The sequence below is a fragment of the Triticum urartu genome, chromosome 5A, assembly GCF_056163025.1.
Source record: "Triticum urartu cultivar PI428250 chromosome 5A, HENAU_Tu73, whole genome shotgun sequence".
NCBI lineage: Eukaryota > Viridiplantae > Streptophyta > Magnoliopsida > Poales > Poaceae > Triticum > Triticum urartu.
In genome coordinates this window covers 529,406,156-529,476,535 of record NC_141877.1, presented here as the reverse complement: position 1 = coordinate 529,476,535, position 70,380 = coordinate 529,406,156, and the positions used below count along the sequence as shown (strand labels likewise).

At 44.6% G+C, this 70,380-nt stretch overlaps 4 protein-coding genes, 2 long non-coding RNA genes and 1 pseudogene across 13 annotated transcripts; 4 read left to right on the top strand and 3 right to left on the bottom strand.

Moving 5' to 3' along the window:
- Nucleotides 1–12,164: 12,164 nt before the first annotated feature.
- Nucleotides 12,165–16,114, bottom strand: LOC125528144 (uncharacterized). Its single transcript, XM_048692651.2, has 3 exons — nt 14,636–16,114; nt 12,571–12,719; nt 12,165–12,472 (listed from the first exon to the last, which is right to left on the bottom strand). The coding sequence occupies exons 1-2, from the start codon at nt 16,033–16,035 to the stop codon at nt 12,575–12,577; spliced, it is 1,545 nt and encodes a 514-aa protein (XP_048548608.1). The 5' UTR covers nt 16,036–16,114; the 3' UTR covers nt 12,165–12,472; nt 12,571–12,574.
- A 9,088-nt stretch (nt 16,115–25,202) lies between these two features.
- On the top strand, nt 25,203–33,713 carry LOC125528141 (ATP/DNA binding protein). Its single transcript, XM_048692650.2, has 5 exons — nt 25,203–25,531; nt 27,269–27,479; nt 28,428–33,164; nt 33,279–33,336; nt 33,436–33,713. The coding sequence occupies exons 1-4, from the start codon at nt 25,367–25,369 to the stop codon at nt 33,296–33,298; spliced, it is 5,133 nt and encodes a 1,710-aa protein (XP_048548607.1). The 5' UTR covers nt 25,203–25,366; the 3' UTR covers nt 33,299–33,336; nt 33,436–33,713.
- On the bottom strand, nt 33,689–39,310 carry LOC125528143 (uncharacterized). Of its 8 annotated transcripts, none has more exons than XR_015602576.1 (7): nt 38,818–39,309; nt 37,954–38,108; nt 37,226–37,322; nt 35,577–37,088; nt 34,106–34,451; nt 33,937–34,028; nt 33,689–33,824 (listed from the first exon to the last, which is right to left on the bottom strand). It is a non-coding gene; the product is annotated as an uncharacterized LOC125528143 (long non-coding RNA). The 8 variants fall into 8 exon arrangements; XR_015602574.1 differs by having other exon boundaries at nt 33,692–33,829; XR_015602579.1 differs by lacking the exon at nt 33,689–33,824 and having other exon boundaries at nt 33,855–34,028; nt 35,577–35,681; nt 35,785–37,088; nt 38,818–39,308.
- Nucleotides 35,711–37,278, top strand: LOC147972512 (putative NAC domain-containing protein 94). The gene is made up of 3 exons (XM_087521499.1): nt 35,711–35,897; nt 36,229–36,530; nt 36,622–37,278. Exons 1-3 carry the CDS (start codon nt 35,711–35,713, stop codon nt 37,276–37,278), a joined length of 1,146 nt encoding a protein of 381 aa, XP_087377625.1.
- A 2,792-nt stretch (nt 39,311–42,102) lies between the features above and the next one.
- Nucleotides 42,103–44,166, bottom strand: LOC125556524 (E3 ubiquitin-protein ligase WAV3-like). The gene has a single exon (XM_048719241.2). The coding sequence runs from the start codon at nt 44,070–44,072 to the stop codon at nt 42,276–42,278; it is 1,797 nt and encodes a 598-aa protein (XP_048575198.1). The 5' UTR covers nt 44,073–44,166; the 3' UTR covers nt 42,103–42,275.
- A 7,114-nt stretch (nt 44,167–51,280) lies between these two features.
- LOC125507270 (uncharacterized) lies at nt 51,281–54,843 on the top strand (annotated as a pseudogene).
- An 816-nt stretch (nt 54,844–55,659) lies between these two features.
- On the top strand, nt 55,660–58,997 carry LOC147972511 (uncharacterized). Its single transcript, XR_015602573.1, has 2 exons — nt 55,660–56,571; nt 57,385–58,997. It is a non-coding gene; the product is annotated as an uncharacterized LOC147972511 (long non-coding RNA).
- Nucleotides 58,998–70,380: the final 11,383 nt, after the last annotated feature.

The following is a 70,380-nucleotide window of genomic DNA, read 5'->3' as shown; positions in this document are numbered from 1 at the left end:
ACTATTAGACTGCTACACACAAGTTCTCACATACCTTGCTTACGAATTGAAGCATGTCGTCCCAGGACCGTATTTTCCAACTTAAATTTGGTGTGTTTTGAGGCAAACTCATAGGTTTATATCATTTGGATTTAATGTTGGGGAACGTAGCAGAATTTTAAAATTTTCTACGCATCACCAAGATCAATCTATGGAGTCATCTAGCAACGAGGGAGAGATGAGTGCATCTACATACCCTTGTAGATCGCGCGCGGCAGCGTTCAAGAGAACGGGGTTGATGAAGTCGTACTCGTCGTGATCCAAATCACCGATGACCTAGCGCCGAACGGACGGCACCTCCGTGTTCAACACACGTACGGTTGGGAAGACGTCTCCTCCAACTTGATCCAACAAGGGGGAAGGAGAGGTTGATGAAGATCCAGCAGCACGACGGCATGGTGGTGGAAGCAACGGTGATCTCGGCAGGGCTTCGCCAAGCTCAGGGAGAGGGAGGAGTGTCACGGGAGGGATAGGGAGGCGCCAGGGGCTAGGGTGCGGCTGTCCTTCCTCCCCCCCACTATATATAGGACCCCTAGGGGGGCGCCGGCCCTAGGAGATTGAATCTCCAAGGGGGGCGGCGGCCAAGGGGGGTGGAGTGCCCCCCAAGCCAAGTGGGGCGCCCCCACCTCTAGGGTTTCCAACCCTAGGCGCAAGGGAGGCCCATGGAGGGGGGGCGCACCAGCCCACTAGGGGCTGGTTCCCCTCCCACTTCAACCCATGGGGCCCTCCGGGATAGGTGGCCCCACCCGGTGGACCCCCGGGACCCTTCCGGTGGTCCCGGTACAATACCGATTACCCCTGAAACCTTCCCGATGGCCGAAACTTGACTTCCTATATATAAATCTTCACCTCCGGACCATTCCGAAACTCCTCGTGACGTCCGGGATCTCATTCGGGACTCCGAACAACTTTCGGGTTACTGTATGCTAATATCTCAACAACCCTAGCGTCACCAAACCTTAAGTGTGTAGACCCTATGGGTTTGGGAGACACGCAGACATGACCGAGACGACTCTCCGGTCAATAACCAACAGCTGGATCTGGATACCCATGTTGGCTCCCACATGCTCCTCGATGATCTCATCGGATGAACCACGATGTCGAGGATTCAATCAATCCCGTATACAATCACTACAAGAGATCGGACCTACTGTGACAAGCTCAAAAATGTCACGTAATAGCTAAAAACGTCACAAAATACTCACGTGTGACATTTTTCAGGCGTCACGAGCATCGTCACGAAATCCCTGTCACAGATTACTCCTAGTGACGTGGCGCGCAAAAAACGACACCGGATATGGGACCTTCGATGACGAAAGTGTCATCACTAGATTTTTGGTAGGCCAATGCGCACTGGATTTCCAAATGGGCCAAGCCCAATAATTCAGTTGATTTTTTCTATTTCTAGTTTTTTGGTGGATCATAGCCTATTTATAACTCAATTATGGTTGATCCAGCCCGCCCTTTTTTATGGAGTAGTTGCCATTTTCCGCTAGCCTTTTCGAGGATTATTTTCTTTATAGTTTTTGCCTGTAATAATACCTCAACATTGTGTGATTCAAAACATATTGTGGGCTTGTGGTCTTTTTAAGCCCATCTTTCCATTGACCAATTTCACATCACATTACAAGCTAACTAGTCTCTAAACAATGTGCATATCACGCATCACAGTTACATGCCCCATGCAAAGTAACCCAAGCTACATAACCATCGGATACGTCTTTTTGAACTTGGTGTGACTCGTAGCTCCCGCCTTCATCAAAACTTGGAATTTAGTTGGATGCCTCTTCTCGTGACTTCTTGAAGACAACTAGAGTTGTTCTGATCCTCCATTGTCCATATCAACTTCTTGAAAGATGACTTACGAATCAGCCTATTAGAAACAAAGACATAAATATAACATTATGAATGAGTTACAGAAACAATCTACAATTGCGACAAAGAACAACATCCAAGTAACTCGGAGCTCTAGGTTGGAACCTTAACAAAAAAATACATGTTAGTAATTGTCTAATAATTGATATGATCAAAACTAAACATGTCGTATTCGTGAGCAACAAAGGTCATCTGAAATATTAGATTGGAATAAACACATATCAATACATTAGAAAAGAGAACTATTGGTAAGCGGACATGCTTAAATAATAGCTCAACACAAAGTTTGAAATCCTGAGAGGAACAAATTAGCATTTGTAGTAGGTACTCTTTCACAAATTAAAATGGTGCAAAAACAGAATATTCGACAAAGCCTCAAAGGAAGAAACCTCGAAGCAGCCTGAACGGTGCAGGAAGCATGAAAAACTTTTGCATAGCTTAGTTGTTGTCCTGCACAAATAGTGTGATCAATAAGAAATTTCCATCTGAAAATAAATTACATACAATTATGCTATGGTCACAGGCCTAAAAAGCTCGTTTAGGCTTTGATCTTTAGTTGTAAAATTGTCATATATCTGCTTACTTGGACAGTAATCTGCATTAACATATGGTCACTATCACTTCAGATTGCCTAAACCAGTTCAATGAATTAGTTCTCCATTAGTAATTTGCCAAAATCATGTTGAATCGCTCATAAAACTACCATTGTAGTTCTACAACAGCAATTCACTTGCAAATCTCTTCACATTCCCTGAAACAGAATTGCCACGAGATCAGAACTACAAAATAATACTATAACAATACTGGGGGAGCATCAGCATAATGAAAATATTTTACTGCAGCTAATTATTTAATTACTAACCCATTTCACATGTACTATCTAGGTTCTCATAATAATTTCTCTAAAAGATAAATCAGAACATGGAAAATTCAGTTTACAATTTTCAACTTAGTGACGATATAAACTAGCTTCCATATTCTAGCTCAACACTACTGACAGTGTGGCACAAAAGATGACTATCAAACCTAGCAAATATTACTATAGAAGCATCTCATGATTGACCAATAAGAACTCACAAACAGGGAGGAACAAAACAAAACTGATATCTCAACCAATCCCCGCATGTAAGCGGTTCATCTAAATTGAAAGCGGATAGCTGAGCGCCGTACACATGTTAACCCAGCCACCCAGGTTGTTGGTCGAGCTTGACGGACCTCCCGCAGAACTCCGGCTTGCCCCTGTGGTCTGTGCTCAATGTAAATCTGTCGGACAAAACCAAAGAAGAAGAAAAACAGAGGGTCAACGAGATGTATCTGATAAGTGTGGAAGGTGGGACAACTATGTGATGACTCATTAGTTAATCATACCCCAGTGGCGGTAGTCCCTACGAAGGTGATGTGTAGGCGAACCCGGTGGTCCACTCAAGGAAGCCATAGCCAGTAGCCCAGTACCCACATCACCATGACTCATCTGTCCTCTACCTCATTTGCTCCGATGGAACTGAGAAGTGTACGGAGTGGCACCATAGAGCGAGAGTTCAGTCCCAGCAATCACATGAGAGGGATCGGAGGATGCACGCACGCAGGCACTCACACTAATAACGCACGTCACACACGCAGGCTGGGCCGCGGCCGTGCGACCAGGCTGGTCCGGCCGCAGCGCACACTGGGTCCGCCGCTGCGCGCCATGGAGGGACCTGATGCAAGTAGCAGCTTCTGCAGCGGTGCGCCCTCGAGGAACCCGACGGGAGAGGGAAGAGAGAGAGCAGCTACTCCTGCCGCCGTCGTCGTGTTTGGTTGCCTCCGATCTACCACCGCCGCCACACAAGCGAAAGAAAAGGAGATCGAACAGATAGGGTTTCGCTCGGGGAGGGGAGAAGGTGGACGAGGGGAACAAAATTCGCTGTTATGTGCGGTTGAGCTGGCTTCGGCCCACGTATATAGAAAAATCTAAAGATAGGGCGTTTTGCTGGGCTTGCCAGGCTATGGGCTATGCTACGCCCGTCACACACGAACTTATGAATGGCCGCCAGCCGGAACCATGCTGCCTTGCCGCAACGTGACGCCTGCTAGAACCCGGAATAGATGAACAGATGGATCATACACCCCCAGGGAAGAAATAACTAACCAGCTTGCCCTAAAAAAATTTAACCAGCTAAGTGCTGTAGGCGTATATATACAGTCCAGAGCCATATTAAATATTTTTAGTACAATATTATTTTACCCGGGTTCAAACTCCCTATAGCAACTTTTCCCCATTAACTTGTATATCTATTTTTCAAATAGCATCAGCTCACGAACGCATGGATTCATGTTTTTTTTTGCCCGGCCAGTGTCTATTTATATTCGATGGAACAAAATAAGCTTTTCCCCGGCCATTACCTATCTAATATTAGATGGAATAAAATAATACGGTGCTCAGTAGATTGTGAAAAACTAGGGTGGGTCCTACTGCCAATACTAGTATGCAGATCCTACCGCTCAATAACCCGTGAACCAGTTATGGCGGGTCCCACCGATAGACATTACAAGACAAACAAATTATTATTTCATATTCATAATATTAATTCGATGACTAGTCGGTTCATCATGGAAATTACCTAGTTCAATCTCGTTACCGGCAAGTCTCTTTACTCGTTCTGTAATACATCATCCCGCAACTAACTCATTTAGTTGCAATGCTTGCAAGGCTTAAGTGATGTGCATTACCGAGAGGGCCCAGAGATACCTCTCCGACAATCGGAGTAACAAAACCTAATCTCGAAATACGCCAACCCAACGTGTACCTTTGGAGACACCTGTAGTACTCCTTTATAATCACCCAGTTACGTTGTGACGTTTGGTAGTACCCAAAGTGTTCCTCCGGTAAACGGGAGTTGCATAATCTCATAGTTATAGGAACATGTATAAGTCATGAAGAAAGCAATAGCAACATACTAAACGATCGGGTGCTAAGCTAATGGAATGGGTCATGTCAATCAGATCATTCTCTTAATGATGTGATCCCGTTAATCAAATAACAACTCATTGTTCATGGTTAGGAAACATAACCATCTTTGATTAACGAGCTAGTCAAGTAGAGGCATACTAGTGACACTTTGTTTGTCTATGTATTCACACATGTATTATGTTTCCGGTTAATACAATTCTAGCATGAATAATAAACATTTATCATGATTATAAGGAAATAAATAATAACTTTATTATTGCCTCTAGGGCATATTTCCTTCAGGGTTTTGCGGCACTAGTCACGGTTGTAGTGGCGGTAGTACCGTTCCAGGAGCGGTAGTACCGCCCTACCACCGCGGTAGTACCGCATTTGGGTCCGTTCCCTACTAAGTCTCCTCAGCGCGGCAGTACCGCTGGTTGGCGCGGCAGTACCGTCGCCTGGCGGTAGTACCGTCCCCTCTCAGCAGTAGTACCGCCCTGTGCGGGGCTGGTTGGTGGGGGGCAACGGGATTGTTGCCCCCACTATAAAAGGGAATCCCCTTCCTCCTTCTCACCTACCTCTTCCTCCCCCAAAGCTCCATTTATTGCTCAAGCTCCATTAAATACTCCAAGCTTCATTTCCGCCCGATCTATCTCTCTAGCCAATCAAATTTGTTGATTTGCTCGGGAGTGGTTGAGAAGGCCCCGATCTACACTTCCACCAAGGGATTTTCAGTTCCCCCACTCATCCCTAGCGGATCTTGTTACTCTTGGGTGTTTGAGCACCCTAGACGGTTGAGGTCACCTCGGAGCCATATTCCATTGTGGTGAAGCTTCGTGGTCTTGTTGGGAGCCTCCGATTAAGTTGTGGAGATTGCCCCAACCTTGTTTGTAAAGGTTCGGTCGCCGCCTTCAAGGGCACCAATAGTGGAATCACTGCATCTCGCATTGTGTGAGGGCGTGAGGAGAATACGGTGGCCCTAGTGGCTTCTTGGGGAGCATTGTGCCTCCACACCGCTCCAACGGAGACGTACTTCCCCTCAAAGGAAGGAACTTCGGTAACACATCCTCGTCTCCACCGGATCCACTCTTGGTTATCTCTTACCTTTACTTGTGCAAGCTCTTTATTGTTTCTACCCTTGCTTGCTTGTATGCTTGTTGTTATTGCATCATATAGGTTGCTCACCTAGTTGCACATCTAGACAACCTACTTTGATGCAAAGTTTAATTCGGTAAAGAAAAGCTAAAAATTGGTAGTTGCCTATTCACCCCCCCTAGTCAACCATATCGATCCTTTCAAAAGTGGGCAAAGGAATATCATTAGGATCGAAAGAAACACTTTTATTAGCAAATAATTTCATAAGTTCATCCATCTTTCCACTCAAAACATTAATCTCTTCAATCGCATGAACCTTTTTACTAGTGGATCTTTCGGTGTGCCATTGAGAATAATTAACCATAATATTATCTAGGAGTTTAGTAACTTCTCCTAAAGTGATTTCCGTAAAAGTGCCTCCCGCAGCCGAATATAAAAGATTTCTAGAAGCAAAATTCAATCCGGCATAAAAAATTTGTATAATCATCCACAAATTCAAACTATGTGTAGGAAAATTACGTATCATTAATTTCATCCTCTCCCAAGCTTGTGCAACATGCTCATGATCAAGTTGCTTAAAATTCATAATATCGTTCCTAAGGGAGATGATCTTAGCGGGAGGAAAATACTTAGAGATAAAAGCATCTTTACACTTATTCCATAAATCAATAATATTTTTAGGTAAATATGAGAACCAAGTTTTAGCACGATCTCTAGCGTAAATGGAAATAGCTTCTGTTTAACAATATCATTATCCACATTTTTCTTCTTTTGCATATCGCACAAATCAATGAAATTGTTTAGATGGGATGCGGCATCTTCACTAGGAGGGCCAGAAAATTGATCTTTCATAACAAGATTCAGCAAAGCGGCATTAGTTTCACAAGATTCATAATTAGTAGTAGGAGCAATCGAAGTGCTAATAAAATCATGGTTGTTGGTGTTGGAAAAGTCACACAATTTAGTATTATCATGAGCCATCGTGACAAGCAATCAATCCAACACACAAGCACACAAGAAGAAAGCGAGAAGAGACGAACGGAAGAGGGGCGAAGAAAAGGCAAAGGTTTTTAAAAATCATTTTAGAAGTGGGGGGAGAGGAAAACGAGAGGTGAATGGCGAATAATGTAATGCAAGGGAGAAGAGTTTAATATGTGTACATGGTATGGCTTGACTTGACGTAGATCTCCCCGGCAACTGCGCCAGAAATCCTTCTTGCTACCTCTTGAGCTTGTGTTGGTTTTCCCTTGAAGAGGAAAGGGTGATGCAGCAAAGTAGCGTAAGTATTTTCCTCGGTTTTGAGAACCAAGGTATCAATCCAGTAGGAGACGACGCACAAGTCACCGAATACCTGCACAAACAATCAAGAACTTGCAACCAACGCGATAAATGGGTTGTCAATCACTTCACGGTCACTCGCAAAAGTGAGATCTGGTAGAGATAGATAAATGGTAAAGTAAATATTTTTGGTATTTTTTGGTGTATAGATTGGAAAGTAAAGATTGCAAAATAGTAGATCGGAAACTAGCAAGATGTAAACGAGACTCAATAATATGGAAAAGAAACCCAGGGGCCATAGGTTCCACTAGTGGCTTCTCTCGAGATAGCATATATTACGGTGGGTAAAAAAATTACTGCCGAGCAATTGATAGAAAAGCGCACGATTATGATGACACTAAGGCAATGATCATGAACATAGGCATCATGTCCACGTCAAGTAGACCGACTCCTGTCTGCATCTACTACTATTACTCCACACATAGACCACTATCCAGCATGCATATAGAGTATTAAGTTCATAAAGAACGGAGTAACGCATTAAGCAAGATGACATGATGTAGAGGAATTAACTCAAGCAATATGATGAAAACCCCATCTTGTTATCCTCGATGGCAACAATACAATACGTGCCTTGCTGCCCCTAGGAAAGGACACTGCAAGATTGAACCCAAAGCTAAGCACTTCTCCCATTGCAAGAAAGATCAATCTAGTAGGCCAAACTAAACCGATAATTCGAAGAGACTTGCAAAGATATCAAATCATGCATATAGGAATTCAGAGAAGAACCAAATAATATTCATAGATAATCTGATCATAAATCCACAATTCATCGGATCTCGGCAAACACACCGCAAAAGAATATTACATCGAATAGATCTCCAAGAACATCGAGGAGAACATGGTATTGAGAATCAAAGAGAGAGAAGAAGCCAACTAGATAATAACTATGGACCCGAAGGTCTATGGTAAAATACTCACGCTTCATCGAAGAGGTAATGGTGTTGATGGAGAAGCCCTCCGTGATCGAATCCCCCTCTGGCAGATCGTCGGAAAAGGCTCCAAGATGGTATCTCATGGGTACAGAAGGTTGCGGTGGTGGAAAAGTGGTTTCGTGGCTCCCCCCGATGTTTTTAGGGTATAAGAGTATATATAGGCGAAGGAACTAGGTCAGGGGAGCCACGAGGGTGGGGGCGCGCCTACCCCCCACCCGCTGGGCGCGCCCTCCTGCCTCATGGCTTCCTCGTTGCGTCTCCGACTTCATATCCAAGTCTTCTGGTTTGCTTTCTGTCCAAGAAAGATCATCGTGAAGGTTTCATTCTGTTTGGACTCCCTTTGGTATTCCTTTCCTGCAAAACTCTAAAATAGGCACAAAAAAAGAAACTGGCACTAGGCCCATGGTTAATAGGTTAGTCCCAAAACTAATATAAAATAGCATATTAAAGCCCATTAAACAACCAAAACAGATAATATAATAGCATGGAACAATCAAAAATTATAGATACGTTGGAGACGTATTAGTGATTCCTCGGATTCCCCCTTGGTGTTTTGGACAAACGGTTACTTTAACTTTACCCCCAAAGCCATGTTAAAGACGGGTCAGCCCCGCGGGGTACCCGTGAGAGTCACTGTTATTTCAAGACTGGAAGAACAGGCGGTACCACCCTAGTAGAGGTGGACCTGAGTTCTCGACAGTCTCTTGTGAGTCGAGTTCACCATGAGGGTACCCGCGAGTTGATGTGTAGTCGGGTTGATCTGGAGGGTACCCGCGAGATTTCTACGTGGCACGGCTAGGCATTCCGGGCCTTGCCATAAGTCCATGAGACCGGGCGACAGGGTCACATGGTCGTGAGTCTCTGGTCATTACCGCGCGCTCCCAATACACTAACGGTTCGGATATGTGATCCGAGTAGGACTCTGGCCTTTTCACATTGACCACCACGCGAGAATAAGTATGGGCACTCTACATCGTATGTATCAGCCGAAAGCTCTTCGGATGTCAGTGATTGAGCGGCACACACGTGGGTGGTCAGCGTAAGCACCTGCTTTGTTATAGAGGTAGCCAGGACTGATCCCTGTCATCCATGCAACGTGCAGGAGTGCAATGGGCGATGGGCCCAAGACCCCTGCGCACTTAGGGTGTAGACGGGCGTGATGGCCTCTCTGTTGAGCCTAGGTAGGACTGCGGTGTGTTGATCGGCCGAGGCCGGTCATGACCTGATGGTGTGTCTAGACGGAGTAGATCAAGCATGTTGGGTAAGTTGGCGCACCCCTGCAGGGAAGTATATCTATTCCAATAGCCGTGTCCACAGTAACGAACACTCGGAGTTATATCCCGATCGATACAACTAGAACTAGATGCTGAGACATGAAATGGATATGATGACTCCGGGATTGCTTTCTCATAGGGAGTCGAGGAAGAATCTCTGGGCGCTGATGCTACAACATACTTACTTTATAATATGCTATTTTGTACTCTTCTAGATACTGCAAGATGCTCATCTTCGATAGGCCAGGCCTTCCCTCTATTCCGGCATTTCTGTAGTTCAGTCCAAAGATATAGCCCCATTCCTTTGATCCCGAAGCATACTTAGCATAGTTCTGATGTAAGTCTTGCGAGTACTTTGGATGAGTACTCACGGTTGCTTTGCTACCTCTTTTTCCCCCATACCCAATTGTCGCGATCAGATGACGGATTCCAGGAGCCATATGCCGCTACCGATGACTACTACTACCCCGAGGGTGCCTACTACTACGTGGAGGCCGACGACGCCCAGGAGTAGTTAGGAGGCTCCTAGACAGGAGGCCTTGCCTTTTCGATCACTGGTGATGTTAGTGCTAGCCTTCGTAAGGCAGACTTGTTTACTTATGTTGTACTCAGATATTGTTGCCTCCACTGACTTGTTTGTATTCGAGCCCTCGAGGCCCCTGGCTTGTAATATGAAGCCTGTATGACTTTAATTGTCTAAAGTTGTGTTGTAATATCTTCCCGTGAGTCTCTGATCTTCATTGTACACGTTTGCGTGTATGATTAGTGTACGATTAAGTTGGGGGCATCACATACTGCCAACGTTGTTAACTTCGTGACTACTGCTAGTTCGATAAACCTTGGTTCTTAATTGATAGAATACTTTCTGATGTTATGCTACATCATCCTTCCTCTTCAAGGAAATCCAACAACTCCATCGTGAGTAGAAGTGGTATACAAAAATTCTTCAGCTTTATGTCACTCGAAAACAGTTCATTAATAAGACTTTATCAACCTTATTAATGGATTGTTTTTGAAAGGTATAGGGTTGATGAATTCCGTGAGCACAATTTTCTGTAACTTTATTTTATTCTATGTTTGCATTTGCTTGAATAAACTTTTAATGCCCTAGAATATCCTATTTACCCAGTTTACTGAACTTTTTATGCAATAAAAAGTGCAAAAATAAAAGTTTTCACACCTAAAATTTTAATATGATTGTTTTTCTAAATATTTTAGAATTGTTGTCACTGAGATCATCTAAGGGATCCACCCTGGACCCACAAGCCCGGGGGTGTGGCCACCCCCTAGGTCGCGTCATGGTGGCTTGTGCAGCCCAGAGACATCCATTCACTTGGGGGTGTTTGGTTGAGATCACGGAGTAGAATGTAATAAACAGCATATTCGTGCTTTATGCCGAACCGAGCGATCCCTTCAAATCAAGCGGACCACGCAGAACAGCTTGCTCGCGTATCTCGCTCGACGCCCCGCTTATCTCCCTGTCTCTTCTCTCCCTCACATTCGGCTGGCATCAGGAGGCGGCGTCGGAAGGAGGCAAGCGGCAGCGGATCGATTCGAGCTGGCAGGCAGCAGCGAGGACCCGATTGCTCGTGCGCCGACGGACCCTGCGTCATGGCGCAGCTGCTTTCTATTGCCAGCGGCGGCCCTTGCGTGCGTCGTGCTCGTGGCCGGCCCATGCTGCTCGTGGGCAGCACTTGCTGCTACTGTTGTTGTGTGCCGCGCTGCTACCGCTATTACTTGTCGTGCTCCCGCTGAATTTGAAATTTGATGTTTTGTCTGCAGATGAGAAATGTGATGAAGTTTTGAGGCAAAGTGTTGGCGATGGATGGCTGATTAGTACTACAAGATCGTCTTTTTTTTGTTTTTGTTTTGAGAAGATTGCAATCATTCACCACATTGTGCGATTTATGTTTTATGTTCGTGTGCAGATTGTGCTTGAGTTTCATGTTAAGTTGCAAAGGTTAGATGCCTTTGATACACTGGTACTAGCTGCTTGGATCTGGACACTTTTTTTATGCACACATACCATCATTAAAATTGAAAGAATTGCTCTGTTGATGATTTTTTTTTTACCTCTATATATGCCAAAGTTCACTATATTATAGTGAATCACGAGAAAACAAGTGAAGAGAACAAATCCATTCCACCCCATCTCTAAAACCAAACACCAAAATGTAACCATTTCATTCCTTTGAATTGTCCCTGAACGGAACCGACCCATTCGAACCACGACACCGTTCCGCTTCGTTGCCAAACCAAACACACCCTCAGTACCTGTAAGTTGTGCCTGTTATTATGGTGTGTGTGTGTGTGTGCACGAGTAACCTCACCACTCCAAGAGAAGGTTAGCAAACCACATGTAACCAAAACAGCAACGCTTTTCAGCTTCCAAACACCTCATAAGTGGACTTGTGATGGTGAGCAACAAAGGTTGCATCTATATTCAAGATTGAAAATTACTTCAAGAACTACGGTCTCTCAATTGTTCATATAGACGCGCTCTTCAAGAATATTTGCCTTCTGTTCATGCTTGCATAGAGCAAGCTACTTACGGCATTTTATAGAAGATAAGTTCAATATGAATAGGCTAGACATAAAGTTGACCATCCGGCCTATGCACTAAAGACGGACTAAACAAAAACATGAACAGGCAGTTCATACATCCATTTCAGCGACGAGTAATTTGGAACGGAGTACCTTGGTTACAAGAGGCATAAGACATCTCGACAACTAGTAGCCCGGAGATCAAACAACATCAAGTAGGCAAGATAACATGCACATCACCCACTTTACATCGTCACAGGTAGATAACACGATTACATTAAAACACAAAACAACATTCAACTGGTGAAGGAAAAGACAACACCAGAATACTGATTATTCATGCAGATTAATAGTCACCCACTTAAACCTTAAATGTCTCTTTTTCCTCAACCTTGGAACCATGCAGCAAATGTTCCTTCAACGCCACATCAGTTGCCATAAGCCTGTGATATTTACGAAGGCAGAGGCAGCATCACCAAGATAGAACAAACAGAATCAGAACATTACACGAACATTGTATCCATTTATAGCCATCATTTACCTTACTAAAACACCTCGAGTATCCTCAGCTCCTGTTCTTCTTGTTCCGCAAGTTGCACCAACTGCTGCGATTCCCTCCGAGTCGCATCAACATCCACACCATTGCTGTTAGCAAGAGCCTTCACAGCTTCTTTCTTACCACGTTTCTTTCTGTGAAAGATCAAAAAGGTGCAATATTTTAGCACAAGGACAACCTCAGGTGAAAACCTGCTTACACAAGATGATATGATGTCAGATGTATACTGGCAACGAAATAGCGAAGGCATCACTCTAATAAACCCCTTATTCCTAATTGCCAGATACGGATACACCTGCACCTGACCTAGCTAAGTAACCAACAGAGGAAGACCAAGTTATCTTTGCTCTCTAACAAAAGCAGAATCCAAACCAGTTACCATTTGTGTTCCCACCTTCACGCCTTCTTTGGATTGGAGGATTTTTACAGGATTTTCATAGGATTTTAATCTTGGGATTGTTTTCTATGGAATGCATTTGGATCAAAGGATTGCGTCGCTAAAATTCCTGAGGATTAGGTTCCCACTTCCCAAGGTGCCATTCCAGAGGAATTTACGCCTGAGGTCCGACCTATTGGAAAAACTCCTGGCACGAAAAGAGAACGCTCGCTTGCGTGGCGTGCTCGCTCCAAAACAGCCGTGCTGCTTCGTGTCAAAACACCACGCATTGCGAAAAAAGAAACACCACGCATCGCTCAGGTCTGGAAGGAAATAAAAAAAAGGTTCACACCGAAAGCGGCAACGAGGTCAGATCTTTTCCGGTGGAGGCGGCGGCGACCCGGCGTTCGTCGAATACCTCCCTCTCAGGCCCTTCCACGTCGAAATCGACGGGATCAACGTCGGCCCTATCCAGGTTAGCCCACATCACATAGTCCCTCCATTTCCTTCCCTTGCAGTTTTTCTAGATCGAGGGAGGGGGTGCTCGATATGGTGCGGGGGCGGCAGATCCTGCCAGAACTGTGCACGAGGTGTGGCGTTGGTGGCCGCCTGGTGCACGAGGGCTGTTGGTGGCAGGGGTGAAGCAGCCGTGCCTGAGTGATGTGCGTGCTAGCTGGGTGCTATTGACCGGCTTCCCACTGATGTGTGTGCTTGCCGTGCCTGAGTGATGTGGGTACTAGCTGGGTCGCCGTGGGTGTGTGCTTCCCATGCCTGACTGTGCGTGTCTGATGTGATGTGTTATGTGCAAATAGAGAAATTGAGAAACTGAGAGATGGATCTGTTGTGTGTGATGTCCGTGAAGAGAGAAACTGTGAGAGATTGAGAGATTAAAGTGTTGCTGTAGGTTGTTGTGCCTGTGTGTGTACTGCTCACACATGCTTGTGCACACTACTATGGGTTTCTGAGTACAACATTGTAATATAAATAGTTTCACAATGCAGATGGTCCATCAGCTTAACTCGTTTGAGCTGCCAGGCAGCCGTGTAATCATTTAATGTTATTCAAGTCAAACAAAAGGTGCAAGAAACATCAGCTTATTTATGCTCTGCAGCTAACGGCTACTTCAGGCGGTTGGCTGCACTAGCCGTTTGAAACACATCAGACTTAATATAATAATAATATTTTATTGGCAGTTGACTGCGCTTGCCGTTTGAAACACATCTTGAAAATAATAAACATTATATTGTATGGATTTTCCTGTACGTTCCCTATGGTGCAGCCAAAGGCTCTTTGTTACACATTCCTCTGGTTTTGTATTCCATGGGATTGGCTATGTCCTGACAACCAAATCCTCGATTTTTCCTATTCCTTTGTTTTGGAAATCCTGTGATCCAAAGAATCCGTCAAATTTCTTACAACCACCTACCGTTTCCCTACCATGTTTGTACAAACCAGACAGGTATACACAACTGTACTTGTGAGAGGCCAAAACGAACACATCCTTTGTGTCAAGCAAGGACATAAACCTTATTGTGCCCGAATAGTTAGTACTAATCTACTCGATCGAAGGGCAGGTTGCCCAGCTATCCAGGGTTAGTCCCAAAACGTTGACCAAGTGCAACACTATTTCAGAGACAGAAATATATGTAGTAGACCTGCGGCGGTATAACTTACCTGCGTGAGGACCTTTTGCTTTTGGGCAGATTCTTGGATGTCTCGGTTTTGCTTGTGGCCACCAGATGGTTGGAGACCTCGGTTTTTTTGCTTGTGGCCACCAGATGGTTGGAGAGGTCACTTTGCAAGTACATGAATCTAAAACCCATGGTTCTTTTACTGGTGAGACCAGCCACTCCTTTCAGAGTCTTGCTTCGCATGTCAACAGCAAGCATCCACAAGTCGTCCTCCCTGTGGTCAACCTTAGTCATGATGTAAACAACACCATCATCATGCAAGCTGAGGGCAGGATGCCCTGCGTGGAGTCTGCTTAAGGTTGGCTTCTTCGTTGTGGCCTTGACATGATGAGGAAGCAACTGGGGGTGACTCTTGTCCACAATGATGTCTGAGGCTTTGAGGCTGAGGTCGATTTGCCACTTCTTTTGGGGCTCCAGCCATGTCAGTATGGCAGCACCCCAGTCCTGGGAGATGTAGGTGGCTCGATTCTGTGAGCCAGGCAAGGGATTCGCCCACACCTCTGAGTATTTGATGCAGCCATCACTGCCGACAGAGACGTCCCGGTCACATGCCAAAGGTCCTGGGATCATCTTGTCCGGCGCCGAAAGCACGGGCAAACGGATGAAGCGGAGGACTTGGTCATCATCGGCGAGCAGATCACAGATGAGGATGCCATTCCAGAGGTCGACCCATCCGATTGAACCGCGATCGCCACCGAGGGCGATCACCTTGGTTGGAGTACGGAAGTAGCAGTCCTCTGGCGACTCAGCATGCATCGACTTAGTGCTCCATGTGCCTGACCGGGAGTCGAACAGGTCGAGGGCGTACTGCCCACGGGAGTAAATCGAACGGAGATTGGCGACCAAGAACCTGCCGTCGTCGGGGCAGCGGCAGCGCAGGAGGGCAAGTGAACAGTCGGCGAACAAGCGGGTGGGGTGGGCGGGGAGCACCTCAAGCTTGCTGATGCCGGCACGGACACGGTAGATCATGTAGTTGATGTGCTTCCGATTACTACGCGAAGGGCCGACCATGATGCGGAAGAGGGCGAGGTCGCCGTCGGTGCGGAGAAGGCGTGGCAGAAGGTCGAGCGAGGTGGCCGGTCCGTCTTGGAGGAGGCCGGGTAGGTGGACGGTGAAGTATGAGATGAGCGGCGGATGCGCGGGCCAGAAGGTGAGGTAGATGGCGAGGCCGTTGCTGGTGAAGCCCTCGGCGGTGAAGGCGTTGGTGCGGTCGTCGGCGTAGACCAGGGTGTCGAGGACGACCGACTTTGGGGGAGGATCGCCGCAGTCGTGGGGGGTGTGCGGAGGGAGCCAGGACACGGGGCGGGGGATCGGTGTCTCCTCCTCTTGGTCGTCATCGACTGCAGGAAGATCGGCCATGGAGGATCCCTCGGTCGGGGCCATGGTGGAGGAGATGAGGCGGGAGGAGAGAGGGAAGGGGGCGGGGGCGAGGGAAGGTGAACCCTAACAAATCTATCTATCTGTGCCGACCCTTTATTATTTCCCCAATCGATCGCGTGCGAGCGCCGGCAACCTCCCCTCCTCTTCTCTTTGTTGGACCGGGCTTCTACCGCCTTGTGGACGGGCTCTCACGGCTGGGCTTCCTTAGGGCCAGCTGATCGTATCTGTGGTTGAGTTGGTTAGGTGGACAGTGGTATTCCCAACCTATCAGGGTTCAAATCCTGGTGCTTGCATTATTTTTGGATTTATTTTAGGATTTCCGGCAATACGTTTTCAGTGGGAGGAGACGTTCCCGTCGACGACGAGGCATCTACAGTGATTTCAAAAATCTCAAGATGATATGCCGGCTCAGTCTCTCGGAGATGCTCATAGGGGTAGGGGGTAAGTGTATGCGCGTGTATATGAGTGCTTGTGCCTGTACTGATGCTAAAAAAAAATCTATATCTATATGTTTGCCTCAAAAAAAATCTATATCTATATGTCTCAAAAATAAATCTATATCTATATCTACTACCCTTCCGTCCCATAATTTATATAACATACACATTATAAATGAGCACTTTTCCTGCCCTCTCAGGTCATTGGCGTTCGTGGCCGTTGGATTGTCACTTTTAGGCGTTTTCGGCCATCTGATTGTCTCTAAATCGCATCCCGAGTCGCTTCGGTTGTTTCCGGCCATCCGGCCATGTGATAAAGGACTTTTAAAATGTCATTTCACAAATTATGTCTGAGTGATATCATGATGAAATAAAGGAGGCGTTCGTGCCCGTTGGATTGTCACTTTTAGGTGTTTCCGGCCATCCAATTGTCTATAAGTCGCATCCCAAGTCGCTTCGGTTGTTTCCGGCCATCCATCCGGCCATCTGATAAAGGACTTTTAAAATTTCATTTCACAAACTATGTCTGAGTGATATCATAATAAGATAAGGGACTTTTAAAAATTCAATTCAAAATATAAAAATGTGATGGTCTCATCACGACTTGATTTTCTAAGGGGTCACAATGAAATATTTTTTGGCTGACCAAATTGCATCAATGGACCCTGCCTAAGCTAGACTGACGAATAATGTGTCTCTCCTTGACCTCACGTAAGGGGCGTGTACCACAAACTATGGTATCAAAATAAACATGGTTGTGTATGGACGCAAAATAGACATTTAGTCATTTTCATATGGCTTACAAAACTAACCTACAGAAAGTTGTGTCAAATTTTTTTGGGCTTGGCATTGTACAAAACATGAAAAACTTTATTTTACTCGACGCGGGGACTAAATAAAATAATACAAAACAACCTCTACAGATCCTCCAATAAAATTCTACGTAAGCGATGGTTCGTTTTGTTCATTATTTACAGATCTATTCTAATTTTTGTGAATATTTCCTAAAATTCCATGGACTTTTTTTTCTCAAATTCCCGAATATGTTTTGAGTATTGTATCATTTTTAAAAATCATGAATATTTTTAAATTCACCAACATTTATTTGAAATTGTGATTGTTTTAGAATATGCGAACAATTTTTGAAATTATGAACATTTTATGATTTTTCGAATGTTTTTTGAATTGACAAGCAGTTTATGATTTCTCAGTATTTTTTAAGGGCGCCGCTCCAGCAACCCGTGACATACCCGTGACATTTTTTAAGGGCACCCTTAAGGGTGTGTTTAGTTGCTGGAACGGACCGGAATGACCCGTGATATTCCGGTCCGTTCCAGCAACTAAACACACCCTTAAGGGCGCCGCTCTCCCTACTTTGAGCCAGGCCAAATTGGTAGCGTGGGCTTAGAAAATCACACCACTAGTACCGTTTGCGAGCGGCGTTGGCTAGCACGGCGAACGTCGGTCGTAATATTTTTCTATATTATGAGAGTGAGAGGCATAATTTTTAAAATATACTAATGAAGTCTAAACATTTCGATTTTTTTATGGTGTGCTGATCTGACATTTAAGGGATATAGTTAAACTATTAGAGTGTTACACACAAGTTTTCACATATTCCCTCCGTTTCTAAATATAAATCTTCTTAGAGATTCTAATATGGACTACATATGAAGCAAAATGAGTGAATCTACACTCTAAAATACATCTATATTCATCCATATGTAGTTTATATTCAAATCTCTAAAAAGACTTATATTTAGAAGCGGAGAGTACGATGGTTACAAATTGAAGCATATCATCCCAGGACCGTTTTTTCCAACTTAAATCTGGAGTGTTGATGCAAACTCATAGGTTTATATCATTTAGACTTGACATGTTACAAATATTTCTATACAAATGTTAAAGACACTCGCACACTTTTAAACTTGGGTATGAATCATGTTTTCTGGCATTCATTTCAATTGATGGGCAAATTATAAATAAATTGGAGTGCATTAGTGGTGTGGACACAAATGTCGCTAGTAAATATAGTTATAGGTGTCTTGTTTATGCCCAACGCGGGCAGTAAATGTCAATGGTGTTAGGGAATTCACCGGTCACCGTTGTTTTGGAGGACGATGACCATGAGAAAATGGTGGATGTTGGCAATGGCAAAACGGTCGAGATGGAGGATGCTGCCAATGACGAAGCAATCGACATGGTGGTCAGGGCTCCTGAACCAGACTGCCCTACAATGCCCAAGGAGGTCGACGATCCTCAAGGCTACCACCGCTCCAAGCGCATCCCCGCCGCGTTAGTGAAAATCCTACGCAATCTCATTCAAACCCCTCAAATCCCTAATCAGGTATGCTTTGCTTGGTCCCAAATTGAAGCCTACAAGTAGATTCTATGCCTAAATCGAGGTGCGAACTGTATCATCAATGCGTAAATCGATGCCATCTAGGACAGAGGGCTTACCGCCATTGACGAACGCATGCCTGAGGAGTGATGACGCCGGTGCTCGCCATCCAGATATTGGCTCCGATACTCACAGTCGCTACTCGCCGTTCAAATCTCGGGCTCGCCGTTGCCGACGCGCACCCCCCCCCCCCCCCCTCCCGCATGCAACCGCATCCCCCCATGTGCCTAGAGTTTCATCGTCAGGGCCTTGCTTTGGAATACAGGCCTAAGAGCATCTCTAGCAGACCCCTTAAAACTGCGACCCATATAAGTGTTTTAAGGGCCGAGAAAACGCATTATAAGGGACAATTTTAGCTGCAGCCGAACAGAGCCCATATAATCAACCCGTAAAAAAGAATGTTCTCTAAATATATCATCTTCTTCCTCGCGCCCTTCTCATCTCGACCTCCGTCCCCTTGGTCTGTGCGCGTCCTGCCTCCGTGACGCCTACTCATGCTCGCCACCGAGCGCAACCGGGTCGGAGCCAGAAGCAGCCGCCGCCGCCGCCGAGGCGTTCGGGGCCGACTCGCATGAAGCTAGTTATCTAGCTAGCAATTCGAGCAGACGGAGAGCTAGCTAGCTAGCAGAACCGAGCGGATGATGGAGAGCTATAGCTAGCAAGCTAGATTCCAGCGAACGGGCGTAGCTAGCTTCTCCGTCCGGGCGGGCGGCCGGCCGGCAGGCGCGGTGGTTGGGACGAGCACGGCGGCTGGGACGAGCACGGCGGCCGAGGCGACGGGCCAGCAGCCGGGGACGGGTGGACGGCAGGCGCGGTGGTCGGGACGAGCGCGGCAGCCGAGGCGACGGGCCGGCAGCCGAGGACGGGCGAATGGGAGCGATTCATGAAGGTTTCGATGGCAGTTGGCCAACGGTCTTTTGTGTATACAGTGCACCTTTGGATTATCTTCAAAATCCTTATTTTCACGGGTTTGGTCGGGATGTTTTCTGTGTCCTTTCAAAAAAATTACGGGTCGCAGTTGTTTATGGATTCTATTCCGGTCGCTTTTTTCGGCTGAAACTGTAAACTGACGGTTATTTCACAGCTTCGTACATTTTAAAGCCTTATACAATGGGAGGTGTTTAGGGAAGGTGTTTAGAAAAATAAATTAGGCTTTTTTAAGCATCGATGTTTATTTGTACAGAATAGATGCTTAACTAAGCGTATCTTCTGTAGAAATAGGCACCGATGCTTCAGAAAAATTCGATTTATTTTTTTAAGCATCTCTTAAGCACTTTCCATTGTACAAGGCCTAAAAGGTCTGCTAGAGATGCTTTGAAAGAAGCAGAATCGAATTGGCTGATAATTTCAATTACTTGTACAGTGATGATGTTTAGTGGTTTAAATCCTTTTTTCTTTGCGTGGATATGTTTATAGTAGTTAAAGTTATGCATGAACTCGGTATAATATTACAGTACAAACTGGAAATCGCTGTTCAGAACAAAAAAATACAGTGGCTGAAGTTATAAAGAACCGTGTGACAAAAACATCTGTTGTTTCATGAGTACTGTAAGTGGAGTATATTGTGAATGTGATGTGAGAAAAAAATTGTTGCTGCACGCTGTGGAACCCTTTGCTTAGCATGAGAAGCCCATTGGTCCCGGTTCATCCCACCAACCGGGATCAAAAGGTCCAGATGAACCGGGACCAATGGCCCACGTGGCCCGGCCGGCCCCCTGGGCTCACGAACCGGGACCAATGCCCACATTGGTCCCGGTTCTGGACTGAACCGGGACTAATGGGCTGACCCGGCCTGGACTAAAGCCCTGTTTTTTACCAGTGGTTGCAGGTGTCTTGTTTATGCCCAACACCGGCAGTAAATTATGGCAATGGTGTTGGGGAATTCACCGGTCACCGTGGTTTTGGAGGACGATGACCATGAGAAAATGGTGGATGTTGGCAATGGCAAAGCGGTCGAGATGGAGGATCCTGCCAATGACGAAGCAACCAGCATGGTGGTCAGGGCTCCTGAACCAGACTGCACAAGGAGGTCGACGATCCTCAAGGCTACCACCGCTCGAAGCGCCTCCAAGCTTGCCGCTGGTAGGCTCTCTCTGCTGCTTGTTGGTTGAATATATGTAAGTGGAATAACCCCCTCCCCCCCCCCCCCCGCCGCGTTAGTGAAAATCCTACGCAATCTCATTCAAACCCCTCAAATCCCTAATCAGATATGCTTTGCTTGGTCCCAAATTGAAGCCTACAAGTAGATTCTATGCCTAAATTGGGGTGCGAACTGTATCATCAATGCGTAAATCGATGCCATCTAGGACAGAGGGCTTACCGCCATTGATGAACACATGCCTGAGGAGTGATGACGCCGGTGCTCGCCATCCAGATATTGGCTCCGATACTCACAGTCGCTACTCGTCCTTTAGATCTTGTGCTCGCCGTCGCCGATGAGAGAGGGGAGAAAGGGGAGAGTGGGCGGTGAGAGAAGAGTGGGGAAATTTATGGCACAACTTCAGGAAATGACGCACTGTCTCCGGGCATCCCCCCCCCCCCCCCCCCGCGCGCTCAACCGCATCCACCCATGTGCCTAGAGTTTCATCGTCGGAGCCTTGCTCTAGAATACAGGCCTGACCGAGGCTAATGTAGTGTATCAAACACATCCTAAGAGCATCTCTAGCAGACCCCTTAAAACCGCGATCCGTATGAGTGTTTTAAGGGCCGAGAAAAACGCCTTATAAGAGACGTTTTTAGTTATGGTCGAACAGAGCCCGTATAATCAACCCATAAAAAAATATTCTCTAAATATACCATCTTGTTTCTCATGCCCTTCTCATCTCGACCTCCGCCCCCTCGGCATGTGCGCATCCTGTCTCCGCGCCCGCCTCCTCATGCTCGCCACAGAGCGCAACCGGGCCGGGGCCAACAGCAGTTTCGACTGCAGTAGTCGCCACCGCCGAGGCGTTGGCGGCTGACTCGCATGAAGCTAGCTAGCTAGCTAGCAACTCGAGCGGGTGGAGTGCTATCTAGCTAGCTGAATCGAGCGGACGGAGAGCTATAGCTAGCAAGCTATCTGAATCGATTCCAGCAGACTGACATAGCTAGCTTCTCCGTCCGGGCGGGCGGGCGGCAGGCACGGTGGTCGGGATGAGTACGGCGGCCGGGGACGAGCGAACGGGAGCGATTCATGAAGGTTCCGACGGCAGTTGGCCAACGGTCTTTTGTGTATACAAAGCACCTTTGGGTTGTCTTCAAAATCCTTATTTTCACGGGTTTGATCGGGATGTTTTCCGCACCCTTTCAAAAAATTTACTGGTCGGAGTCGTTTATGGGTTCTATTCCGGTCGCTTTTTTCGCCTAAAACTGTAAACTGGCGGTTATTTTACAGTTTCGTGCGTTTTAAGGGTTATGCTAGAGATGCTCTAAAAGAGGCAGAGTCCAATTGGCTGGTAATTTCAATTACTTGTACAGTGATGATGTTTAGTGGTTTAAGTCTTTTTTTTTCTTTGCGTGGATATGTTTATAGTAGTTAAAGTTATGCATGAACTCGGTATAATATTGCAGTGCAAATTGGAAATCGCTGTTCAGAAAGACAAATTTCAGTGACTAAAGTTATAAAGAACCGTGTGACAAAAAATTTTGTTGTTTCATGAGTACTGTAGTGGAGTATATTGTGAATGTGATATGAGAAGAAAATTTGTTGCTGCACGCTGTGGAACCTTTTGCTTAGCATGGGAGGCAATGACCCTTTTGTGGTAGCGACAGCACTAGTGGAAGACTTCTTTTCCGTCTGCATAGATTCGGTCATCGTACTGCAGATTCCAAAGCCGTCGTCGTCGTACTGTGTTCTTTTCCAAGTCAGTCGTGCTCCTTTCCAAGCCATATATTTCTTCTATCGAAAGTTTGGTACCACGAGTCAGAATCATTCACACAAGCATCCTCTCACTGTCGCTGAAACCCAGCAATAGGCTAAAATGAATTAATTTGTGGTACGTACTATACTACACTACTAGCGAGCAGACTACCACGAGTAGATCCAAATTTGAACATGTCCACCGTACTCGTACTAGAATGGCATGCATTTTCTCTTAGCCCACCTTTCCATGATTTTTTTTCTATGTTCGCAGAAACATGTTGATTTTTACTATATTATGGTCAAGTATCAAGACATATATAGCTTGAAAAACGATCTTATATCTGGGGCGGAGGGAGTAATTTGTTAGACATATCAGTTAAACAAGGAAATGTGGGGCTACATAATCAAGATAAAAGATTTCATATATATTTTTCATTTATAAATGTTCCTTATTATACAAAGAAAAAGAGTGTGAATTAACTAAAAAAGGGTTCATCTTCCTCTATTGGGTCGAGATTGTATATTTCTACACAAGGAACCATTATCAGTTCCATCTGACTAGCTCTAACATGCCCAAATACGAGTGGCGGTTGAACGATCAAATTGGGCTGGCTGGTGAGATGAAGATGAAGGTGGTTGTGGCAGTAAAATGCGACGAATCCAGCGTCACCATGCCAAGATTCAAGGGACAGGTGGTCACACACGATGGCGGCGCTAGGATTCGGCAACGCCCCCGGCCACCCCATGCAGCCTTTGAGTACTGTAGCACTGTAGCTACAGTACCCTCTACAAAGTACGAAGGAAATCAGCCTCACGCCCCAGGCAGCCGCCCGGGCTGCCTAGGGCCTGTCTCCGCCGTTGGTCACACACGACGACGTGGAGTGGCCAGAGAAAGAGAGGGTGTCGAGGTGGTGGCAAGGATGTATGAAGCTTGATAACGGGGTGTGGGATAGAGGAGTGTGAGGCATAGCAGAAGCGAGAGGAGCGGAGGAGTTAGAATATTGTTGAGCCTAGTGGGTTGTATTAGCTATGAGGCGATTATAAGATAAGACATGTCTCAAACGTTTTAATTATGGAATATCTGAGATGTTTGCATACCTATGGAGGTAAAAAGAAAGGTACTCCCTCCGTCTAGGTGTATAAGTCACCTTACGAAAACAAATAATCTCAAAACACTTAGGCACCGTATATTAACTTCCTCCTCGTTTCTTGTTTTGTGACATATCAACCAATAAAAGATGTGGGCCGTGCATGTTTTCAATGACTTGAGATTGTTAAACATGACATGCACTGGTTAGTTCATTGCATGCAATGCTATTAATTAGCAAAAAGACATTAAGTTTTCTCGTTTTCCTCTCCGCCTTGGCCGCGGTGCACAACGTAAGATGACTTGCACACCTAGACGGAGGGAGTACATGTTTCAGATTCTTACAAATCCGGGACGGTAAAAAAATACATGTGTTTGGATGTCTGTTGAAAATAACCCACATCGGGTAGGACCTATCCGAGACGGATTTTCCTACCGTGCCTGGACCTATCCGAGACATATAGCTCTTTTTATGGGAGTGTTAAAATGATAATTATTTGTTTTTAGAAAATATGAATAAAAAGGTACTTCCTCCATCCCATAATATAAGACATTTTTGTAAGCTAACATAACTCCCAAAAATATCTTATATTGTGGGACGGAGAGAGTAGTTTTATAATCAAACAAGACAGTGACCTCTATGAACCGCAGAATTGAGAAACACAAAAATAGTAAAAACAAAAATCATACAGATTCAGCGAGAATGCGAATAGCAAATAGAAGATCCCATTGTCATTTGGATGGCTAACAAGAAAACACACACTCAATCATGTATGAATGATCATGTAAAAAGAATTATACTAAATGTTGAAATCCTTATATATGCAAGGCATAACAAACAGATATGTGGTGATCTGGGTGGCACCACTCCTTCCCCCCCCCCCCCCCCCCCCCCCCCCTCCACACACACACAGAAAAAGAAGGAAGTATTACTTGTAAAAATTATAAGAAATTATAGTTCTACATGAGTCTTGTCAAATTCCTGCAAATGGCCTTAGACTAGCCACAATGGATAGTAACATAGAGTAGTAACATGGTGCCCATGTTACTACTCTATGTTACTACCTATATAGTGGGAAGTAACATATGTGTGGTAATATGCAACACTTCATTTATTAGGCTATAGACTCATTTTGCTTTGATATGTGTGATGTTATTCATAGTAGTAGTAACTAGCTATGTTACCACATGTCTCTCTTTCTTCATTTATTGTTTGCCACATCATTCATTTTATCTAGGTATGTGTGATGTTACTACCTATGTTACTCCCATTGTAGATAGTCTTAGAAATTAAATAAACCACTTAAACCAGAAAACCATTAATTAATAATAAAAGAAAGAAAGAGATCCAATGAGGAAATAAAGCGTCCTCTGCGACCGCAAGGGGTACCCAATAGACGCACACCCAACTCGTTTAAAGCCGGCGAGGAAGCCCAGGAACCGCCGCCCACTCCTCCACTTCCCACCTCCGAAACCACCCAACCAACCATCTCCTCCCCTTGGGAGCCCGCTCGACGAGCTCCGGTAACGGCGCAAGCGCTGGTCGTCGTCGTCTCCGGCCGGCGACGATGGCGGCGGCTGCACGGGCGCACGTGGAGAGGCTCCGGCGGGAGCGGTACTACATCGGGCGCGGCGAGCAGAACCCGCTGGCGGAGGACATGCACCAGGCGGTGAACTACCTGAGCCAGGAGCTCTACTCCAAGGACGTCCACTTCCTCATGGAGCTCGTCCAGGTGACCCTGCTTTCTTCTTTCGGCACTCTGTTTTTCTTTTTACAAATGCTACTACTATGCTAGTAGTACAAAAAAAAACCAAGAGTGTGGACTCTATTATGCGTGCTCAGATTAGTGTGGATTTATTTCTATGCATTTTCAAGAAAGCGTACGGATCTATTGGTTTTTTTCCTAAAAATGCTTTAACGAATTATTTCTATGTGCATTTGGTTCATCTTGTGCTCGTCGCCTACAAAAATCTACAGTTCTGATTAATTTCATTGTTATACATACACCCCTAGTGAACTTTCCGGCCTTTTTTTCACTTACAACTTTATGTTTTATTATTTGCGCAGAAACCTGGTTATTTTTTCCCACAAAAAAAAATAAAAAAGAGATCCTGCTATTTTCCCTGTATTTTATCAAATTTCCACATATCTCTGTACCTTCCCTCTTTCTCCAATACGAAACAACAAATTCTTTTATTTTCAGTTGGAAAAGGCAGCAATGTTTTATTTTTAGTATTTTTCTTATATGTCCTATTAATGTAGAGTAATTTCCTTTACTTTTCTAAGCACTGTTTAGTGATAAGTGACTGTTGGTTTCTCTGCTCACCACAATTTCCTGTGAGCTCATTTGATGTCGAGTAGGGCCTACCCTTCAGTTGCATAGTATAGGATCGGACGTGGATTTGGTGAACATGGGTGCGTACGCACCCTTTATGAATAGTAAATTAGAAAAAATGCTAGAAAAGATAAAAGAATCTGAATTTATTTTGTAATATACATAGTCAATCAGTATACTCGCATATGAAGCTTCACGAAGAAATCACATCCGTGGTAATCTAGGCAAAAATGACAAAATCGAAACTAATCGAAGCTATATTTAAAAACACTGTTTAATGAATAGTATGGTCGCATTTGTATTTTCTTCACTAAGAATAGCATGGGTGTCAATACATCATGAAACTTCACACGTGAGTAAAATGGTTGACTAAGGTTCATACCGTGAAATTTCAGAAATTTTTAATTTTTTTCTAGTATTTTTTGTGAATTTACTATTCGCATGGGTGCGTGCGCACCCATGTTCACCTTTGTATTTTCGTTTTACTTGGGACTAGGCACTCTGAGCCTATAAACTTGCATTTTCTGTGTTTACTTTGCATTTTCAGTTTTCACACCACAGTGCATTTATTCAACTCGTATTTGGGTTCTTCTTTTTTTTTTGGCAAGGGGACTCGTATTTGGATTTATGGTGGCTGGTGGCCATGTTCTCCAAAAAATGGAGGGCTAAATGATCTCGTATTTGTATTTATGAAGTAACTGTTTTAGGAACACTACTACGGTAAAGAAAAGAAAAGAAAAATACCAAATTCAGATCCAATGAAACCATTTTCTGTTTTACGGAAAACAGAGATCTCCTTTATTTCTTTTCCACAATAAGAAACCATTGCAGATCCGATGTAACCATTGTAGCTTTAGCCTTGAGAACATTTTCAGTTTGACTATTGCCTCCATGCTATTTTGCAATTTACCTGTTTGATTTGATAACTTGATACTACAGTCTACAATTTTGCCATCAAGACTGTTGAAATAACTGTGACTCTGCCAAACTTGTGTGTTGCTACATGACCTTGTTTTCTCAAATCTCATTGAAGTTTTGGTATATATATATATTGCATTTCAGATTAATGCACTTGATTCAGCTGTATTTGCTCAATATCACATCCATGTTAATATTTTATTCCTCAATAACTAGAACGCTGAAGACAATGACTACCCTGATGGAGTAGCACCTTCATTGGAGTTTCTAGTAACATCAACTGACATCACCAGATCTGGTGCATCGTCAACTTTACTCATTTTCAACAATGAGAAGGGCTTCTCTCCATCCAATATTCAGTCTATTTGTGGTGTGGGCAAATCAACGAAAAAAGGAAACAGGGACAAGGGGTACATTGGAGAGAAAGGTGAACCTTTGCAGCTCATGAATCCTTTTGTGTTAATTTGGCCAATTTTAAGCATTTTACCTTTTAATGTTAGAACTTCAATTTTGTTAGCGCGTCACCGGTTGGAACTTTCCCTGTCAAACGGTATGATAGCTGCTATATATCAAATGACATATAAGATGGGCAGAATTCTATTTAGCACTTAATTTAGTGCTTAATTAGAATGGTGATGGAGCAAATATTCTCATAATGTATATGTATTTTGCAAAACAAATTGGGTGCAGCATGCCCAGTATTGCTTGAGATGATTTGTGGTGCAAGATATCATGCGTTCATTTCCTGACACTCAGAAACAGAGATGTGTGCATGTTTTGAAATATTAGTGTAAGAAAATAGTACTGACTACAAAATATTACCACTGGCCTTTTAAGATCCATTGTATCTAGAGTAAGACTCGTTATTTATCATATATATTACTGCATCAAATCTTCTTGATGTTAAGTTGTCACTTCTGTATTTCACTATTGTCTCAAAAGTGTGTGGATCTATTTCTTTCTTAGCCTTGCTAGGTAAAGTTTAGTTTCTGGTAGGCTCCTAAAATTCTTCCTTTTCATGGCAAATTCATGCACATGGCACATCAACTTTATTAACAATTTTTTCCCCTCCTGTTGTATGTTTCTGATTGAAAAACATTACCCTTCATCAATAGCTTACTGAAGCAGATCCATCAAATACAAACTTGGTATAAATAAAATTAAGCATGGGTCACTTTACTTTTGTTTTTAAGGCATGCTGGGCAATTGTTTCCATTCGTAGCAAGATACGATGTGCAAAAGATACATAGGCCCATATAACAGTTTTAGCCATTTCATTTGAAGAGTTAGTCTGTGGTTATGTACATGCTTAACGTATATGTTCCACTTATATTGAAACTCACAATTTGTAATATCAATGTCTCTTTTTATGTAGGTATTGGATTCAAAAGTGTGTTCCTGATATCAAGCCAGCCCCATATATTCAGTAATGGGTATCAAATCAAGTTTAATGAGAAGCCATGTCCAGAATGCAATATTGGATACATTGTCCCGGAGTGGGTTGAATCCAGGCCTAGCCTTTCAGATATCAAACAGACATATGGGTCTACCAGAGACCTTCCAACAACCTGTATCGTCCTGCCTTTGAAGGATGAGAAGGTCACTGCGGTGAAGCAGCAGCTGTCAAGCTTGCATCCAGAAATGCTACTGTTTCTGTCAAAGATCAGGCGGCTTTCTGTCCGTGAAGATAACGGCAACGCTAGAGGCAGCACTGTTAGTGAGATTGCAATATCGAGTGAGAAGAACTTTGAAGTGAGGAAGAACATGCACGCGGAGTCTTACACGGTCTTTTTATCTGCTCAAGAGAATGAGAGTGAAGCAGAGTGCGGGTACCATATGTGGAGGCAGAGGTTCCCTGTCAAAGCAGAGAACAGGGTGGACAAGCGTACTGAAATCGATGAGTGGGTCATCACCCTAGCCTTCCCTCTTAAGGAGCGACTATCTCGTGGGAAGCAGCTATCCCCTGGCGTATATGCTTTCCTTCCCACGGAGATGGTAACGAACTTCCCCTTCATCATTCAGGCTGACTTCCTCCTTGCATCGTCAAGAGAGGCGATACTATTCGATAGTCCATGGAACAAGGGAATTCTGGAGTGTATCCCAAGTGCATTCATGAATGCCTTTGTAGCACTTGTCAAGTCCAGAACAGATGCACCAGCAATGACTATTCCGTCGATGTTCCATTACCTGCCAGTCAGTCCTTCGCTGATCCCTTTACTTGAGCCTGTTAGGTCTGGCATCAAAGAGAAGGTTCTCGTTGAGGATATAGTTCCATGTGAGTCTCACACTCCACAGAAGATGTTTTGCAAGCCTTGCGAGGTTGCGCGGCTCAAACCAGCATTTTGGGATATCCTTGTCAAGGCGAGAGAATCTGGAGTGGACCTTAAGAACCTGTCAACCCATGGAACCTACATTCTCAGCTCTCATTTCGACAAGAGTGCATACAACAGTGTTCTTACATTTCTGGATGTCAACAGTGTGAGCCATGAATGGTATGCAAAATGCATCGAGGGGTCTAATCTTGTCAGCAATGTAGATGAACAGCTTTATCTTGAACTTGTATCTTTTGTCGCAGACAGTTGGCAAAGCTTTTCCAGTACAAAGATGATGCAAATTCCTCTGCTGAAGTATGTTGACAGGAACAAAAATGTATCTGTCTGGAGCATATCTAGAGCTAGTCAGTGGAGTGATAGACTGTGTATTGCATCTGATCGGAAGTGGATGTCATGGCTTATCAGCTGGAACCAGGAGTTTCCATCTTCTAACCGGTTTTTTGTGCCTCCCAGTACACAAACAGCTCTGCAAGGTTTCGCGCAGAAGGAAAAAGTGACATACTGGCTTCAGAGCCATGCAAAAGTGGAGATTGTATCTGTATACACTTACGGGGATATTGTGGTCAAGTCCTTGAACTGTGATCGAAGGCCTGCCATCGCCTTTTCTCACTTTCTGTATCATTCATCCAATAAGAACTACATGGAGAGCTATCAGTTAGCAGACCTGTGTTGTACCATGCCGGTAATTGACAACTATGGCAATGCAGTTACGGAAAGACAAAGCATTCTAGTTCCTGCAAATGGTAGCAAATGGGTTGGACTGATGGGCACAAACCCATGGAGGAATGAGAAATACATCGAACTGTCAGCAGATTACAAGTCAGCAGGTCATTTCGCCGGGTACGACACACCGGCAGATCAGATCTTGGATTTTCTCAAGACAAAGATGCAGGCCTCGGATGTGCCGTTCATACACCCTCCAAATGCAAGTTTCCCGACAGTCTCATCACCTCTGACTGTGGACAATGCAATCTTGCTACTGCAATGGATAAGGAATTTGAAGGCAAAAGGTGTACAACTACCAGCTAGTTTCTTGGCTTGTGTGAAACAAGGAAGTTGGCTGAAGACATCAGTCGGATACAAGCCCCCGGCTGAATCATTTATGTCCAGTTCTGAGTGGGGTAATCTCTTGCAAAATGGGTCTTCCTGTGTTGATATACCAATGATCGATCAACAGTTCTATCAATACAAAATGAATGCATATAGGGAGGAACTCAAGGTGATCGGGGTAAGATTTGAATTTGGGGAGGCATCAGCTTACATCGGCAGATGGCTCATGTCGATGGCGGCAAGCAATATGCTGACCAGACAGCATGTATATGAGCTGCTTCGGCTGATTCGGTTTCTTCAACAGAAGGTTCTGTCACCAAGTGAACTAGTCAACAGCGTGAAAGATGGACAATGGATGAAGAGTACTCTGGGCTACAGGTCCCCTTCTTGCTGTATCATATATGATTCAGACTGGGCAGTTGCATCTTGTATCAGTACCCAGCCATTCCTTGATGTTGGATTCTATGGCGAGTCCATCCTTGACTACAAACAAGAGCTGAAGTTGCTTGGTGTTCAAGTTGGGTTTGAAAACAGTGAAAAGACTTACAAGCTTATAATTGATAATTTCAAGTTCAGTTCTTCATCTATCACTTCTGATGCTACTGCACTAATCCTCAAGTGCATCCGGTATGCTAGCCCATGTGATGATTTCTTGAGGAAGCTCAGAGATTTGAAATGGTTGAAGACCAATGTGGGATTCCGTGCTCCTAGTGAATCTTTTCTTCTAGATCCAGAATGGGAGTGCCTGGTAAAGGTGTTCGACGGAGTTCCTGTAGTTGATTCTGGATTTTATGGCAGTAAGATAAGCCCGTACAAAGAAGAGTTGAAGAAGACAGGGTTGATCACAGGATTTGACCAGGCATCAAAGGCTATAGCAAACATTTTCAAGCAGATGGTAGAGAAGTCATCGCTTACAAAGGCGAATGTCCTGGCTCTGCTAGCATGTTATGGGCAGCTGAGAACACACAACCCAAATCCTGTTGATCTTTTCAACTCCATGCGAAATGAGAAATGGGTGTACACATCACTGGGATTTAGGTCACCTTCGGATGCAATCTTATTTGATGAAAGTTGGCAGTCTCTGTCACCCATTGCAAAATTACCTTTCATCAATGATGGTGACTCTAATGGTGGTTTAGGCAAAGAGATACATGGTTACAAGGCTGAGCTGAAAGAACTAGGTGTTACAACAGAAGTGAAAGCCCATGGTGCTAGGTTTGTCATCAATGGTCTCAAGATTCCTGCAGACACTGCAGATATTTCTGCAGCCACCGTGTTGTCGTTGCTTGGGTCTGTTAAGAGCTGCTTGGCCTGTATGGCAACATTGCCCAAGGAATTTATGAAGGAAATCACTAGCTGCAAGTGGTTGAAGACAACACTTGGATACCAATCTCCTGATGGATGCATACTCTTTGATCCCAAGCAGTCTTCCATCTGCATAACAGATGGCCCTTTCATCGATGAATCTTTCTATGGTTCAGAGATCGCCTCATTCAAGGATGCACTGGCGGCAATCGGAGTAACTGTGGATGTTAGATGTGGGCATGGCCTTGTTGCTCAGCATCTGAGGAGCCACAAAGAAACTGCTACCATTTCCAGGATCTACTTGTACCTCAAGGAGTGCAGCTGGGAGCCTGAGAAGAAGAACAAAGAGGGCACTGACTGGATTTGGATACCAAATAAAAGGGGAAGTGGAGAATGGGTGAGCCCGCTGAGCTGTGTTCTTCATGATCAGAACAACCTCTTCAGCCAGCAGCTGCATTTCCTAGACAGATACTATGATGACAGGAAGCTGCTGGAGTTCTTCTCATCTGTTTTCGGCGTGAGGCATGGCCCTGATGCCGAAGACCACTGTAAGCTCTGGAGCGCATGGGAGAGCTCTGGCGGTGAGATATCCGTAACCAATTGCTCTGCTTTCTGGCAATTCATGGCAAGGAACTGGAGCGAGAGCATGGAGAGGCTTTTCTCTGGCTGCGTGAAGGTCCCAGTTTGCACTGATGGGAAGATCATCTTATCGCAGAAGGAGGACGTGTTCATTCCTGACGATCTGCTGCTTAAGGATCTGTTCGACAAGCTTCCTCGACAATCCATTTTTATCTGGTACCCTCCTTCCGTCTCTCGAGCAAGGCTCAACAACATATATGGCAGCATCGGTGTTCAGGCAGTATCCAAAGCTGTCAAGAAGAGCGATTCTTTTGTCACCTTGGGCCAGGATGGCGGTTGCAAAACGGTTGCTGACCAGCGTGAGGTGATCAGTGCCGGTCTGCTCCAGATAGTCCTTGCCTTCCTTGCTGATCCTGCTCTGGACATTTCCTCCAAAGAGCGGCACGCGATGGTCTCATCTCTGCTGAATGTGAGCGTCCTGGAGACCAAGGAGCCGATCATGGTGGGGTACCGCGTGAAGCTGTCTTCCGGAGAGGCTGTGGACATGGAGGCCAGCCGGATGATCAGGTGGGAGAGGGAGAGCTCAAAGCTGTATGTTCAGCAAAGCAATGGTGCTGGTGCTGCAGCTGGTTACAAAGAGAAGATCGAGTTTGCGACGAACTTTGCTGACGAGATAGCCCGAGGACTGCTGTTTGAGACGCCAGACCGCATCCCTTCGCTTGCTGAACTCGTGAAGGTCGGCAGCCTGGTGGACTTCCAGGACGATGCTGTCAAGTACCTGCTGAAGTCGAAGAATCTGCAGCTGTTCCCTGAAGACGAGGCGTTCCTGAACGCTGCATCACTAGGTCTGTCCCTCCCTGACAAACTCAGAGTTCATCTCACTATAGCACGTCTGAATTTTTCCCTAGTAATGATGCCGCTGTATACAACTCCAATCTTCTTCTTTATGGACAATATAGGTGGCAGCAAGAAATGCTAGGGGTCTTCGGATTTCGGATGCTCCGTTGCGATTAAATGGTGAGGACAATTATTTTGATTCTTTTGGGCTTGGGCATGCAGGATGCTGTTCATATGCTGCAATGGAGCCTGACACTTGTCAACTTTTCCTTGACACAGGCTGTTGATGGCCGCAGTGGCAGGGAGAGCTTTGGTGGTGCTGCGTTATCTGGAGCATTATCAAGAATGCAAACTAAGTGCTTCATTACTAGCATCTCAAGGCAACTTGTTGCTTTCAGTTCAGCACTAAACTAGCTGCTGTTTTGCTTGCTATCGTAGTAACTTGTGTGGATCTCTGTCTTGTGGGCCAGAATCTGTTTAATTAAGTGTCTGAGACTTCTTAATGCTCTTGGAACTGATCCTAGTTAGTTATGCTGTCTCTGGTTACCTTTGCATTAGTATCTGTTGTCTGGGATGAATGCTGCATGCACAGTTCTTGTTGGTTAAATTTAAGGGAATTTGTGACCGCCTTTTCGAACCCTGGGTGCTTGGTACCAGGTTGCTGATGACTGTGCTGCGAATGTGGAAAAATCAGCTGGCTCTGTTCAGCCGGTGCACTTTGATTTACTGAATTACGGTGTTAGTTTTCATTGAATAGTTCATTCGGGAAGCCAGGGTTACCTCTGAAGATCCAAGTAGTTGCTTAGTAGTTGCAGAGTGAGAGGATTAATTGATCATGCTCACGGCCATTTGCTTGCTTGCAGTGCCTTTAACTTCGAAAAAACAGGACGATGTATCAGTTTCCGCACAAAAATTTGAACAGTCTGTCAGGAATAAATAACTGACGGACCTTGATCAAAATCGACGTTGTGTCGGCCAGGAAAATAAACTTGGCGTCAAGTTTGTTTGAGTTTGCTGATGCAGTGTCAGATGTCTCATGTGCATGAAGAAAACATGGTCCACCGACAGTCGATTTACGAGAGAAACAAGAAAGCTTTGCGATCTCAACACATCAAGAAGAAACAAAAAAAATGTTCAACACCAACAAGGATGACCCAGGTTTACAAGAGCTAGCCGGAACAATCATTGCCTACCGACCATCGAGCCCACACCCCTGTCTCTGCCGCCTTGACAGTGTCGATCAAGCGGGTCTGATGTCATCAAAGACGGCCCTTCCCCGGTTCGTCATGTGGATCCTGAGAACAGAATAGACAGATCATCATTACTTTCTGGAGTGTGCAACGGGGCAAGAAACAACTGTGCCGTGTGGAGTGACCAGCAAAAAAAGTTGACTAGCTGTTGGAGCAAATTGGACCGGCTTTCCACCGTGGCAACTCAGGCGATTAGTAAAATTTATTTAGTCTACAAAACTGTCCTTACTAAGAATCTTCTGCTCCAACACTCAGCTAGCAGGGTACCTCACGCTACTTCATTAAAAAGTGCAAGGAAATTACACTGGTAAGGCCATCACTATCTCTGGGTAATCAGTCAGTAGGACTCTTATCTCTCTGTCTCTCTCTCACAAACACACACACACACGCATGGACATTGAAAGTTATGCTAATTGAGTACAGATTAATGTTAGCACTCACATTATGTAATGCCCAAAACCTAGACTAATTAGGGAACTGCATATAAAACGGAGAATCAAAAGTTAGACTAATTAAGTACAGATTACTGTTAGCAGTCATTATGTGCACCTCCTTCATCATGTTGGTAGGAGTAGCGACAGTTGTTGCCAGGAGGGTGGCTTCAGACTCATTGATGTATTACTTTGTAAGGCTTTGTTCAATAATTAATAAAGAATGGCTGTGTGCATCGCTTGATGCAGAGGTCCGGGGTTATCCTCCTTTTCGAGAAAAAAGTACAGATTACCATTAGCACTCACATGAAACGGAGAATTTTCGTTTCAGGTATGAAAAGAACATCAATATTCACTGACAACAAAAATATATATATTCATTGCTGTTAATAAAGCTAAAGGTGCTCAATAAGATTTGCATTTATAGTTTCGGTCGGTTATTGCTGCGTACTGGAATTGCATGTCTTTTTCGTTTATCTGGGGAGGCTAATAAAAGATGAAAACAGAAAATCAAAACTAAATCTACAAGGCAAGTGTTGCTGTACTACAGTTTAAGAATGTTTTTACTGCCGTGCGTGAGTATTCTAAGTGTGAACTGAAAGTGACTGGCATCCATCTCTTCATGCTGCTCGGCCTGTCTTAGTTGAGATACTAATCCAGCATTAAACTAATCGTGGCAGCTTTCAAACTGAGAATGAACTAAAAGGAATTATTAAAGGAAGAACAGGACCCTTCAGACCTGTGGGCCTCATCCAGTCGCTCCAGGTAGCATATAAGTACATCTCTCGACCGGTGATTGTCTTCACCTCAGCTCAGCAGCTTCATCCCAAGAAGCCAATCACTACTGCACAAGCTAGCCTTTGTGAGATTACAATGGAGGGCATAAATGATGTCAACATGGACAAATCAGAAGAGATCATCATGCCGGGGTTCCGGTTCCATCCTACCGACGAAGAGCTCGTTAGTTTCTACCTCAAGAAGAAGATCCAGCAAAAGCCTATCTCTATTGAGCTCATCAGGCAGCTGGACATCTACAAGTTTGACCCGTGGGACCTCCCAAGTAAGCTTGCATCTTCTTACCTCTCCTTGTTATACATCTTTTTTTCTCTCTTTAACAGATTGGACGCAATTGACTTTTGAGAATTCCAAAGATTGTACTAGTATCTTCCAAGGAGAGGCTAGGAATTAGGATGCTCATTCAACATAAGTTGGTTTCACCCTTAATCTTTAGTTAAGAAAGTCTTGGGCTCATCCGTTCACTGGAGGTTCAGTTGAACGAAATCAGTAGTAGTATTGACCATCTTCTCATCACAAGCTAGCCTACAGTACATAGATGGATTACTCACCTTACTGCTGCAAAGTCTAACTTCCATATCCCTTCTCAACGACAGAGCTTGCGAGCACCGGTGAGACGGACTGGTACTTCTACTGCCCGAGGGACCGGAAATATCGCAACAGCGCGAGGCCAAACCGAGTCACAGCAGCTGGGTTCTGGAAAGCCACAGGAACAGACAGGCCGATCTACTCCTCCGAAGACACCAGGTGCATAGGCCTGAAGAAGTCCCTTGTCTTCTACAGAGGTAGGGCAGCAAGAGGGATCAAAACCGACTGGATGATGCATGAGTTCAGGCTTCCTTCACTAACCGATCCATCACTTCCCAAGAGACCGATCGACAAGAACATCCCGCTCAACGTAAGCATTTCAATTCATATTATGTAGTTACAGAGCTAAATTCAAATGTTATGTCAAATTCTTAAGGTCACTTTTCTGTTGCCCAAAACAGGACTCTTGGACCATATGTAAGATCTTCAAGAAGACCAGTTCGATGGCACAGCAAATGGTGCTGTCTCACACTTGGGGGCCTCCATTGCCTGGGACAACTGAGCAAGATCTCTTCTCCGCAATGCAACCGATGCAAGCTTCACATTTTGCTTCGGAGAGCTCCTCCCGCTCATTGCAAGTTGCAGAGGCACCAGCAAGTCAGTTCAACAGCAAACATGGGTTCCAGGGACAGCAGCAGCTTCAGAAACCCAGCAACACACAGGATGGCTCTTCATGCAAGGTCATAAGCTTCAACTGCAGTCCATCTCTGGAACTGGAAGGTCCCACCATCTTGCCATTCCAAACACAGACATCACAGAAGCCCGTGCACACTGCACCACCGCTCTTCAACATGCAGTTTGGGCAGCCTGAGCAGCAGATCACTGGATTTCTGGCTGATTCTTCTGCAGATGTAAATGCCGGCATGAGCTGCAGGAACCAAGAGTCATCCACAATGAAGCATGGCAATACTTTCAGTATGAACAATGAGTTCGAGGCTCCGGGGAGACTCAACTTCCCATTCGATTTAGGAGCAGACTCTTCAGATGACTGGAAGTGCAACATACCTTGGGAATCCTTTCTTAGCCCAACTGTCCCTGCTGAGATGCCACAGTACTAGATACCTTGCCCTACACAGAGTCCGAGGTTGTGCGCCACCTTCATCTGTTAGCATTTCTGTTAGCAAAGATAGACAGCAGCTATTGTTTGTTCAGTTTTGAGTTAGATGCACTGTACATAGTGAGTTACATATACACTTGTTAACAGCAGAGCTAACAGAGAGAAGAATGGGTGCATTGTGTATAGTATATATATTTTAAGCTGAGTGCTATTGTAATGCTGTACTTCGTGTGGAGAGTAATGAACATATATAAAAGTTACAATATGGGCAGCTTCACAAACTTGCAATGGATTGATAAACTCTGAAACTGATTTTTTTATCTGAATTTTGAACAGAGATTATCCTGTTTCCAAATTCATGTCTTTATTCTTTTCCTCTAAATGCATATTACCCTTATCAAACACAAGCTCTTTCCTTTAAGCCGCAAATACCAACATAGAATATCTGCAGTCAATACATGGTCACTCAAAGCAGAAAATCATAGGAACTTACAGTTCTAAGTTCACCGCCAAGGTCAATCTCTCTGATAAATGCAATGAAAGATGGATTTTATTGGTAAATGACAAGTTAAATTAAGCTCAACATGATACTATTACACTAGGAGACAAAATAAACAGTATGAATTGTTGGAAGGAAAATAAATCACAACTCGAGAATGATCATCATATGTAGTACCTGAACTTCAATAGCAAAGGTCTTGGATTCATAAGAAACAACAGCTACAGCAAGCCCAGACAGTATTTCGAAATCAGAGATATGCTCAGTTAAGAACATCTCAGTAAGATTCAGAACAGCTTGCACACCAGATTCTTACATTTCAAATACACCATCTGACCAAAAAAAGGAGAAATAAGTGGCATATATTTGCTTTAGGGTCAATTTGTGGATGATGTACTGTGCAGTGGAATCTAGTTAATTGCTTGAATCTTTACTAATCCCAGTTTGATGCTGTTATTGCTCGAACAAACATGCTTTTAACTATTTGTGCATCCTAAAGTAGAAAACGTAATAAGTGCTTCCAAAAGCCACAACAATGTCGTACAGAGCCGTAATAGCTTTCGCACGACCATTTAAGTATCTTACGACCAAAATTCGATATAACATGTAAAGGAAAACAGGTAGGCAAGGCATTTTTTTCTTATAGACAGAAACATAGGTATTTTGAATGAGGGGTCTACGGCATAAGGTGGTTTGCAAAGGAAAAAAATCTGTAGGAAATCACAGTAGGATTCTTACTACTAATCTCATGACAAATTACCGAACAAAAGTGAATCTAGGACTGAAAGAGGAATTACCGAACAAAAGTGGCACATAAATTAGTCGCCGTCTCAAAATTACAGTAAAAAAAATCTTGGAGAGGAATTTATTTCTATTTAATTTCTTTTTTGTAAGGAGACTGTGGAATTTTGAAACCCCCCTTACTCCCCTTTACGGCCATTTTAAGAGACTGTGAATTTTTCTTTTTTTACTTTCTTATAAATCCGCCGAATTGCACCTAAATCGGCGATGTGGGACTAAAAACTCGGGTTGCAGTGGTACCTAGCACAGCCGTGCACGCACTTAACGGAGTGGCCACCGGCCGGCGCCTCCCCCCACTTCCCCTCTTCGGCTCCAGAACGCCGAAGAGCGCCGTCCCCAAAGCGCGGGCCTCCCTCCCCCTCCTCCTCCTATCCGCTCGCCGGCTCTCGTCTCCGGCGCCATCCAAGAAAGGCAGACTAGTCCGTCGAGCGTCGACCGCGGTAGCCCGACGGCGGCCGATCGGGGATGGATAGGTGGCTTCGAGGGAGGAACTAGGACGGCGACAACTGCGACGGAGGATCCCGGCCGGCCGGCGACGTGTCTCCGATCTCCGATGTGGTGGGGTTCGAGCAGAGCATCCACGGGAGTAAGAGGAGGTCCGCTAGTTTTTTTTTTTTTTTTGAGGTAGAGGAGCTCCGCTAGCTAGCGTGGTAGCGCTAGCCCGCTCGGCCCATGCAATCGAGGCCCAGAAATGAGCCCGCGCCAGCAACTGGGCTAGTTCTGCAGAAAAGAAAAGCTTTCGGGTGTGTTTGGTTTTCTTTTTTTTTATTGTCATGGGGTGTGTTTGGTTTATGCCCCAACTAGCCCCACCAATTTTTTATATCCCTAAAAAAGAAGCCCCACCAATTTTTTGGTCATGGCGAGGCTCATCAAAATGAAAAATCTAAGACTACTAAAAAAGAGAAAACAAGAAAAAAATTGAATGGTTAAATTATTGCTCCCTAATATTCAACTGACCTATTAATTTCTTATAACATACTCTAATTTCTTTGCCAAATAAGCCAGCAAACTTCGAAATTTTCCCAAAAGTCATTGTAGACCTCTTTCTGATGAAAAATCTTTTTTGTGTAATTCCAAATGTGAAGCAGGTCTCCGTATCTTTTTGGTGAAACTGAATACTTAAATTTCAATAAAACCCATGTTTTCTTCTTTAACCATAAATCCAAAAAAATCTACCTCCTTTCTTTTTCCAAAAGAATTGGTAAGTTGTTCTTGTTTGGCTTAAAAGCCAATGTACCTGCCAAAATTAAAGAAAAATCATTGTGCTGCCATTTAGTTTGCTGCCAACTAACGTCGCAAACTTTGGAAATTAGGATTGATCCATGTGTCATTTTATTTTACTAAGTCGATAAAAGATGTGACATAGTTTTTTTTTAATTAGCTACAGTATGCTGAAAGAAACAAAAATGGGCATACAAAAAGACAAATGTGTGTTACATTTCAAAAAAGATCCTGTATTTTCACGAGTAGATGTATGAGGTAGGGGCTACTGGGCCATACTAATAAGCAAATTAATTAGAGCATGCACAATGATGCCATCTTAGAAGTGCCATCTACAATACATGCTAAGATGGAGGAAAGAGAAAGCTAAAGAAAGGTTTGCCTTTTTTCTTAATTAACACGTGATCTCTTAGCAAGAAATCTCTCACCACATATTTAGGGATATCTGTTTGGCAGAGATAACGCTAAGAGATATACATCTCTAAGTATATAGGTCGTTTGTTCGATCGCTTCCACCTCTCCCTTGAACCTACCCCCACTCAATTTTCATGACTTTATATAGTTACGATGTCAAAAAATTAAGATCTTTTTGCCAAGCCACCTTAAGTTTTGTAATACATATAGAGATGTGTCATGGCAATCTTATTTTGTATTCGATCTATATATGCTAATTTCATGGCAATTTACTGCCTTTTAAGCTATAAATTATACATGGCAAACTTTTTTCAAATGTTTTTCCCATAGGCAACTTTTGTAAGTTTATACTACATTTTTAATAATTGTTCTCATGGCATTCTTATTGCATTGGCCATGGCATTTTATTTATGCCTACAATGGCAAATGTATTTAAAACACCATGGCAATTATGTTGACCAAGGCATTTTACTTATGGCTACCATGGGACAGAATACCATGGCAATTTTATTTACACCTAGAATACATGGCATTAATTTTTTTTAGATGATGACACAACAATTAAGAACTCACATGGCAAAAAAATTATGTCAACTTAAAAGAAGTCTTTTGCATATTAAGGAATCTTCTTTTACTTGGCACCTGCTTGTATATAGAGCATGACTTTTTTTATCTATACCATGGTAATTTTATTTACACCTAGAATACACGGCATTAATTTTTTAGATGATCACAAAACAATTAAGAACTCACATGGCAAAAAAATTATGTCAACTTAAAAGAAGTATTTTGCATATTTATGAAGCTTCTTTTGCTTGGCACCTTCTTCTATACATAGTACAATCGAAGTCGCTCACATGCACGATCATACAGTCATCCATATGAGCGCATGCACGCACACTGTACCCCTACGAGCACCTCGAGAGACTGAGCCAACATAAAATCTTGAGATTTTACGAAGTCACCACATGCGTCTCGCAATCGAGGTTCCCTAGTGAGTTGGCGATACCATTGTCCTCCTAACCATCCAACCACATGTTGGTTTGCAGCAAATTTCTTGTGATCTTATGTTATGAGAAGACAATATGTAAATCATGTTATTTTTATTTTTAAGATCATGGCATTTTTATTTTATTTTTATTGTCGTGGCAATTTTAATATCTTGATCATGGTAATTTTTTATAATATATCCCCTAATTGAGCCATCTTTTTTTTTCCAAAATGAACGAATTCCTACTTTTCAAAAATTCAATGTGCAATTGTACCTTACCTTTAATTTAGACAATGATAGTTTTATTGTAGCTAGCATTGCACTTTTATTATGCAGACCTTGGCAATTTTATTACTATCATGGCAATTAAACAATTTTTTTGTATGTGTTTTTACATGCAATTGGCAAAATCATGCTATATATGACGGGAAATATATTTTTATTTTTTTGTTGATGGAAAATGTTGTTTTTTGATACAGAAATTTTGCCTTGTACTTTGGTATTTATATGTATTTGGCAAATTAATTTTTCAGAGCTATGCAATTTTTTTGCTTGCTATTTGGCAAATTTTCGTTTATACACATGGCAAAAAAATATTTTAGTTTCAAAGGCCTTTTTCTATGGTGCTAATGCTGGGTCTTTTTTTGGCCTTTTTCTTCCTTGCCCGTATTGTAGCGTAAAAAAAAATTGACCTAGCGGAGAGGCTCTCGGTGAGTTGGTTTCGTTCGGGAGGATTAATCCCATCAAACAGAATATATAGTTCGCCCGGGCTGGGTTTTTCGATCGAACCAAGCGTTCACTCGCACGTCGTCTCCAGCTGACGATCCATATAAATACAGTAATTCATACGAATGTAAAAGGGAAAATAGTAAGCCAAACCAGCCTATTATTATCTGCTAGGAACTTCCCCGCAAAAAAAAAATATATGGTAGTACTACAAGATTGATGAATGCAAAGAGAGAGGAAACAAATTTTTTAAGCTAAAAAAAACCGTGCAAGTTCACGTCTTCATTATTTTCTGTGCTCGTCGCGCGCGAGCATTTTCGTAGCAGTTGAGTTGGTCGCCCCGTGTTCACCTGAGACGTAGAAATCGGTGGTATCTTCTCACCAGGTTCTTAGCGAGAGCCGCCGTCGTCGTCGAAGGCGGCGGCGGGGGCGGCCTCGCCGTCCTTGAAGGCGGCGATGGCTGCGCCTGTGCCTGTGGCTGCTGCTGCTCCCGGGTCTTCACGGACAAGTCCACCATCTTACGCATGGCGGGAGTCGCGTACCTCGCCCTCCCAACTTTGACCGACGTGCGCTGCTGCGAGTGCGCGCTCATGCCGCACAGCAACGACGCGCGCCCCGACAGGTCGTACTCCCTCCGGTCCCCCACGCGCTCGCTCAGCTCGCCCAGCTCCGCCGCCAGCTCCGCGCACCCGGCGTCGCCGCTCGCGCCCAGCGGCGACTGCCTCAGCGCCATGCGCCGGCGGCTGAGCATCTCCGACGCCTCCGCGTGCTCGCCGCGCTCGGCCGCCGCCCGCGCCGCGGCGATGTCCTCCGCGGCCTGCACGCGGAGGCGCTCCCGCTCGACCTCCACGTCCGGCTCTGCCTCCGGCACCTCCACCGGCCTTTTCACCGCCACCTCCTCGCCTGCCACGTCGACCGACTGCCCGGTCGCCACGTCGCGGTATGTGCAGCTCACCTTCATCAGAGATGTCACGTCGTCCGTGGCGCCGGCCGTGGGCACGTCGAGGAACAGCAGGAAGCGCCTTTCCTCGTCGGCGTATAGCTCGCCGACTTCCACCGCGGCGGCGCGCCCGTCAGCATCGACGCGGCTCTTGTAGCGTCCTGACTTGATGGACCGGACACGAACGCCGGGGCAGACGCACTCGACGGCGACGCGCGCCTCCTGCACGGCGACCGAGAGAAGCCCGCCGATGCACTGCGCGAACGAGTCCTGGATGACGGCCTCGTTCTCGATGAAGGCGAAGGTGCCGCCGGTGGCCTCCGCGATGGTGTGCATCGCCGCCGAGTCGTGGTCAGTGCCAAAGCCGAACGTGTGGATCGGCGGCGAGGAACCGTCCCCCGTGCGGATCAGGGAAGGTGGCACGAGCACGCTGTAGTCGGTGGCCACGTCGTGATTGTAAAACCTTGAAGACAGCGTGTAGTTGTCTTGGCCGTCGGAGAGCAGGATGACGCCGGTGACGGCGTTCCTGTAGCGGCGGCCGTCGATCACCTTGGCGGCCTCGCGAAGGCCCTCCTTGATGTTCGTCCCGCCACCCGCGGCCAGGGACTCGACGGTGCGCTCGGTCGCGGCCCTCCCGGCGTCGGACATGCGCGTGAGGCGGGTGAGGCGGCGGGCGTCGCACGAGAAGGACACGAGGCTGAGGCGGTCGTGGGGGCCGAGCTTGTCGACGACGAAGCCCACGGCCTGCTTAAGCAGCGCCAGCTTGCGGCCGCCCATGCTCCCGCTGACGTCGAGCACCATGACGAGATCCAGGGGCGCGCGCGCCGCCTTGGCCGCGGCCGGAGCCAGCGCGGGCGCCTTGGCGTGCACGAGCACCGGGAAGCCGTCGCGGCTGGCGTACTTGGCGATGGCGGGGTATTCGCAGTGCGTCGTGATGGACATCACTCCGCCGCCGGCAGTCGTCTTCTCCGCGGCGACAGCTGCGGGCTGCGGCTCGAGCGGCTCGTCGTCGCGGAAGACGAGCTCCTGGGCGGGCGCCACGCCCGGCACGTCGCGCCACGGCGTGAAGCAGAGCGGGCAGGCGGTCTGGTGGTGGACGCAGCGGAGGTGGAAGCTGTGGGAGCACTCGGCCGTGAAGGTGGCGTGGCCGCGGCCCATGTCGCCATGACAGACGGCGCACCTCGTCTCCATGGGATTAATCATCCCAAGCTCTTGGATTCGCCTTCTTCTCCGATGAAACGTACAACTTTGTTCGTGCGTAGCAATGGATCTACAACAGCTGTGGGATCTGATTTAATATAGCACAGAATCATGATTAATTAGTTGTAATCCCTGACTTTGTGCGTGCGTGCGTGTTTGTTGGGATATAGGATCATCAATAGCATCCTTGGCTTCGAGACCAAGCAAATCGGTTTTGGAAGATTATACGATTGGTTACATTTTATTTTATTTTTTGCGAAAATGATCGGTTTTGGACCATACCGTTCCACCGTGGAAATAATTTGTTTTTTTTTTGAAAGCGTGGAAATAATTTGTTGATTGTTAGGAAATTAGACTAATTCTGTTTAAGTTTAATTAATCTTGATTCTATACTACTACGTTGTTGGAAAGTAGAACTCTTTTATGTTTGACCGTATTTATATAATAATACACCAACATTTCTGACATCAAATTAGTAGCATTAGATTCATGATAAAATATATTTTCATCGTATAACTATTTGGTTTCACAAACATTCATATATTTTTGCATAAACTCGATCGTGCTTTGAGATAGTTTGATCCTTCAACAAAGTTGAAAGTACACTCTCTCAAAGACAGAGGGAGTATGTGAAGATACCACAGTTCTTTACGACGAAGCCTTCATGTGTTGCTTTGGAAATGAATGCATATAATGATTGCTTAATTTAGGTTTATATATAAGATCTAAAACTGATCAATACTGTTTCTAATATCAGATTTTGGCATATAAATGGCTCTTAATTATATACAAAATTAAAAATGGATGTAATGTAGTAGCATATGTTCACGTTGGGGTACTAATTATACCAAACGACATGCGTTTTCACATGTGATTAATGATTAGATATATGATTAGACGTGCATTGCACATGCACACTTACTAGTGTTAGGAAATTGCAAATATTGGCATGGGGAGGCTCACCACGTAACGCGCGTAAACGGTTCGCTCTAACCCCCAATCTAGCGAACGATCCGATCTCACTAACCCCTATCTTCCTCCCCTCCATTCGCCCCACTAACCGCATTTGCTCATTCCTTCTCTTCCCCCTCACGCTCTCCGCCTTGTAGCTTTGTCTTAGCCGACGATTCAAGCATGGTCAACCGTCGACATTGGGCTAGGACTCAAAGTATGTTGCTCCGCCTGCCGACGATGGTGTTGTCAGAGTAGGACTTCCAAGTTGTTAAAGTCGTCACGATGGGGAGGACCGTAGTGCTCGTCGGACTGAGCGCGGCGGCGGCGGTGAGCGTCCGCAAGAGGGCCATGGGCATTGGCGGGTTTCATTTTTTTTCTTTTTTGCCTTTTTAGTGTTGTGAAGAATTTGTTCTTATGTGCGCAAATTTTAAAGCCAAATTTGCGTCAATGAGGGCGAATGCCAAATTAGCTATTTGAGACATATTGATCCCAACAGTTCTAGGGTCGTTATTTTGGCTGATTTTGTTCTCTTATTGGTCACTTTACCCCATCTTTTGCCACGTTTCCTTCTCTGCATAGCAGAGACTGGCCAATGGTCCAGTTTGTGTGTGACGGAGATTATTGCCATGCTCTCCAAATTTGGTTGGTCTAGAGTTAACATGATCATATGTGGCTGATTGGGATTTTCCCATGGTCCACCGATATTGTTCCTATACATTTTGCCATGCCATGTTGTGTGTGCTGGAGGAACTTACCATGCTGTCCTGGTATTGTCATTACAGATTATGCCCTGGACTATATGTCTATTTTAGAGATTTGCCATGCTATATTTTTTTTCCTTTTGTTAATGCATATTGTCAAGGTCTCATGTGTTGTGTTGTTGGTGAATTTACTCCCTTTTTGCCATGCTCTCATTATATCGTTACTTTAGTTTTTCCATGGAATAATATGGGTGTGACACAGGTTTTCCAATGCTCTCCCATATGGTGGTGCAATGTAGATTTGCCATGGCTTCTTTATGTTTGTGATGGTGATTTTCGGCATGCTTTCATTACGTACCTAGTTTTATATTTTGTGTGCGCTACATATTTTTTTGGCATGCACTATTTTAATTTAATCACCTGTTAACGCAGAATTGCCATCGTCCAGTTTTGTGTGTTCGCACAGTTTCCATTATATGATTGTGGTTATAGAATTGTTTTATGTGTTGGAGACCTTTTGCCATCAACTAATTTGTGTTAGTCTTTCATGTGCAGATTTTCATTTTAAAGATGATTAGGAATGGCTCAGCTGATGATGATGACGATTTCATGGATATGAGAGGGAAGAGTGTGGCAATTGGCAGTCGTCCTCGAAAGGAGGCATTGATGCTTTTCACTCCCCATGTTGATGCTACTTTTTACCTACCTAGTTGTTTCATGGCAAATTTGTTGTTGGTGTTTTTGTATACACCATGACAATTTTTAGCCCTCATTTGCACAACCCATATGTTATTGTTTTTGCCATGTCATCCTATGGTATATTGATAACTGCACCTATTTAGTCACATCATGACATTTTCAATTTACTAACACCTGGCAACTTGGTCTAACGACCGACGACAAATTGACCATTATTATCCTATCTTTTTCGGTTTTCTTTTTCCTTTTCTTTTTCTTTCTTTTTGGTCTTTTCTTCAGTTTTCTTTATTTTTCCTTTCTAGTTTTTTTTCTTTTTCCCCTCATTTTCTTTGTTGCTTTCTTGGGTTTTTGTTTCTTTCTTCGTTTTCACCGATTTTCTATGGTTTTTTTTCTTTTTCAACACATGCCTACATTTTTTTGTATGCATTAGGACCATTTTTTACACACCATTAACATTTTTAAAATACATGGTTAAACAATTTTCTAATATATGTATTGATGTCTATTTTTTCATACACATTATACATCTTTTTGTATACATGTAAAAACAGTTTTTTTTATGTTTCATATTTTTCAAATACATGTTTAACATTTGTTCAAAAGCGTGTTTTGAACATTTTGTCGAATACATGTTTGTCATTTTTTTTAAATACACATCGGAATGTTTTTAATGATAAAAGCATGTTTTGTGAGCTATGCAAACTTTTTTTGCATTGTACAAAGATTTTGTTTAGTGTGATGAATACATTTTTTAAACTTGTGAATATTTTTAAAAATGTAACACACATTCTTTTAATGAACGATTCATATTTTTTAATTAAACAAATGTTTTTTACAATGTATAACCATTTTTTTAATGTCACATACATTGTTTCATGGACATTGTACATATTTCATATACATCAGAAAATATTTCTATACATGTTGAACATTTTTCGAATACAATATTAACACTTTTAGGGTTTATGTAAATTGTTTTTTGTAATATCTATATTTAAAATGTTTTGAAATATAAGCAGAGGTTAAAAATAAGCAAAAAAAAATATGAACAAAAATTGAAAGCATAAACAAAAAATAACATGGCATCAGGATGATGATGTGATGCGGTTACTAGGCCAACCCAATACATGCACCCTGCAAGCGAGCCATGGTAGGGCTCGCAGTGCGCGGAACTAGTCGCGCCCCAACTAGGCAAACCCTTGCCCCTACACCCACAGCCCGGCTACGCCGCCGGGCATACTCCAACGCGTGCGCCTCCCTCCTCCTCGTCCCAGATTGACGTTACTCGTCTTCGGCGCCATCCATGACTAGTACGTCGACCGTGGTAGCGCGACGGCGGGAGATCTAGAATGTATAGGAGGCTATGACAGAGGAAGGGCCGATTTGGCAGTGTTCGAGCAAAGCATCCACGGGAACATGAGGACGTGGGGTAGCATTAGTTTTTAAAAGTAATAAAATAAAATGTGGTAGCACTAGTTGTTCAGCCCATGCAATGGGGCGGAAATGAGCCTGCACCAGCGACTAGACTGAGGAGAAAAGCTTTCCTTCTTCTTTAGAATGAGCCCAAGCCCGCACCCTCAGGAATAGTTAATTCCATGCAATTTGTCTAAAAAAAAGTTAATTCCATGCAAGCCTTCATCTAGAAAGGAAAACTAATTCCATGTAATAGAAAAGGAATAAAGTTCGGGTGATGTAGTAATAAAGTTCAGGTGTTCCGCTAAAAAAAACTAATTCCATGCAATAAAAAAGGCAAGTCCAACTGGATTTTCAACAACTATGATTGATCCTCTCTCAAGTCTAGCTGGATTTTTAAGCGCTATGATTAATCATTTCTCTTTCTCCCATACTAGAAGGGTTAGGCGTCCCTTATTGCATCGTCGTCGTTGTTGTTGTGTTTCTTAAAATGATTACTCACTCCGTTTCAAAATATAAGGTGTATTTTTTATAGTCAAACCTTTTAAGTTTAATCAAATTTATAGAGAAATATATCAAAATTCATAATATCAAATCGGTATGAATAGATTCATCATGAAATGGTGGATTTCCATACTCTTTTGTTTAATATTGTCGGTGTCGATATTTTTTGCTCTGAACTTGGTTAATGCTAAAGAAATTTGACTTTCCAAAAAATAATACCCCTTATATTTTGTAACTGATGGAATATTTAGTTTGACAGGTGGGGAGATGATGGAGTGTGTTTTGTTTCTATTTATAATGCGGTGATTTGATGGGCCTTTTGTGGTGTGGTTCAGTGTTATCCGCTAACCAACGTATATTTATATGAAGATATTTCTGGGTCAGTGACTGCATGTACTATATTGGTGCTATAGTATCACATGGTTACACTTATTTTATCTAGGTGGTGGGAGGGTGTGTGGAATTGATATGTTTTTATAGGCCATTTGTTGCTGATTGATTTGAAAAATCGTTGGTCCGGTCAAAATCATAAACCAAATCCAAAATTAAATACATCAATTAAATGAAAGGGCTTCAAAACGGTAACACAGAGAATTAAAATAATTGAATGGGAGGGCCCTTGAGAAATTGTGGGCCCAGTCAAAATCGGGATGAGCCATTGAAGACCTCAATTAGTTCCGAGACTTTAAAAATTAGGAAGCATGGTGTATAGTGAAGGAAATATGCCCTAGAGGCAATAATAAAGTTATTATTTATTTCCTTATATCATGATAAAAGTTTATTATTCATGCTAGAATTGTATTAACCGGAAACATAATACATGTGTGAATACATAGACAAACAAAGTGTCACTAGTATGCCTCTACTTGACTAGCTCGTTAATCAAAGATGGTTATGTTTCCTAACCATGGACAAAGAGTTGTCATTTGATTAAACGGGATCACATCATTAGTTGAATGATCTGATTGACATGACCCATTCCATTAGCTTAGCACCCGATCGTTTAGTATGTTGCTGTTGCTTTCTTCATGACTTATACATGTTCCTATGACTATGAGATTATGTAACTCCCGTGTGCCGGAGGAACACTTTGTGTGCTACCAAACGTCACAACGTAACTAGGTGATTATAAAGGTGCTCTACAGGTGTTTCCAAAGGTACATGTTGGGTTACGTATTTCGAGATTAGGATTTGTCACTCCGATCGTCGGAGAGGTATCTCCGGGCCCTCTCGGTAATGCACATCACTTAAGCCTTGCAAGCAATGCAACTAATGAGTTAGTTGCGAGATGATGTATTACGGAACGAGTAAAGAGATTTGCCGGTAACGAGATTGAACTAGGTATTGGATACCGACGATCAAATCTCGGGCAAGTAACATACCGATGACAAAGAGAACAACGTATGTTGTTATGCGGTCTGACCGATAAAGATCTTCGTAGAATATGTAGGAGCCAATATGGGCATCCAGGTCCCGCTATTGGTTATTGACCGGAGACATGTCTCGGTCATGTCTACATTGTTCTCGAACCCGTAGGGTCCGCACGCTTAAGGTTTCGATGACAGTTATATTATGAGTTTATAGGTTTTGATGTACCGAAGGTTGTTCGGGGTCCCGGATGTGATCACGTACATGACGAGGAGTCTCGAAATGGTCGAGACATAAAGATTGATATATTGGAAGCCTATGTTTGGATATCGGAAGTGTTCCGGGTGAAATCGGGATTTTACCGGAGTACCGGGAGGTTACCGAAACCCCCCGGGAGCTATATGGGCCTTAGTGGGCCTTAGTGGAAAAGAGAAGAGGCAGCCTAAGATGGGCCGCGCCCCCCTCCCCTCCTTTGGTCCGAATAGGACAAGGAGAGGGGGCCGGCCCCCCTTTCTCTTTTCCCCCCTCTGCGAATCCTATTCCAACTAGGATTGGGGGGAGGGATCCTACTCCCGGAGGGAGTAGGACTCCTCCTGGCGCGCCACCTCTAGGCCGGCCGCACCCCCCCCCTTGAGCCTTTATATACGGAGGCAGGGGCACCCCAGAGAAACACAAGTTGATCCACGTGATCATATTCTTAGCCGTGTGCGGCGCCCCCTGCCACCATAGTCCTCGATAATATTGTAGCGGTGCTTAGGCGAAGCCCTGCGACAGTAGTACATCAAGATCGTCACCACGCCGTCGTGCTGATGGAACTCTTCCCCGACACTTTGCTGGATCGGAGTCCGGGGATCGTCATCGAGCTGAACGTGTGCTAGAACTCGGAGGTGCCGTAGTTTCGGTGCTTGATCGGTCGGGCCGTGGAGACGTACGACTACATCAACCAAACGCTTCCGTTGTCGATCTACAAGGGTACGTAGATCACACTCTCCCCTCTCGTTGCTATGCATCACCATGATCTTGCGTGTGCGTAGGAAATTTTTTGAAATTACTACGTTCCCCAACATATAGTATAAAAGAATTGAATGAGATAGCTTTGAGAAATTGTTGACCCGGTCAAAATCGGATGACTCAATCTCCATTGGTGACCTCAATTCAATGTGGGCTCTTTAAAACTAGGGAGTATAATGTTATAGATATAGAGGATACGATCAGGGCCGTCCAAGGGCTTGTGTGAGCTATGCGCTCGCACAGGGCCCCCAACTAGGGTCCATATAAATATATGTATAGTCTGGAAAAAATTCAGTTTTAGGCCTTCTTGGGCCTGGTCCGGTCAAGTCTCGAGCGATAGGCTTTCCCATCGCGTGGATTGATCGATCGTAGATGAAACGACAGCCCCAGTGCAGTACGTTCCGTAACTTCCGCTTTCTATTCCTTGCCTGATCGCTAGGCTTTCCATCTCCCCATCGCTTCCGATTGAATCGGCGGCTCGGTGGCGATCGGTCGATCGCGTTGCAACCTTGCAGGTTCAGCGAGGCGATGGGCAAGAAGCGGACTACTTTCTAGCGCTGGATGCCGTCGCGCCGGCGGCCGGCCGACACTGCCGCGGTGCCGCCCAACAGGAAATCAGGAACAGAAGACCAACCGGTGTGGTGCCCTCCCTGCTCCCTACGCTCTCCCCTTTTCTCTAATTTTGATACAAATTACAGAGTTATGTTAATATGTTTGGGAATGATTTTTTGTGCAGTCGTTCAAGTTCAGAAGTAGTCACAGATTCGAGAATTTCAGTAGTTGCTCGTACTATCGTCCAAGTACAAAATCAAGGTTCTATCTGATTGTAAGTTTTTTGAACTACCTATACATGTCACAAGCCTATATTTCATGTGAGCTCATCAGTTCAAATAAATTGAAAGAGTATATATTTCATTGAAACAGAAATAATCATGCATTCTAGTTCTGGAAGAAAGTATGATTCTGGTGCCTTCAAGTGTAAGAAGAAACAGAAATTAGAAGAAGATGCTGAAATTCAAAGGGGTGCTCTTGATAAATGGGCTGTGATAGTACCCCAAAATAATTCTGAAAATCATACTCCAGATGGTAATATTGATGATGGTCACGATGATAATGCAGTAGAGGTTGAGGTTGTCACTGCAGAAATTCATGAAGGTGATCATGGTCTTGCTGATAATGCCCAAGAGGTTGAGGTTGCCGCTACAGAAATTGATGAAGGTAATGATGTCAATATTTTAGATGAAGATCATGATCCTAATATTTCGGATGACATGAATAATTCCGTTCAGCCCGATATATTTGATCCTAGAAATTGGGATGGACTTGATCCGAAAAAGATTGATATCTTGCTGCAAAAGGGTCCTAAAAGAGAAGATATTGAGTATGGTCCTTATGACAAGTTCTCTAGAAGGTTTTCTGCATTATCATTTAGTAGAATTCTCCCAAATGGAGAAAAGTTTGACAGAGAGTGGCTTGTGTACAACAGCGGCCTCGATAAAGCATTTTGTTTCTGTTGCAAATTATTAAAAAGGGGGCATGTGAGAGGACAGCTAGCAAATGAGGGTTTAAGTGACTGGATTCATCTTGGGGCTAGACTAAAAGAGCATGAATCAAGTAGAGAGCATATCACAAATATGACTGCATGGTATGACTTCCGTCTCAGGATGCAGAAGAATCAAACAATTGACAAAGTTGCTCAGCGAGAACTTGAAAAGGAAAAGGAGCATTGGAGAAAAGTTTTGCTCGGGATTTTGTTGATTGTAAAATTTCTTGCAGAACATAATATAGCATTTCGTGGCAGCAATAGCAAGTTGTACCAAGAGAGCAATGGGAATTTTCTAGGACTGATTGAAATGTTGGCTGAATTTGACCCAGTTATCAAAGAGCATGTTGACCGCATCACCAATGAAAAAATTCGTGATCACTACCTTGGCCCTTCTATACAGAATGAGTTAATAAACATGCTCGCTACTGCCATCAGGTCAAGAATCATTGAAAAGGTAAAGGAAGCAAAATATTTCTCAGTTATCCTTGATTGTACTCCTGATGCAAGCCACCAAGAACAAATGTCTTTGATAATTAGGTATGTAGATACATCTTCTGCTTCTGTTTGCATCGAAGAATCTTTCTTAGGCTTTTTGGAGGTGAATGATACCACTGGGCAAGGTTTGTTTAATGTTCTAGAAGAGGAGTTGAATAATCTTAGCCTTGATGTGGACAATGTGAGAGGGCAGGGTTATGATAATGGGTCAAATATGAAAGGAAACAATAAAGGGGTACAAAAGAAATTTCTGGACAAATATCCAAGGGAATTTTATTCAGCTTGTGGTTGTCATAGTCTAAATCTGGCACTATGCGATATGGCGAAGTCTTGTCGTAAAGCAACAGACTTCTTTGGAATTATACAACGCATCTATACAATATTTGCTAATTCGACTAAACGATGGCAAATTCTCAAAGATAACTTAAAGAAGTTGACTGTCAAGTCATTGTCATCTACTCGTTGGGAGAGTCATGTTGAGAGTGTTAAGGCTATATGGATTCAAATGCCAGAAATAAGGGAGGCTTTACTACAAGTGGCTGAAACTGATAAGGATCCATTGACAAGTAGTGAAGCACAATCATTGGCAGAAAATGAACTTGGTGGTTTTGAATTTTTATTGTCAATAATTATCTGGTATGATATATTATCCGCTGTTAATTTAGTCAGCAAGCAGCTACAATCAAAGGACATGCTTATTGATATTGCAATTGAGTCTATACAGGGTCTGCTTTCCTTTTTCAAGAAGTATAGAGAAACTGGCTTTTCAAAAGCATTGGAAGATGCAAAAGAAATTGCACTTGAGATGGATATTCATCCAGAGTTCCGCACCAAGCGGAAAATCAAAAGAAGAAGACAATTCGATGAGGGTGCAGATGATGCATCTATTGCTTCACAATCTGCAGAGGAGTCATTTAGGGTCAATTATTTTCTACAAGTGGTCGATCAAGCTATAGTTTCACTTACCATGAGGTTTGAGCAATATCAGGGGTATGAAAAAACTTTTGGTTTCTTATTTACTTCAGATAGGCTGCGATCTATGGATGATAAGAGTTTGCTGGCTGCTTGTGTTAATCTTGAGGATGCACTTAAGAATGGAGAACACAAAGATATTGATGGAGCTGAATTGTTTTACGAGTTAATTTTCATCTAGGATTTAGTTAAGAAATCTATGGGCCCCGTTGATATTCTTGAGATTCTAATGAAGCGCCCCTTCTATCCTAATGCTATTATTGCATACAGGATTTTGTTAACCATTCCTGTAACTGTTGCAACTGCGGAAAGGAGCTTCTCTAAACTCAAGTTGCTGAAATATATTTGCGTTCAACTATGACACAAGAAAGACTCAATGGTTTGGCGACAATAGCACTTGAAAATGATGTCTTGGAGAAGATTAATTATGAAGATGTAATTGAAGATTTCATTTCAAGGAACACAAGACGGATGACACTTTGAGAATGAGGTCAGTTTATTGGTTTTAGTATTTTGCATTGATACTTCAGAATATTCTAAGCATTGTATGAAATAATATAAATTTTAATTACATAATTAGGTGATTATGCTTGCGTAATTGTATATTTTTTAAAATTTAGGGTCCCAATTTTCTTTTCGCACCGGGCCCTCGAATTCCTGGAGACGGCCCTGAATACGATCTCTTCTACCTATACTGTGTGTGTCTCGCAGAGTGCAATATCAATCTTGTGTTCCAGATTCAATTCGAGACCGTCCTCTCAAAACAAACACACACCCACCTATGGAGGGGAGAAGCGCTCTCTGCTTCCTCGTCGTGCTCACCCTTCTAGCAGCAAGCCCCGCTCTTGCAGCAGGTACTCGATTGCCTTGCCCTTCTCTTTTCCATCTCTCTTCCACGAAAAAAGATCTCCTGCTAACTGCGTCCATCCATCCATGTATTTCTTTCCGCGCAGAGAGATGCGAGGAAGAGCACTTCTTCTCCCTGATATGCATGGACTGGCTGTGCGCGCAGGAGTGCGCCAACCAGAACCCGGACATGAGGGTCAAGGCGGCCTACTGCACCGCCAAGGGGGTCAAGCGCTATTGCCACTGTACCATGTGCTATAAGTAAGAACTAGGATGTGGTTAGTAGTAGCTGCTAATAAATTGACCGTTCGAGATGTTCATCTGTATCATTCATGGTGTAACGCCCCGAGACTATTGCGTCAGGTGTCTTCCAGTTATTCGCCGGCGTTGCCATGTCATTTGCTTGCGTGTTGCATCTTGTCATGTCATCATATGCATTGCATCATCATGTTTTCAAAACTTGCATCCGTCCGGGTTCCCCAGTTCCGTCCGTCGTCCATTCTGAGCCCAGACACACTTGCACGCGCCCGCGGCATGTCCGAAATATTATTTTATAAGTGTCCGAAAAATGTTCTCAGAATGGGACGAGAGTTGACGTGCGGTCTTATTATAGTGTAGATAGACCGCCTGTCAAGTTTCATCGCATTCGGAGTTCGTTTGATAGCCCAACCGTTAAACTATAGCGGCATTATAGCCGGTCTAACGTCGGACGTTTTCGGTCTCCGGAAACAGTCGCCGGGCCCCCCTCTCTTCTCTTCTCTCAGCTCGAGACCGTCTACACAGCTCACTACCTACCGCCAGGTCCAACCTAACCTCTCTCGTCAGCCCGCACCCCCCTCGCGCGCGTCGAAAGTTGTCCCGGACCCGACCCGGGCAGTCGTCACCGTTGGATCCGGATCATCTCCAAACATCTACAAAACGTCACCGTTTTCTCATTTGGACTTCCTAGTTTATTTTTCTCGACCGTTCGATTTTATTTAAAGGGACGGATTAGCCCCTAAAGTTCTCCTCCTTTCCTTATATAAAAACTCCCTAGTCTAAATCCGGGCAAAACCCTAGCTTCTAGGGAGATGTCCCATCGATCCCTAGCTTCTAGGGAGATGTCCCATCGATCCCTCTCGGCCGCCGCCACCTTCCAATCCACCTCGAGCTCTTCACCCAACCAACCACCAAACTGATCCAGAAATCCATCCCCACCAATCCTGCCCGAGCCCCGAGCCAACCCCCACGGCGCGCTGTCTCCCAGCGCTCAATCCAGATGGGATCGAGACTGCAGCCGAGCGCCTCCTCCTCACCTCGTCTCCCTCGCGCAGGCCAACCACCGAGTCATCTCCGCCGGCCACCAGCAGCAGCGCCGGAACCAACCTCGCGCCTCCTCTCTCGTTCCTTCCTTCTTTCTTTCCCCTGCTGCCCGTGCTCATTTCCCTCTCTCTCCCTCTCCCGTTTTGATGTGCAGACGTTCAAGCCGCAGGAGCAGCGCCACCGTTGCCTTGTTCCTGCAGGAGGCAAGCTCCGTCGCCTGACCTTGGAACGGACAGGTCCGTCCGGCCTCCGTCAGCCTCGCCGTACGCAAAGTCCGCCGCCGTCGTCCTGCTTCACGAGGCCCTGTGTTCCCTGCCTCCTCCCCGCCAAGTCCGTTGTCGCCGTCCTGTCTCCTCTCGGCGAGCGCCTCGCCTCTGCTTCGAGGACGAGCCGGGCGCGCCCGGGTTGACCCTCTGTATGGACCGCGCCACTGCTTCCTCTCCGTCCTGCTCGTTCGCGACCCCTACGCCCGTCCCGTCCGCCCTCGACCTTCCCTTGGCCGTCGCCTGCTTCCGTAGGAGTCCAGGGCCGCCGCTAGGTCCTGCTTCGAGCACGAGTTCAAGGACGAAGACGCACCTGCTCCCGTTGACCGTGCGCTCTCGCATCGCCTCGCTGGGCCACTGCCTAGATCCACCCTACTTCCCCAGATCCGGCCTGTTACAGCCTCTTCCCAACTGGGCCTCAGCCCAATGTGAGCCACCCCAGCTTTTCCCCTTTTGTTTTTTTTACTTGTTGGGCCGGCCTGCCAGTTTTGGCCCGAATAGATTTTTTTTAGGCTCTGCGTTTTTCTGTTTATTTCCTGAGACTGCAGTTTTTCAGAAGAGCCCCTAAACTTTATGCATTTAATATCTCACAAACCGTGCATCGGATTAAAACAAACTTAATATGAAACTTGCTTAGTTTTTCATCTAGTTTAATAATATATCTTTTTCATCCATGTTTTAAATATTTAAAATGTTGGTTGTTTAAATTTGCTCCTATGCCATGTTAAAATGCTTTATTTCATAACTAAATAACCGTAGCTCCATTTTAAACAAACTTTATATATAAATGGGGTAGAAAAATGTCTAGTTTAACATGGTGGCATCACTTTGCCATGTCTAACAACCCTAAAATATGGTTTAGGGCAGAACAGGACCAAACCTAATATATGGACATGGGGATTTACCGGAATTGTTGTTCGTTGTTTCCGGCCTCATTTAAACTTGCCTAAATAGTTAGTTTACTTTGCTTCACCCTCTTGCCATATTTAACAACATTTAATATTGTTGGGTACATAAACGGGATCAAACTAAATAACTTATCGTGGTGTTTCGTCAATATGCAACTCGTTGCATATTGAGCTCCATTTAATCTGTAGGATTGTTTGTGCACTTTGCCATGCCTTGCTTCTTTAAACCGGACATGCATCATACTTGATTGTGCATCATGACATGCTTATGTGTTGGTTTTTTACTATGTTGTGTGCTTCTTTCCGGTGTTTTCTTCTTCGGGTTGGTTCCAGTAACGTCGCGTTTGTGAGGGCCCGTTCGTCTACGTCCGTTTGTCTTCTTCATGGACTCGTTCTTCTTCCTTGCGGGATCTCAGACAAGATGACCATACCCTCGAAATCACTTCTATCTTTGCTTGCTTAGTTGCTCTCTCTTTTGCTATGCCTATGCTGCGATACCTACCACTTGCTTATCATGCCTCCCATATTGTTGAACCAAGCCTCTAACCCACCTTGTCCTAGCAAACCGTTGTTTGGCTATGTTACCGCTTCGCTCAACCCCTCTTATAGCGTTGTTAGTTGCAGGTGAAGATTGAAGTTTGTTCCTTGTTGGAACATGGAGATGTTGTTCCTTGTTGGAACATGTTTACTTGTTGGGATATCACAATATATCTTATTTAATTAATGCATCTATATACTTGGTAAAGGGTGGAAGGCTCGGCCTTATGCCTAGTGTTTTGTTCCACTCTTGCCGCCCTAGTTTCCGTCATATCGGTGTTATGTTCCCGGATTTTGCGTTCCTTACGCGGTTGGGCTATTATGGGAACCCCTTGACAGTTCGCCTTGAGTAAAACTCCTCCAGCAATGCCCAACATTGTTTTTACCATTTTGCCATCTAGCCTTTTTCCTTTCCCTTGGGAGTCGCGCTCCTGAGGGTCATCATTATTCTACCCCCCCGGGCCAGTGCTCCTCTGAGTGTTGGTCCAACTGAGCGATGTCCGAGGCTACCAGGGGCAACTCTGGGCTGGCTTACCCGACGTCTTGCTCATCCGGTGTGCCCTGAGAACGAGATATGTGCAGCTCCTATCGGGATTTGTCGGCATATCTGGGTGGTGTTGCTGGTTTAGTTTTACCCTGTCGAAATGTCTTGTAGAACCGGGATACCGAGTCTGATCGGAATGTCTCGGGAGGAGGTCTATTCCTTCGTTGACCGTGAGAGCTTGTGATGGGCTAAGTTGGGACACCCCTGCAGGGATTTGAACTTTCAAAAGCCGTGCCCGCGGTTATGGGCAGATGGGAATTTGTTAACGTCCGGTTGTAGAAAACCTGAAGTTGACCTTAATTAAAATGCATCAACCGCGTGTGTTACCGTGATGGTCTCTTTCCGACGGAGTCCGGGAAGTGAACACGGTGTTGGAGTTATGCTTTACGTAGGTTGTTTTAGGATCACTTCTTGATCATACTTTTATCGACCGTGCTTTGCCTTCTCTTCTCGCTCTCATTTGCGTATGTTAGCCACCATATATGCTAGTCGCTTGCTGCAGCTCCACCTCATACCTTTACCTTACCCATAAGCTTAAATAGTCTTGATCGCGAGGGTGCGAGATTGCTGAGTCCCCGTGGCTCACAGATACTTCCAAAACCAGCTTGCAGGTGCCGATGAGTCCGTGCAGATGACGCAACCAAGCTCAGGAGGAGCTCGATGAAGATGTTGTCCTTTGTGTTGTTTCGTTCTAGTTGATCAGTAGTGGAGCCCAGTTGGGGTCGATCGGGGACCGTGTCGCATTTGGGGTTCTTCTTTTATTTTGGTTCCGTAGTCGGACCTTGATTGTATCTGGATGATGTAATGTTTTATTCATGTAATTGTGTGAAGTGGCGATTGTAATCCAACTATGTATCTTTTCCCTTATGTATTACATGGGTTGTGTGAAGATTACCTCACTTGCGACATATGCCTTCAATGCGATTATGTCTCTAAGTCGTGCCTCGACACGTGGGAGCTGTAGTCGCATCGAGGGTGTTACAAGTTGGTAATCAGAGCCTTCCCCGACCTTAGGAGCCCCCACTGATTGATCGTTTTTAGCAGCCGAGTTGTGTCTAGAAAAATGTTTTGAGTCATTTAGAATTATATATCGGAGAGTTTAGGAATTCTTTTTACTTCCCAGTCTCCTCATCGCTCTGGTAAGGCATCCTCACGTAGAGTTTTGACTCTTCTCTTCTCAAATTTCACTAAAAAAAATTAGGATCACGCGGGTATCTTGGAATCGTTCCGATGGTTTTGTGACGAGAACATTGTCTTGGTGCCTCCTGTCAGGGGTTTTGTGGAAGTGTCCCGGGGAGTTGAGCTCCGAGGTGTTGTCGTCACAATTTTATCGTTGCAGTTCTGGAATACCTGAGTTTAGTACGCCGACATCGAAAATCTCTTTTATGCAGTTCGTTGGTGAGATAACCTCGACGCCACCCAGTACTGGGGCGGGAGTTCGGGAGTATTGCCATAACTTGTATAACGGTCCAGCATGCTCAGCATTACTTGCAGACTGCTTTCACTTGGCTCATGGTGTTACATCAATATCGTTCAGTTTTTGTTCCAGGGAAGCGAATGGGCTGGCACATTTCTTGGCTAGGACTTGTTATGATTCTAAAACTAGCTATGTTTGGGTGGTTGTTACTCCTGAATTCTTATTACCTCGTGTACTTTCATGATGTAACTCTGCCACCACATAAATAAAAGTGCCAGTAGGCTTTCTTTTCAAAAAAATTGTTGTAATTATGAATATTCTGTTTTGATTGCCATGTCGTTATTACTTTCCAATGACTACAGTCCCAGAATTATAACTATACAATTAGTTAGGCTAATTGGTTTGATGCTAACGTCTCATATTAGCAAAATTTTTAAAAAAATCAAATGTTGCCAAAAAATTGGTAACCAATCACTAGCCAATATTTGGCCTTTGTCAAATTTTAGCATCCCGGCTTTTGGCGTCAAACAGAAAATGCTCATTCTCCCTTAAATGTCAATTATTTTTAATGTTACAAAAGGAGTAAGTGCAGACATCCAACGCATCTTGTTGAGTTAACGGCCTATATTTCCTCGACTTTTAGCACTAAACATGTCTAGCACGCTCAATGTTATCATTACCATTAAGTTTGTAATTATTACTATCCAATTATTATTGTCTCGTAATTATTACTTTCCCAAAATTACTACTATCCAATTATTGCCCATCTACCGTACTTGAAATACGTAAGGTTCAATTCAATCGTCGATTCACAAAAAAAAGGATCCTCTTTTTTTGTGGAGAAAATGGGAATTTTATTCCATAACTACAGGGTTACAATCAAGATGCAGAAGTTATTCAAGGGTCAATGTAAGTTGAATAGTTGTCATTCTAAATGGAGTGAATATATCGAGCCTTTTCCTTATGTCATCTTATACAAGAAGGGTAAAGAAAATGTCGTAGCGATTGCTTTTTCTCGCAAATGCATGTTAATCACCCAACTTGAACACTATGTCGTTGGCTTTGATCATATTAAAGATTTGTATGAGCATGATGCTTTCTTTGCGCCTTCTTTTGTTAATTGTCAAAATGGAACTTGTTGGGAACCATATATTACATGAAAGACGGTTATCTAATGCGTGCTAACAAGCTTTATGTTCCCGAGAGTTTTTTTACGTTTACTACTTTTGCAAGAATCACATGGTGGGGGACTCATGAGGCACTTTGCGCGTGAAAAGACTTATGTGACGTTGCCCACAAGTACTTTTGGCCAAGGGTGTTTCGCGATGTTGGACGCTCTGTCAACCGATGCAATACATGCCGCAAAGTTAAGCTCAAAGCTCAATCCCATGATCTTTACATGACATTGCCTATTTCATGTGCACATTGGGATGACATAAGCATGTATTTCATATTTGGTTTGCCTAGGAATAAAAATAAAAAAGACTCGATATTCATAGTTGTTGATAGATTCTCTAAGATGACACACTTTATTCCATGCCACAAGACCGATGATGCTTGACATGTTGCAACTTTATTTTGTAGGGAAATCTGTAGGGTAACGTAGTAATTTCAAAAAAATTCCTACGCACACGCAAGATCATGGTGATGCATAACAACGAGAAGGGAGAGTGTTGTCCACATACCCTCGTAGACCGAAAGCGGAAGTATTATGACAACGCGGTTGATGTAGTCGTACGTCTTCATGATCGACCGATCCTAGCACCGAAAGTACGGCACCCCCACGATCTGCACATGTTCGGCTCGGTGACGTCCCACGAACTCACGATCTAGCAGAGTGTCGAGGGAGAGCTTCGTCATCACGACAGCATGATGACGGTGATGATGAAGCTACCAGCGCAGGGCTTCGCCTAAGCACTACGACGATATGACCGAGGTGCATTATGGTGGAGGGGGGCACCGCACACGGCTAAGAGATCAATGATCAACTTGTGTGTCTATGGGGTGCCCCCTCTCCCGTATATAAAGGAGTGGAGGAGGGGGAGAGGGCCGGCCTCCTAGGCGCGCCCAAGGGGGGAGTCCTACTCCCGGTGGGAGTAGGATTCCTGCTTCCCTAGTTGGAGTAAGAGAGGGAAGGAAGGGGGAGAAGGAGAGAAGGAAAGGGGGCCTGGCCCCCCTCCCAATTCGGATTGGGCTTAGGGGGGGGGGCGCCCCAACCTTGGCCGCCTCCTCCTCCTTTCCACTATGGCCCATTAAGGCCCATTGACTCCCCGGGTGGTTCCGGTAACCCCCCGGTACTCCGGTATATGCCCAAACTCTCTCGAAACCTTTTCGATGTCTAAACATAGTCATCCAATATATCGATCTTTATATCTCGACCATTTCGAGACTCCTCGTCATGTCCGTGATCATATCCGGGACTCCGAACTACCTTCGGTACATCAAAACACATAAACTCATAATACCGATCGTCACCGAACGCTAAGCGTGTGGACCCTATGGGTTCGAGAACTATGTAGACATGACCGAGACACGTCTCCGGTTAATAACCAATAGCGGAACCTGGATGTTCATATTGGCTCCCACATATTCTACGAAGATCTTTATTGGTCAAACCGCATAATGACATACATTGTTCCCTTTGTCATCGGTATGTTACTTGCCCGAGATTCGATCGTCGATATCTCAATACCTAGTTCAATCTCGTTATCGGCAAGTCTCTTTACTCATTCCGTAATGCATCATCCCGCAACTAACTCATTAGTCATATTGCTTGCAAGGCTTATAGTGATGTGCATTACCGAGAGGGCCGAGAGATACCTCTCCGACAATTGGAGTGACAAATCCTAATCTCGATCTATGCCAACTCAACAAGTACCATCGGAGACACCTGTAGAGCACATTTATAATCACCCAGTTATGTTGTGACGTTTGGTAGTACACAAAGTGTTCCTCCGGTATTCGGGAGTTGCATAATCTTATAGTCATAGGAACATGTATAAGTCATGAAGAAAGCAATAGCAATATACTAAACGATCAAGTGCTAAGCTAACGGAATGGGTCAAGTCAATCACATCATTCTCTAATGATGTGATCCCGTTAATCAAATGACAACTCATGTCTATGGCTAGGAAACTTAACCATCTTTGATTCAACGAGCTAGTTATTTGTCTATGTATTCACACATGTACTAAGTTTCCGGTTAATACAATTCTAGCATGAATAGTAAACATTTATCATGATATAAGGAAATATAAATAACAACTTTATTATTGCCTCTAGGGCATATTTCCTTCAAAATCTTGTGTGTACATGGAGCGCCCAAGATAACCATCTAATACCGTGATGTTAAATACTAGAGCTAATTTCGGAAGACTCTTTGCGCCAAGCTAGGAATCAAGCTCTTGTTCTCATTGGTGTATCATCCTCAAACAAATGGCCAAACGAAGGTGGTCAATCACACACTATCTATCCTACTTCGCTTACTCATTAAAAAAACGCCAGGGAGTGGGAAGAGTGCTTACCCATTACCGAGTTCGCCTACAATCATGGAAGACATTTGACAATGATGAAGTCTCCCTTAGAAGTGGTCTATGGCTTGGATATCCTTCCGCTTCCTCTACAGGAGTGCACCAACAATGGATTTTCAAGTCTCAAGCCAACTACATGAAGAAGATGCATGAAGAGACAATACTCACCATCGAGCACAAGTGCAATGGCATGCAATATCAACGCCAAAAAGAGACACATGGTGTTCAACCCCGGAGACCTTCTGTGGCTACACCTTCGAAAGGATCGCTGATACGTCTCCAACGTATCTATAATTTTTGATTGCTCCATGCTATTCTATCTACTATTTCGGACAATATTGGGCTTTATCATCCACTTTTATATTATTTTTTATTGCTCCATGCTATTTTATCTACTTTTTTTTGCCTATTTCAGTGTTTCGAAGAAAAGGAATATCAAACGGAGTCGAAACAGAACGAAATCAACTGGAGAAGTTATTTTTGGAAGGAAAGCTACCGGATGGACTTGGACCCTACGTCAGGAGATAAGGGAGGTGCTCGCGAGGGTGGGGGCGCGCCCACCCTCCTAGGGCGCGCCCCCTGCCTCGTGGGGCCCCCGAAGCTCCACCGTCGTACTCCTTGCACCCATATATACTCTCGTACCCTAAAACTTCGAGAACAGAGATTAGATCAGAAGTTCCGCCGCCGCAAGCCTCTGTAGCCACGAGAAAGTCAATCTAGGCCCTCTCCGGCACCCTGCCGGAGGGGGCCATCATCACCAGTGGCCATGGAGGAGTATCCCGGAGGGGCCATCATCACCATGAAGGCCAAGGACCAGAGGTTGGAGGCCATGGAGGAGGAGCACAAGGGGGAGAACCTCTCCTCCTCTCTTCTGGTGGCGCCGGAGTGCCATCAGGAGGGGAATCATCGCCACGGTGATTGTCTTCATCAACATCACCATCATCATCGTCACCATCCTCATCTCGTTTACACGGTCCACTCTCCCGCACACCGCTGTAATCCCTACTTGAACATGGTGCTTTATGCCACATATTATGATCCAATGATGTTTTGCCATCCTATGATGTTTTGAGTAGATATCTTTTGTCTTTGGGTTGATTGATGATCTAGATTGGTATGAGTTGTATGTTTTACTTTGGTGCTGTCCTATGGTGCCCTCCGTCTTTGGGTTGATTGATGATCTAGATTGGTATGAGTTGTATGTTTTACTTTGGTGCTGTCCTATGGTGCCCTCCGTGTCGCGCAAGCGTGAGGGATTCCCGCTGTAGGGTGTTGCAATACGTTCATGATTCGCTTATGGTGGGTTGCTAGAGTGACAGAAGCTTAAACCCGAGTAAGAGGGATTGTTGCGTATGGGAATAAAGAGGACTTGATGCTTTAATGCTATGGTTGGGTTTTACCTTAATGATCTTTAGTAGTTGCGGATGCTTGCTAGAGTTCCAATCATAAGTGCATATGATCCAAGTAGAGAAAGTATGTTAGCTTATGCCTCTCCCTCATATGAAACTGCAATAGTGATTACCGGTCTTGTTAACAATTGCCTAGGACAATTCCGCACACCGATCCACCATTATTCCACACTCGCTATTTATATTATTTAGTAATATATTCTAACTTCATGATAACATCACCTACTTTTATGTTTTAGCTCTCCGTTACCATGCAAAGTTATCTTCTTCATACCCACAATGTAGTTTTATTTCTCGTTGCTAGTTCGAAGCAAACGTTCGGTGCACGTAAAGTCGTATCAGTGACAGATAGGGCTTGAGAGAATATTGATCTTACCTTTAGCTCCTTGTGGGTTCGACACTCCATACTTATCACTTCCACCTTTGGAAAGTGCTACGATGATTCCTTGCACTTGGGGATTATCAATCGCTTTCCGGAATAATGCAAGTCCAAGCTTCTACCCAAGCCGATGGCCCCTTTAGGGTTCTATAAAGGGTCAATAACAACGCCTACAAGATCGACATCCCTTGTGAAAAGTACTCGCTGAGCGAAAATTTCAGTGTCATCGACTAGAGCGAAAAGTTCACGATCCGAGAGCGGACTCCCCCCCCCCCCCGAAGGGGGGGGGAGATGGTGCGGACCGCCCCACGAACATCCCCATGGATTCTACACCAACACCTGAGGTGCTAAGTGGAACGATGACTGGAGCACATGCATGCGCCACCGAGAAGGAGGTTAACTCGCTCCTCTTTGAACCACCCTTAACTTCATATGAGACATGGCTACTACCTCAAGAGGAGACCTTGTGCATACTTAGTTACCATGGAAATGGCCATGGAGAAGCAAGGGAGCAATACCAAGCTAGGACGTGAGAGGTGTAGGGTTAAGGAAAGAAGTTCGGTCCAAGTGGCCATCCATACATCTGTTGGGTTTCGTAGTAATTTCAAAAAATTTCCTACGCACATGCAAGATCATGTGATGCATAGCAACGAGGGGGAGAGTGTTGTCTACGTACCCAACGCAGACCGACTGCAGAAGCGATGACACGACGTAGAGGAAGTAGTCGTACGTCTTCACGATCCAACCGATCAAGCACCGAAACTACGGCACCTCCGAGTTCGAGCACACATTCAGCTCGATGACAATCCCCGGACTCCAATCCAGCAAAGTGTCGGGGTAGAGTTTCGTCAGCACGACGGCGTGGTGACGATCTTGATGAACTACAGCAGCAGGGCTTCGCCTAAACTCCGCTACAGTATTATCGAGGTATATGGTGGCAGGGGGCACCGCACACGGCTAAGGAATAGATCACGTGGATCAACTTGTGTGTTCTAGGGTGCCTCTACCTCAGTATATAAAGGAGCCAAGAGGGGAGGGGGGCGCCGGCCAGGGAGAGAGGCGCAGGAGGAGTCCTACTCCTTCCGGGAGTAGGACTCCCCCCCCCCAATCCTATTCCAACTAGGATTCCCAAGGGGGGAGAGAGAGAAAGGGGGGCCGGCCACCTTCTCCTAGTCCTAATAGGACTAGGGGAGGGGGAAGTGGCGCAGCCACCTTGGGCTGCCCCTTTCTCCTTTCCACTAAGGCCCATGAAGGCCCATATGGCTCCCGGGGGGTTCCGGTAACCTCCCGGTAATCCGGTAAAATCCCGATTTCACCCGGAACACTTCCGATGTCCAAACATAGGCTTCCAATATATCAATCTTTACGTCTCGACCATTTAGAGACTCCTCGTCATGTCCGTGATCATATCCGGGACTCCGAACAATCTTCGGTACATCAAAATGCATAAACTCATAATGTAACTGTCATCGTAACCTTAAGCAACGAATGTCTTGCCTTCGGATCTGTGATAGAAGGTGTACCCAACAGTCTCCTTTGGGTATCCTATGAAGACACATTTCTCCGATTTGGGTTCGAGCTTATCAGGTTGAAGCTTTTTCACATAAGCATCGCAGCCCCAAACTTTAAGAAACGACAACTTTGGTTTCTTGCCAAACCACAGTTCATAAGGCGTCGTCTCAACGGATTTTGATGGTGCCCTATTTAACGTGAATGCAGCCGTCTCTAGAGCATAACCCCAAAACGATAGCGATAAATCAGTAAGAGACATCATAGATCGCACCATATCTAGTAAAGTACGATTACGACGTTCGGACACACCATTACGCTGTGGTGTTCCGGGTGGCGTGAGTTGCGAAACTATTCCACAGTTTTTCAAATGTACACCAAACTCGTAACTCAAATATTCTCCTCCACGATCAGATCGTAGAAACTTTATTTTCTTGTTACGATGATTTTCAACTTCACTCTGAAATTCTTTGAACTTTTCAAATGTTTCAGACTTATGTTTCATTAAGTAGATATATCCATATCTGCTTAAATCATCTATGAAGGTGAGAAAATAACAATATCCGCCACGAGCCTCAATATTCATCGGACCACATACATCGGTATGTATGATTTCTAACAAATCTGTTGCTCTCTCCATAGTACCGGAGAACGGTGTTTTAGTCATCTTGCCCATGAGGCACGGTTCGCAAGTACCAAGTGATTCATAATCAAGTGGTTCCAAAAGTCCATCAGTATGGAGTTTCTTCATGCGCTTTATACCGATATGACCTAAACGACAGTGCCACAAATAAGTTGCACTTTCATTATCAACTCTGCATCTTTTGGCTTCAAAATATGTGTATTACTACTATCGAGATTCAATAAGAATAGACCACTCTTCAAGGGTGCATGACCATAAAAGATATTACTCATATAAATAGAACAACCATTATTCTCTGATTTAAATGAATAACCATCTCGCATTAAACAAGATCCAGATATAATGTTCATGCTCAACGCTGGCACCAAATAACAATTATTTAGGTCTAATATTAATCCCGAAGGTAGATGTAGAGGTAGCGTGCCGACCGCGATCACATCGACTTTGGAACCGTTTCCCACGCGCATCGTCACCTCGTGCTTTGCCAGTGCCCGCTTATTCCATAGTCCCTGTTTCGAGTTGCAAATATTAGCAACAGAACCAGTATCAAATACCCAGGTGCTACTGCGAGCTCTAGTAAGGTACACATCAATAACATGTATATCACATATACCTTTGTTCACCTTGCCATCCTTCTTATCCGCCAAATACTTGGGGCAGTTCCGCTTCCAGTGACCAGTCTGCTTGCAGTAGAAGCACTCAGTTTCAGGCTTAGGTCCAGACTTGGGTTTCTTCTCCTGAGCAGCAACTTGTTTGCCGTTCTTCTTGAAGTTCCCCTTCTTCTTCCCTTTGCCCTTTTTCTTGAAACTAGTGGTTTTATTAACCATCAACACTTGATGCTCCTTTTTGATTTCTACCTCCGCAGCTTTCAGCATTGCGAAGAGCTCGGGAATAGTCTTGTTCATCCCTTGCATATTATAGTTCATCACGAAGCTCTTGTAGCTTGGTGGCAGTGATTGGAGAATTCTGTCAATGACGCAATCATCCGGAAGATTAACTCCCAATTGAATCAAGTGATTATTATACCCAGACATTTTGAGTATATGCTCACTGACAGAACTGTTCTCCTCCATCTTGCAGCTGTAGAACTTATTGGAGACTTCATATCTCTCAATCCAGGCATTTGCTTAAAATATTAACTTCAACTCCTGGAACATCTCATATGCTCCATGACGTTCAAAACGTCGTTGAAGTCCCGATTCTAAGCCGTAAAGCATGGCACACTGAACTATCGAGTAGTCATCAGCTTTGCTCTGCCAGACGTTCATAACATCTGGTGTTGCTCCAGCAGCAGGCCTAGCACCCAGTGGTGCTTCCAGGACGTAATTCTTCTGTGCAGCAATGAGGATAATCCTCAAGTTACGGACCCAGTCCGTGTAATTGCTACCATCATCTTTCAACTTTGCTTTCTCAAGGAACGCATTAAAATTCAACGGAACAACAGCACGAGCCATCTATCTACAATCAACATAAACAAGCAAGATACTATCAGGTACTAAGTTCATGATAAATTTAAGTTCAATTAATCATATTACTTAAGAACTCCCACTTAGATAGACATCCCTCTAATCTTCTAAGTGATTACGTGATCCAAATCAACTAAACCATAACCGATCATCACGTGAGATGGAGTAGCTTTCAATGGTGAACATCGTTTATGTTGATCATATCTACTATATGATTCACGCTCGACCTTTCGGTCTCCGTGTTCCGAGGCCATATCTGCATATGCTAGGCTCGTCAAGTTTAACCTGAGTATTCTGCGTGTGCAAAACTGGCTTGCACCCGTTGTAGATGGACGTAGAGCTTATCACACCCGATCATCACGTGGTGTCTGGGCACGACGAACTTTGGCAACGGTGCATACTCAGGGAGAACACTTCTTGATAATTTAGTGAGAGATCATCTTATAATGCTACCGTCAATCAAAGCAAGATAAGATGCATTAAAGGATAAACATCACATGCAATCAATATAAGTGGTATGATATGGCCATCATCATCTTGTGCTTGTGATCTCCATCTCCGAAGCACCGTCATGATCACCATCGTCACCGGCGCGACACCTTGATCTCCATCGTAGCATCGTTGTCGTCTCGCCAATCTCATGCTTCCACGACTATCACTACCGTTTAGTAATAAAGTAAAGCATTACATCGCGATTGCATTGCATACAATAAAGCGACAACCATATGGCTCCTGCCAGTTGCCGATAACTCGGTTACAAAACATGATCATCTCATACAATAAAATTCAGCATCATGCCTTGACCATATCACATCACAACATGCCCTGCAAAAACAAGTTAGACGTCCTCTACTTTGTTGTTGCAAGTTTTACGTGGCTGCTACGGGCTTAAGTAAGAACCAATCTCACCTACGCATCAAAACCACAACGATAGTTTGTCAAATAGACTCCGTTTTAACCTTCGCAAGGACCGGGCGTAGCCACACTCGGTTCAACTAAAGTTGGAGAGACAGTCGCCCGCAAGCCATCTATGTGCGAAGCACGTCGAGGGAACCGGTCTTGCGTAAGCGTACGCGTAAGGTTGGTCCGGGTCGTCTCGTCCAACAATACCGCTGAACCAAAGTATGACATGCTGGTAGGCAGTATGACTTGTATCGTCCACAACTCACTTGTGTTCTACTCGTGCATATAACATCAACATAAATAACCTAGGCTCGGATGCCACTGTTGGGTTTCGTAGTAATTTCAAAAAATTTCCTACGCACACGCAAGATCATGTGATGCATAGCAACGAGGGGGAGAGTGTTGTCTACGTACCCAACGCAGACCGACTGCGGAAGCGATGACACGACGTAGAGGAAGTAGTCGTACGTCTTCACGATCCAACCGATCAAGCACCGAAACTACGACACCTCCGAGTTCGAGCACACGTTCAGCTCGATGACGATCCCCGGACTCCGATCCAGCAAAGTGTCGGGGTAGAGTTTCGTCAGCACGACGGCGTGGTGACGATCTTGATGAACTACAGCAGCAGGGCTTCGCCTAAACTCCGCTACAGTATTATCAAGGTATATGGTGGCAGGGGGCACCGCACACGGCTAAGGAATAGATCACGTGGATCAACTTGTGTGTTCTAGGGTGCCTCTACCTCAGTATATAAAGGAGCCAAGAGGGGAGGGGGGCGCCGGCCAGGGAGAGAGGCGCAGGAGGAGTCCTACTCCTTCCGGGAGTAGGACTCCCCCCCCAATCCTATTCCAACTAGGATTCCCAGGGGGGGAGAGAGAGAGGGGGCCCGACCACCTTCTCCTAGTCCTAATAGGACTAGGGGAGGGGGAAGTGGCGCAGCCACCTTGGGCCGCCCCTTTCTCCTTTCCACTAAGGCCCATGAAGGCCTA

Bases quoted from the DNA above. Each gene is read 5' to 3' on its own strand.
- LOC125528144 (XM_048692651.2), bottom strand. From the start codon at position 16,035: ATGGCCCCGACCGAGGGATCCTCCATGGCCGATCTTCCTGCAGTCGAT. The intron at 12,720-14,635 runs GTAAGTTATACC...GATCTTTCACAG, and splicing joins AGCAAAAGGTCCTCACGCAG to AAAGAAACGTGGTAAGAAAG.
- LOC125528141 (XM_048692650.2), top strand. From the start codon at position 25,367: ATGGCGGCGGCTGCACGGGCGCACGTGGAGAGGCTCCGGCGGGAGCGG. The intron at 25,532-27,268 runs GTGACCCTGCTT...CTCAATAACTAG, and splicing joins TCCTCATGGAGCTCGTCCAG to AACGCTGAAGACAATGACTA. The intron at 33,165-33,278 runs GTCTGTCCCTCC...TGGACAATATAG, and splicing joins CCTGAACGCTGCATCACTAG to GTGGCAGCAAGAAATGCTAG.
- LOC147972512 (XM_087521499.1), top strand. From the start codon at position 35,711: ATGGAGGGCATAAATGATGTCAACATGGACAAATCAGAAGAGATCATC. The intron at 35,898-36,228 runs GTAAGCTTGCAT...TCTCAACGACAG, and splicing joins TGACCCGTGGGACCTCCCAA to AGCTTGCGAGCACCGGTGAG. The intron at 36,531-36,621 runs GTAAGCATTTCA...TGCCCAAAACAG, and splicing joins ACAAGAACATCCCGCTCAAC to GACTCTTGGACCATATGTAA.
- LOC125556524 (XM_048719241.2), bottom strand. From the start codon at position 44,072: ATGATTAATCCCATGGAGACGAGGTGCGCCGTCTGTCATGGCGACATG.